This window comes from Pseudoliparis swirei, chromosome 17 (assembly GCF_029220125.1).
Source record: "Pseudoliparis swirei isolate HS2019 ecotype Mariana Trench chromosome 17, NWPU_hadal_v1, whole genome shotgun sequence".
NCBI lineage: Eukaryota > Metazoa > Chordata > Actinopteri > Perciformes > Liparidae > Pseudoliparis > Pseudoliparis swirei.
This window is the reverse complement of record NC_079404.1, coordinates 2712660-2784748: the sequence shown is the minus strand read 5'-3', so window position 1 is coordinate 2784748 and position 72089 is coordinate 2712660. Positions and strand designations below refer to the sequence as shown.

Here is a 72089-nt window from a genome sequence, read left to right as displayed (position 1 = left end):
CACTTAAGTCAAATAATATATATATATTTTAACTATTACATCGATTGTCATGACATTCAAAATGTAACAATTAAAATAAGATGAATTTATATTATCTTACATCCCTTAATTGCATCAGTTGTTTTAAATTTATTTTGAAACGTTATCGTCTTACGTGGTGAATTAGCCTGAGGTTATTTTAGGGTTAAATAAAAACAATTAAAAACTCTATATTAATGCATTTATCTTGGTTTACAATCAAAATCTTTCATCTGGAACTTTCGCTACGGTCGTGGACAACAACACACCGAGGACCCTCCACGCCCAGGTTGTCCTCCCCCCCCCCTCTCCGGGAGCACCGAGGTGCGGCCATATTGCGGCGGTCACGTTCCACCGCTTCTTTAATACGCAGACACATCCTCTAATTGCAATCAAAACAACAAAACAACATATGTCAGGCCCCTCGGAGACGGGCGTACGCGTGTCCTGCGGGCTCCACAAATGATGAGTGATGCTTGACAAATGAGCGCTAAGATTGGCTACATAAATTAGCCCCCCACCCCCCCACCCGTATATTGCCACCAGTTAACAGCCGCGGCCTCGGCGATCGCACCATCGATCAGAGCCGTGATTGAGGGAGAGAGCGCGCCGGCCGTGCGGATGGAGAGAATACAAAAAAAAGGACTGAACGGAATATTAAAGAGAAAACGGAGAGCCTCGTAATGAAGGAAGAGTAAAGAGACGCAAACGTTTTTACTTGATCGCAATTTCAGTTTTCAAGTTACGTTGAGGTGGAAAGTGACATCTTGATTGTGCAGAGAGATGAATGTCATCGCTAGTCCTCGGGCGGGTTATCACAGCTGCAGGAAAAAGGACTCAAAGGAAGAAGAATATGGATATTTATTTTGTGGGAGGCTGTCAAACAGAAACATAAAGGTTCGTAAATGGTTCTTTAAAAGGTTTTGTGGTTCTATGAAGAACCATCACCTACTGAAGAAGGTTTTCTTTAAGACACCTTTATAGGTTATTTGAAGAACTCAAGTAAATGGTTCTCTAAAGAACCCTGGTTGGAAAGGTTCTTTGTGGAACCACAAATTGTGCCTTAGAGACATTTTTGAAGGTACTATGAGACACCTTTATAGGTTCTTTGAACTATATAAAGAAATGGTTCTTCAAAGAACCCTCGTTTGAAAGGTTCTTAGTGGAACCAAAAATGGTGCCTTAAAGAATTATTTATTGAAGGTTCTTTGAAGAACTCAAGGAAATTGTTCTTTAAAGAACCCTGGTTGGAAAGGTTCTTTGTGGAACCAGAAATGGTGCCTTAAAGAACCATGTTTTGAAGGTTCTTTGAGACACCTTTATAGGTTCTTTGAAGAACTATTTAAGGAAACGGTTCTTTAAAGAACCCTGATTGGAAAGATTTTTTGTGGAACCAGAAATGGTGCCTTAAAGAACAATTTCTTGAAGGTTCTTTGTGGAACCAGTAACGCTTCTTCTAAGGCATCACTCTGAAGGATCGTTTTCGGTTCCAGATGGCACCTTCATGTTTCCGTGTGGAGGCACTCAGATGGTTGTAGTAATGAGCTGCATGGGACACCTGGGGTATAAGTTGGGATGTTGTACTGCGAGTACCCAAAGTTATCGTCATCCATTCTTCTTCTATCCCTAAAATATCGGGGCAGTAAAAGAATGTGGAAAAAGTTCATTATTTTAGTTTTATTCTGCAACATGGGCGAATAGATTAGCGGCAACTGTGGTTCAGAAGTTCGTGCGAGTCATCCTTCAATCGGAGGATCGATCGCTGGCTCCTCGGTTCATGACGAGTCCTTTACTCTTCACCCCAGAAAAAAGGCTGTGCGATCCGTCAGTGTGTGGGTGTACGATGGGCAGGTGGTGCCTTGCTTAGTGGCTCCTGCCATCAGTATGATGAGGGTAGGAATGAGGGTAGTCCAGCAGGGACCCTGAGAGGTCAATACAAGCCTTTTAACCTTAGGGTTTTTTTTGAAAATTCAATATTCTACAATCCCTTCATTTTGTCATTTTTGGTCATTTTCAATGTTTCACCCTGTTACCTATTTTATATTTACTATATTTTTTTATTTTTTGGTTTTAATTTGATTTTAATTAAAAAATTAAAAAAAATTAAAATTATAATAATTTTTTTTTTTAAGTGTGTTGTGCACTTTATGTTTGTTTTTTGTTGACCGAAAAGAACGACACATTAAACATTGATGGGGTCAAATAAATTAAAAGGCGGGGAGGGTGTAATATTGATTCGGGTCAAAATGACCCTAAGGCAACACGAGGGTTAAAAGGATTTCATAACCCGATGTCAGGGCTGTGGCCATTTAATCCCGTTTTAAGATTATTGTGCTTCATCTGGAATTACTAGAACCACATTCAAGTCAGGATACATGTACATAATTCATTTAATAGTAATTATTACAAGGGCAGCAAGACTAAATATTGTAGGCCCTCAAAGCTGCATCACCTCACATAAAGGTTGCCCAGTGTGTCGATGTGTTTCCAGCTTGCCTGCTGCCCTCAAGTGGTACAAAATAAAAATGTAATGCAGCTTGAATTGCTCATGGAAAAAGACCAGACGCTACAACTCTTTATCCACTCGAGTGAAGGTTTTTCTTTTTCACAAATTTATTAATAATAATTTATTTAGAATCATTTTACCGATTTAAAATCACTTGCACAACATAGATCAATATCTTTTTAAAGTCTCGTCGGTGTCAAGTACAGACATTAAAACTAAAATATTCAAGATTGCATAATCTTGAATGACAGATGAGCCATAATGGATAATATGACAATACTTATATACGTACAACATATAATACTGTTAGAATACTTTTAACAAAGCAATTGCATAAAAACATGCATCAAAACGGGTCGGTCCAAATAAAGCCTGAATGAAATACTAAAATGGGTTTCACGGTCATTCATTGATGACCTTGACCAGACTCTGACCGGCTTCTTCACGCCGCCACGTCGGGGTTCACGGCCGCTCGCAGCTGGACGCGAGCGTCCCGCAGCCGCTGCTTCTGGACGCTGTTACGAACCCCGTAGCCAAAGTAGATGATCAGGCCTGGAAGGAAAGAGTTGAGGCTTTTAAGAAGCCGATTTTCTTTAAAGAAAAGACACCATTGTGCATTTAGATCCCTCCACCGTCTACAAATGATAAAGACGAGCTGAAAGAATACAAACAACATGCCACAGAGTTGGTTATTTAGAGGTCTTGTAGCCAGCATGCCTACCCACTGCCATCCAGACAGCATAGCTGATCCAAGTCTCTCCTCCCAGCTGAACCATCAGGTAGGTATTCATGAAGATGCTTAAAACTGGAATAAAGGGTAGACCAGGAACCTGCACAAACATACATTATGAAAGGTTCAGTACGTTACTGTATGGAGGTTTTAAGTGGGGTTGTATGAAGTAAGTTCAATTTTGGAATAATGTTGAAATGGATGCAAGAATGGTGGACTCCTTTTTGGTTTTCAAGGGAATTATTTATAAAACAATTATTGAGTTATAAATGTGATAAAATACACACACACATATATATACACACACATTATATATATAAATTGTTTTATTTTTTGTTATTTTCCCTCTATTTTATATATATATTTTCTGATTTATTTGATTTTAATTTATAAGCATTTTTTGCTTCTACCTATATCTTTTTTAGTCTCTCTTTTGTATATTATATAGAATAATATTGTATGGTATTTGATTGACTGAATAAAATAAACAACAAGTATCAGACGGGCCTTGATTCAACCCTCAAACTCATCCCAAAAACCAGCTTCCTACATCTCAAAGATAGCCGCGCTAACTGACAAGACATCCTCATTGGAGCTGTAAATTAAAAAAAACAGGTGCAGATCCTCACATGCATGAAGTCCCGCCCACCAGCCCTTTCGGTTTACCATGAAAGCCGCTTTCGTCGTGTTCTGCGGCTGTTTCCAGACGACGGCGACGGCGAGGACCAGCGCCAGCATGAGGAGGGAGACGATCAGCGTGCTCCACAACTCTCGTCTGCGGAGGGAAAGCAGACCCTCGGACAGCAGGACGCTTAAAACGATCACCAGCATCACTGAGGAGGAACCACAGCCGTCAGAGGAAATCCTTGTTTTGGTTAGCTTGACATTTCATGAGGGCAACACACTACCCATCAAAAGTTTGGGGTCACTTAGAAATGTCCTTATTTGTCAAAGCACTGTTTTTTTCAATGAAGATATCATGAAATTAATCATAAACACTCTCTACATAGTTAATGTGTAAATGACTATTCTCTGGTGTGTAATGAAGTCTCTACAGAGGTGTGTAGAGGCCCATCTCCAGTGTTCTGATGGTACATTGTGTTATCGCCTTAGAAGACGGAGGGGAAGAATACCCTTGAAACCCTTTTGATGCGAGCGCAGCTGAAAACAGTTTTGCTGCTGAGAGAAGCTGTAAAACGGGCATTCCTTTGAGCCACAAGAAGAACTACATTAATACTTACAATAAAAATCATTATGTATAACCTTGTCCACGGCATGACTTTATTTTTTGATTAATTTTGCAATTCATGTGATAAATAAAAGTGAGTTTTCATGGAAAACACGAAATTGTCTGGGTGACACAACACTTTTGAATAGAGTATTTTGTGATGATCGTTGTGAAAGAGTTGCCGTTGGGTTTAAACAAGCAGAACAATGAGAGAACTTACAAATAATGATGGTGACTACGTTGACATTTTTGGAGGTGCGGTGGGTGGGTTGAGAGGGAGGCCTCAACAGACCCATCACACTGAAGGGCTCCGGCCGACGGATAAGACCAGGGTCTTCTTTGTACCTGGGAGGGGAAAGGACGAAGCAACATGCTAAAGATGATCCATCTACAAGCTCATCCCGTCAGGTCTATTTGTCATTTCACCGTTTCCCAGTGTTAAATGATCTTTTACCAAACGGATTAAGTTTACATCCAAGTGTACTTACCTTAAAACGAGAACACACACTGCAACAAGGGTATAGGCGAAGATGGTTCCAATTGAACTCATGTCAACGAGTGCCTTCAAGTCAAATAACAGGACCATGGCGGCTGCAAAGAGAACCAAATAGTGCAAGAGTCTGTGGGAAGCCATCGAATGTGGAGAAGTGACGTAAAGACATCACATGAATCACCTTGTAGCCCCGCCCTACAGCCTGCTCTGCTTTAGGGTCCGTTTGACTCCAAATGGACTATGATTTACAAAATGATGCTGTATTGAAGACTTTAAACTAGAGATTAAGACAATAAACTCATGTTTGCTGTGGGAATAAATCGAGAGAAGTAGAGTCAATTTCTCATAACTTATTCTCTACAACCAGATGAGTCACCCCCTGGTGGTCAGTAGAGAGAATGCAGCTTTAACACATGAAGCTCATACTTCAAACAGATCCACGGATGATGCTGTCTCCCAGGTACTGCACACCACACTCTCTCATCTGGACAGCCAGAGGGGGGGCTATGTGAGACTGCTGTTCATTGATTATAGTTCAGCTTTCAACACCAGAGTAGCCTGACTGCTTGAGCTGGGACTAGACACCCCCCTGTGTGCTTGGACCCTCCTCTTCCTGACCGCCCAGCCCACAGGTGGGGGGTGGTGGCAGACACTCACCTCACCCTGAACAACATCCCCCAGGCCCCCCCCCCCTCCCCCCCTACTGTACCCCCTGTACACACATGACTGTGTGGCCAGGTGGCCAACAACACCATCATCAAGTTGGATGACACACACAGTGGTGTGGTGCCTGATCCAACGACCAACGGAAGGCCTACCTGGAGGAAGAATTGCTGATCTGTCACTCTGGCCAGGACAACAGCCTCATCATGAATGTCACCAAAACTAAGGAGCTGATTGTGGACTTCTAGGGTACAACCAGAGGATGTACTCACCACTGGGGATTAACTACTGAGAGGAGGGTGGTGGGGTATAATACTGGGGAGTCCATCACGAGGATCTGACATGGTCAACAAACACAGACACTCTGGTGAGAAAGGCAAGGCAGCGCCTCTACCACCTCAGGCAGCTGCCAGAGGATCCAGGAAGCATCACAGCCTGGTTTGGCAACTGCTCCGCTCAGGACAGGAAGGCTCTGCAGAGAGTAGTGTTCAGCTGAACGCACTATTGGAACTCACTCCCACCCTGCAGGACTTGTACACCAGGAGGTGCAGAACCAGAGAATGCAGGATCATGAAGGATCCTCACCACCCCAACAACAGACTGTTTCAGCTCAGGCGTCAGGGCAGCAGGCAGGTAGTCGCCACAGAACTGAGAGAGAGAGAGAGGAGAGTTTCTTTCTTTCCTCAGGCCATCAGGATGACAACCGACCCACGACCCCCCCACACCACCCAACCCCACACACACACACACACACCACACACACACACACACACACAAAAATTGTGTTGTTTTTTTTTTTGTAATAGTGTGTACTGTTTGCTTTGCATTCCTGCTGAGCATTGCCACTTTCATTTCACTGCACACCCTGTGTGTGTATGTGACAAATAAAACATCTTGAATCTTGAATCTATACAACCAGAGGAGTCACCCCTGGTGGTCAGTAGAGAGAATGCAGGTTTAAGACTCTTCAGCATCGCTTTCGCTCGGCAGAACCGGCGGTTAACTCTACTTAGGGTTGAAAACATGTTTTTTTTTGTTCAATGGCAATTAATGTATCTCGTAACTGCTTGGTTAATCAACTTTGATAGCCTCACATACGCGATCGCACCCTTTTCTCAAACTTCGTGCACACACTGTAAAAAATAAAATTAAATAAAAAAATATATATATGATTGCAACTGCGGCGTACCGGCCACTGCTCCCGAGGACAGCGTGGCAACGACGGGGCTTTGCCTGGAGCTCAGGTAACAGAGGGGCTTGAAGAGCAGGCCGTCCCTCGCCATGGCGAAGAGCACCCGAGGCATCGGGAACATCACGCCGAGGAGACTGCGGGAACACGACAGCACCGCGAGCAAAGGGAGCGCTCGGCAACACACCGACCAGGTCAGACAATCAAGTCCACACGCAAGAACAGCATACACGAGCAAATATTTCATTTTAGACCGTCTAAATTATAGTAAAACCTGCGCTAAAAGAAATTATTTTCACTTTTCTACCATGCAAGTAGAAATTCTGCATCCCAACAATGGCTAGGTCATTTAAAAACGGTGGCACAGTTACAGAAGGCAACTTAACTCTCCTGTTACCTTCAAATGCACCAACATCTTTTACCCTTTTTGACCACAGCAATTAAAACCTCCAGAAAATGATTAGAATTAATATAGTTTCCCAAGTTTAAATGTGAGGTACTTTATGTTTGTTTGTTGACTACCTAAATAGATCTTTAAATAAATTTCAAAAGTTGATATTCCTTATATGTTTTACACAGTGAAAAACAGCCTGGGGTCAAATTGAGTTGTGTTCAGGACATTGAAAACATATCATCATGTGAATTTTAGGTTTTCCCAGTTGTCCCCAAGAAATTAGGTTAAAGTCATGAAATATGAAGCAAAAAAAAAATATGTTAATCATTCTTTTGGAGACATTGAATGGGTAACAGGAGGATTAAGACAAGCAACTGGAACCGACACGGGGCGACGGACCGGTACCTTGTTGACAGTGCACAGAGGGATCCCACCGCCACGACGTACTTCGCGGGCTCCCAGCCGACATGTTCGAAGGCCACAGGTAGAGGGCTGTGGCTGTCGAGCAGGTAGTAGGGCATCATGAGCGTCAGAGCGGCCGACACGCCGAAGTAGGCCAGGAAGCAGATCAGCAGGGACGTCACGATGCCCAGGGGGATGGCTTTCTGCGGGTTCTGCACCTCCTCCCCTTGGAAGAGCGTTTCCATCAGCCGAGGCAACGCTGCCGAAGTCAATTTACACACAATGTGCTCTGTAAAAAGAAAAGGTACCCGTGGTGGCGATGCAGTCAAATCCCACAAAGGCATAGAAACAAGTCGCTGCTCCTTCCAACGTGCCGTCGAAGCCGAAGGGAAAGAAGCCGCCGACGCCAAAGTCGACCGTGTCATTGTGCATCGTCATGTTCCTGCAGAGAAACATCAATTCATGACTAACATTAATGTGAATCCATATTGCGTTGAACAGAACAAAAGACCATAATGCTCAGTTAAACAGGGAAATAATTTCAAAAAAGAAATCCATTTAAATTCTATAGTAGAATTGCAGAAAGAAAAAAACAGCCATGAAATGTGATATTTAGTGTATAGATATCATTTTAGGCTCAGTATTTTTTAAACTCGGTATTATAAATGCAAGAAATGCAGATTCTTTGTTGAGAACTTTACACATTATAAAAGCACACAGACATAAAACCAACTCATTATTAAATAAATGACGAAATGCCTGTTTATCGTGTAAATGTTTACGTCACGGCCTGCAACCCCGCTTTTAGAAAGACTAGTGGAAAGCGAGCTCACTGCAGCCTTTAATACCACATATCTGCACTCAGGTGATTGCACAGGCTCCACGTTGTCATTTAAAAAATATATCCAATCTAAAACTCTGCCAAATATTTTTCAACTTGCTTTTCACAGGTTGGACTTATCTTTTTTTTTTTATTGTTCAGCACAAATCAGGTTGATTGCAGCCCAATTTTTTTTATAATGGTTTATTTTATAAGGGACAGTGCACATTGATAAAAACATTTCAGCAAATGTGCCAGAGTTAGCCAAGAGGCTATTTTTCATCTGTCGTCCCAAAATAATCAAAGTTCTTCGTCAAATAGTTATTTTTTTGCACAGATATACGTATTTTCATTGTTCTAACTTTAGGCTGAAAACAAAAACAAAAGCACATTTGAAAAACTGGATAAGTCATAGAATCATCAACTCCTCTTGTCAAAAGGTCATTTTAAGTTAAGAGCCTTTATTAAAGTCGTGTACAATTAACCATTAAAATGGATAAAGGAGAATAGAATCATGTTTATGAAGGTATTTAGAGCAGTAGTTATTGAAGCCTATTTTCCTCTATAATGCCACTAACTAAGACAAAGTAAACAGGAAGCATGACGTCATTCAGTTAGCCGTTTTAGCTTATACAAGTATATATTTTGAACTGTTAAATCCAAACCAACTAGCCATTAGTAATTCCTTTAGCACACAGAAAACCATCACCGGGTCACTTTGACACTGGAAATTCTTTTTAAAACCGGATGATTTTGAGAGTCACCCTTTAGTTATTATAGAAGGAGCACTGTTGAAGATTTCTAGAGAGGAGTCATGGACTTTTATTCACAAGGGACATATCTAATGGAAGTATTAACCAAATATCCATAATTTACATTCAAAATAAAGTATTTTCTGCATTCACAATTTAGACAAAAATATTTGAATCCCAAATGAGCGTTAAAAAAAGGAAAAATCTCACTCCTTGAGAAGAGTTGCATTCAGGATCGTCTCCCGACTGATGCTCCAGTTGCCGAGGTCTCCTTTAATGCAGCCAGCGATTATGATGAAAACCAATACGAGTACATTCACCCCCGTAATCACGGTGTTGATGACGGCCGACTCCTTCACGCCGAACGCAAGAACCCCTGAAATTAGAAAAGAGAAAGGTCGGCAAATTCAAAACACAAATATCAGAACGATGAAAAAGAGAGATCTTACCGGCCAGCAGCATAATTATCCCGGCGGCGTAGAAGTCGGGGTACGTGGCCAAGCCGTTCGACTGCATCGGGGTATGCTTCTCCAGAGTTCGAGCAATAATGTTGTCCAAGAGGTCATCGAAGGTCCCGGTCCAGGCTTTGGCCACACTGGAGGTTCCTGAGAAGAACAAAGTAGCATCGACACATTTAGATTCATACTTTTTGGACTATTTTACTGTGTTTGGCTTCATTGTTACACAGACCATTGGTCTAGTCATGTTGGAATTTTAATAGGTGCTTGTAGGAGCCATTTTGTATTGTTGGACCTCCCACCAGCAGGGGGCGTAGTGCCACTATCAAATAAGATAAGACTCTAAATCGATCATTTAATGAATAAACATCAAGCTGTGGAGAAGACTTTAAAGTAGAGACTATGAACTTATCATGTTTACAATGTTTACTGAGCGAATACATCAAGAGAGACATTACATAGACGGCCATACAATCAGAGGAGTCGCCACCTGGTGGTCAGTGGAGAGAATGCAACTTCAACACATGAAGCATATACTTCTATATAACCAGAGGAGTCGCCCCCTGCTGGTCAGTAAAAAGAAGGCAATACATGCATAAACTCATTCCAACTACCACATTAGCATCACCGGTTTTTGCCACCTGGTGGAAAGCTGGACTTTTTTTTTTTTTTTTTACTTACCAATGACGTAGGACAGCAGCAGGTTCCAGCCCGCCACAAACGCCCACACCTCCCCCAAGGTCACGTAGCAGTAGAGGTACGCCGAGCCCGTCTTGGGGACCCGGGCTCCGAACTCGGAGTAGCACAAGCCGGCGAAGACGGAAGCCACCGCCGCCACCAGGAAGGAGAGGATGATGCTGGGGCCGGCCACCTCCCGGGCCACCTCCCCCGCCAGCACGTAGACGCCGGCCCCCAGCGTGCTGCCCACGCCCAGCCCCACCAGGTCCAAGGTGGTCAGGCACCGGCAGAAGTTGGACACCTCGCCATCGGGCTTCATGGGCTTCTTTCGGGTCAGGCTCCGAATGAAGCGTAGCACTTTGGCACAAGTGGTTCTTAAGAAAACGGCAAGTAAAGAAACCAAAAAATGAAAGAATTACATATATGTAAAGAACAGTTTGGTGAATTGCTGTTCAAAAACATTCTACATAGTGGGTACAAGTAAATAGCTCCAGAAAATTCACAATTAAACATGTTAACTCAGAAACATTACTGTGGAAACGGGGTTACTTACAATAAATACAAATATTATTTTTGTATTACATGTTCTGACATTGTGTGTTTGGATATGCAATATCTTATTAAATGTGCTTATTTAACATTGCACATGGGCTAAAGCCAGAATTCAAATGCATCTCTTCATTCTGTTAAAAGGTTAAGAGTCAAAAGGTTTACATACATCCATATATTAGAAAATCTGTTGGCTAATAAACAATAAAAACTGTTTGCCGTGTTTTTAGGAATAATATGTTTTTTAGATCTATGAAGGATATCTGAATGAAGCCTCGTGACAACCTTCAGAAGAGAGACATGAAGTAGACATGTCGGACTCAGTCTGAAAAAAGTCTTTTAAAAAACATAAATATTCCATCCAACACACGACTAACGTGGTAAACGATCGAAACTAAAAAGATGAAAATGTCCCCATTGATTGCATTACAAGTTAATTAGTTTTTCCATATATACAAATGAGACATTATCTGAAGAATAACTGTTGGTGGATTATTTAAATGTGTTTTTTTGGGATGTTTTTTGTGTCACGGAAGCAAAATGCAAACATTTCTCAAAATTGACCAGCGCATGATGTGCAATGTTTCGCCCTGAAGTTTTCTCGCCTTAAAAAGTGAACTACAGGCAAAAAGTGTGGAGGAACATTACCCGCCAGCCATTGCGAAGCTCCTTCCTCCCTCGGACTCCTTCCTCCCTCTGCCTGAAGCTCCTTTCTCCTCCTGCTGCTGCACACCTGGATCCAATCCAGGCAATCAGTGCTTTGAGGTGGGCGAGGCCTCCTGAGGGAAGCCCTTCACTACTGTGTGTGTGTGTGTATCTGCGCGTGTGTGTGAAAGTTAAACGTCAGTTTAAGTGACTCTGTCGTCATTTAGACGTTTGAAATTGCAGCGACACGCCGGAAAAAACAAACATGCATTACGAGCGTCGGCAGGTTTCTCTGGATATGAAAATATAAACCATGAACATTGATAACAAGTGTGCTCTCAACTTGTATTATGTTTCTGTCTTGTTTTGTTAATTGATTGAATACTGACACCTGTGATTGTTAATGTGGGTGTGTACCTGTAATGTGATTGGAGTGTTAATGAATAAATCTGATTGAGTGAGAGCAGCTGTGTGTTTGACGTCAGTCACGTCGTTGTGTCTACTCTGTGAACAAACATGGCATTTTTTTTAGCCTTAGCTCTCGTTTTGTAAAACGCCGACAGGCGACGTCATCCTCTGTCCTCGTCTCATGGCTCTGGCTTGACGACCCTCCCCATCTAGTCCTCACATATGTACACGCACATATTGCAACTCTTCATTCTCCATTTGCAATTTGTACCAGTTAGTTCTGTCTGCTCTATTCAAAACATCTCTTCCATGTCCTGACACTTATCGTTGCACCTCGAGAGGAAAGTTCATAGAACTCTATTTCGTGTTTCCTCTATAAGGAACTCTAATTCACGTTTCCTCTATTAAGAACTCTAATTCATGTTTCCTCTATTAAGAACTCTAATTCATCTTTCCTCTATTAAGAACTCTAATTCATGTTTCCTCTATTAAGAACTCTAATTCATCTTTCCTCTATTAAGAACTCTATTTCGTGTTTCCTCTATAAGGAACTCTAATTCACGCTTCCTCTATTAAGAACTCTAATTCATGTTTCCTCTATTAAGAACTCTAATTCATCTTTCCTCTATTAAGAACTCTAATTCATGTTTCCTCTATTAAGAACTCTTATTCCTGTTTCCTCTATTAAGAACTCTGATTCATGTTTCCTCTATTAAGAACTCTAATTCATGTTTCCTCTATAAGGAACTCTAATTTATGTTTCCTCTATTAAGAACTCTAATTCATGTTTCCTCTATTAAGAACTCTTATTCCTGTTTCCTCTATTAAGAACTCTAATTCATGTTTCCTCTATTAAGAACTCTAATTCATGTTTCCTCTATAAGGAACTCTAATTTATGTTTCCTCTATTAAGAACTCTAATTCATGTTTCCTCTATAAGGAACTCTAATTTATGTTTCCTCTATTAAGAACTCTAATTCATGTTTCCTCTATTAAGAACTCTTATTCCTGTTTCCTCTATTAAGAACTCTATTTCATGTTTCCTCTATTAAGAACTCTAATTCCTGTTTCCTCTTTTAAGAACTCTAAACGTACTTCTAAATATATGAAACAGTCAGCAACAATTCTCCTTGTGAGGGCATTTATTGGTAAAGGTGCAGCGAGCGAGGAGTGCCTGTAATACGCATGTTGTACCACTAGAGGGCAGCAGGAGTACGAGGGATAAATGCTGGGTTGCGTCCTCTCTGGTCTCAGCCGATGACATCATCCCTCCGCCGATGAAAAGAAGGGAATTCTGTTTGAAATCGAGGGAGGTGAAGAAGATCAAGTGTCTGCTTATGAGGCACAGAACTAATTATGATGTTCACTTTGATTTTTTACGGGAAAGAAAATTAACTTTTGTGCTCCTTTATTTAAAAATAGCCCTGTTTTCATATAATAACATTGTGGATGATGGCTCTGGTACATCCATCTTTTCACAGATTATTAATCATTCAGACCCCCGATGGATGATTATGCACATTTTAAACCTTTAAAAAAAAGGTGACTGGATGCATTTCAGGTATCGGATGTGTTTGTGGTTTTCAGATGGTCGTCTGAGCGATCCGGTTCCAGCAGACCGGTTGAACCCAGCAGTGTCGGCTGATGGTGACTTTATATTTTATTGCATTTAATTGATCTTATGAACGGCTACTTGTGAAACGACCCGGTGGCGCACGTCCTCTCATCCCAACATGCTAATCAGGCAGTAAACAATGAGCAGAGGCTTAATGGGCTCCATACTGCTGTGTGTGTGTGTGTGTGTGTAGGTTTGTGTGTGTGTGTGTGTGTGTGTGTGTGTGTGTGTGTGTGTGTGTGTGTGTGTGTGTGTGTGTTGCGTTGCTGTAAAGTTGTTCACACTATCTATCCGCCTAATGGAGAGGTAGTTGTTAGTGGCGTATAGAGACAGAGTGGGATCAATGCTGCTTGTCATTGCTCTTGTGTGTGTGTTTGTGTGTTTGTTACTGTGTGTGTGTGTGTGTAAGTGTGTGTGCATGTGTGAGTTACTGTGTGTGTGTGTGTGTGTGCGTGTGTTTGTTTATGTCAATGTGCGCGTGCATGTGTGTGTTTGTTACTGTGTGTGTGTGTGTTTGTTTATGTCTATGTGTGTGTTTTAGTGTGAATGTGGGTGTGTGCATGTGTGTGTTTGTGTGTGTGTGTGTTTTTGTGCGTGTGTGTGTGACTGTGTGTGTGTGTTTTAGTGTGAATGTGTGTGTATTAGTGTGTTAGTGCGTGTGTGTGTATGCACGTGTGTTTGTGTGTGCGTTGGTTTGTGTGCGTGTCTGTGTATGCGTTGTTGCTTGGGTGTGTGTGCGCGTCTGCGTGCCTGTGTGTGTTTGTATGTGTGTGGGTTTTGTATGTGTGAGTGTGTTTGTATGTGTGTGTTTCTGTGTGTGTGTTAGTGTGTTAATGCATGTTTGTGTGTGCGTCTGCGTGCGCGTGTGATTGTGCGTGTGTGTCTGTGTGTGTGTGTGTTTTATGTGTAAGTGTTTGTGTGTTTGTGCGTGTGTGTCTGTGTGTGTGTTTGTGTGTAAGTGTTTGTGTGTGTCTGTGTGTCTGTGTGTGTTTGTGCGTGTAAGTGTTTGTGTGTTTGTGCGTGCGTGTGTGTGTGTGTCTCCGGCTGCATCTGTGTGTGCAGTGCGAGCTTGAGGAAGTTGAGGCCGGTCACCATGGAAACCCATCCCCGTCTCCCTGGACCGTCTGGCTGCCTCAGCCGGCGGTCGTCGTGAGGCGGGGAAGCGTCGACGTGTTCAGTGCTCGGGTTCGTTTAATGAACACAATGAGGTCCACAGGTTGCTACCTTTCCACAGCCAAACACACATATATATATACACATATACATATATACACATATACGTATATATGTATATGTGTATACACGGCGTCGCTACGTCTCTCCTCCACATTCCAAATATGATAACTGCAAAAAAAAAAAACAACATGGGAACGACATCATCTAAAGATGGACACGGCGAAATCGAGGCTTCGAAACATCAAAGCAACGACACCGTGACGACCTCCACTTCCTGTATTCACGTTTAACCTTCATAGAGGTCATGGAGATGTTTTCACGACCCCTCCACCTCCACCCCCCCCCCCCCTCCGGAGGGATTCCCCAGTCCAGTCGCTCCTCAAGGGGGCGGAGCTCCGGTACGGGCGCCACAGGGAAGACGCTCGCTCAACGGCGCCGAGCTTCAGGGGAACTCGTCACACGCGAAACCGTTGATGAAGCTTCGGGGTTTCTCTGAATCTCTTTGATGAGCTCTTTGATGTTTTGGAAGTTTTCATTAATTAAACTGGAAAAAAACATGTCTTCACTAACACGGAGCGTAGAGGTCGAGAGATGGTTTCCAGTCAGCAGTGTGTCACATACCGAGACCTCTGATTGGTCGATGGGAAAGGGAACACATCTGTTTGGACGTGGCAACGAAAGCATTATAATGCAAATACTTTATGTATGAATAGATTTAGGTTGGACGATGTTGGCTTTCCTATGAGAGCTTTACATCGGAATCATTTGTTGACCTTTTTAAATTTCTAAATATATATAAACTGCTGGATGTTTACTCTTAAGCTGCGTTGCGAATTTTTCGCGTGAGTAGATCCCGAACAAAGTCAACGCACAACGACGCGAATGGTTGCGTTTGATGCAAATTTCCGTCGGGCGACGCAAATAAAAGTAAAGTAGAAAATTCAACTCATTCAAAATTTCGCCCGAAGCCGAGTTGCGAGAGCCAATCGGCGTTGAGCTACTCCTCCGTTGGTGAATCTAACTGCTGCTCTAGTGGAGCTGAAGAGACATTCAGACGTAGAGGGGAAGGTCACCGAGCTGTGTGAGCCTACGGGTGATGTCATGTATAAATATATATATATACTGTATATATATATATATATTAATGTTATGAGCCCAAACACAAGGGCGTGACATGTTCACACGTCTGTGGGACGTCCTCAACACGTATGAAGCAGAACTAGTGGTGAGTTCTTCATGTTGGATGAAGGAGATGATAACTGTTTCCATGGAGATAAAACCCGGCGATAAGCCCCGCCCCCTCTAAGGGGAGAATGAAGCGAATGACGTGAATAAGCCACAAATAGTCAAGCAAGTAAACTCACGCTTTTGGCGTGGACGCAGCATTCGATGAACCCCCCATCTAAAAGGTCAGAGGTCATCCATTGTTCTTTACTTCCATGTGTTGGTACTGTGCCGCTCATTAACCCTGTTTACACCGTGTTGATTTATCTGAGCAAGATACAAGCGATGAGACACGTCGCTGACATCACCTCGCATCCCTCCAACCCCCCCGGGGAGCTCACAGATAAGCCGCCTCCTCCTTTTCTAATCAAGACTGCTCTCTCACTTTTCCTCTTGTCGGAGGCCGCCTCATCTCGCCCTGCGTCCTCTGTGTAACGGCGAGGAAAAGCGGCGTCTTAAAAAACGGCGAGGCCATTAAAAACTCATTTTTTGGAACGTGACATTTGTGAGGGGTGCACTGTGATTGGTTGAGATACGTTTCGCTGTTATTAACACCGTCAACACGGGTCAATTATCCACTGCGTCTTCCTTTGTGACGGGGGCGCAGACGAAGACTGGAGAGAGAACGGCAGCAAGAGATTATGAGCTGGAACCGAATAAAGGTTATTTCTGCGTGTCAGACTGCGGCTCATTCATTTTTTATTTTGCATTCTGAATAGACTGAAGTGAGTCAGAGGAGGGGGCCATCTTTGTGGTGAATATAGTTCATGGATAACGCAATCAAAACCATTCACGGTAGTTATTGACTGCTCCACTCTTTTTCTATGAGCAATAAACAGGTGAATAAATACCGTAGACTGCGTATAAGAAGTGGACGTTTTTTTGTGTGACATCGCCCGTTAGTTTCTGGACAAATGTGAAGTTTTGAAGCCTCGAGTTCGACAATTTCACCGTTCCTATCTTGAAATACGGATGTCGCCATTTAGTTTTTTCCCGCAAACCAATAAAAAGAATTGACCATAATTGGAATTACCATCACGCTGTATAGAAGAAGACTTGAAACTAGAGATTCAGACATAAACTCATGTTTACATGTTTACTGAGGAAATACATCAAGAGAGAAGTAGAGTCATTATATAGACTTCTATACAACCAGTGTAGTTGCCCCCTGGTGGTCAGGAGAGAGAATGCAGCTTTAACACATTATGCTGCGGCACAGAGGCGGCAGCAGGAACCGATTTGGGCTGCGGCACGGAACACCTAACCATGAAGTGACTCATTGTCATGGCTAAAGGGTACTGTCAGTAATGTGTCAGTACCCACATGATTACCCATAATGCCCTGGCCTGCTCGCTGCCTGGTCCCACTTTGTAACTAGGCTATATAACGTGGCAATGGCAGCGAACAAGGTTAAAAATATCTGACTTATCTGGGTCACAACAGTCATTTTAGGCATAGATCCGATACGGCTCGTGTTCCAACGACAGTGTTCCACCTTCGAAGTCCAAATGGCTTTCCGTCCTCACGAGGATTTCTCTCATGCTTTAGTCGCTCTGCTTCTATTCATATATGTACAGTGAAGGTTTTAAGGGTTTCTCATCTCTCATATGTGTCCTCCACTGTATGTGATCCTGAAGCTCCACCTAGCTCCACCCTAGTAGTAGTGAGACGAAGAAGCTGATAATCCCCTGAACTTCTATGATTGGAGAACCGAAAACGTCAATGAAGTCGAATCTACTGCTCCAACAATTTGTCTGTTCTGGTATTTTTCTGTTATTGGAGTCACGGAAATGTTTTTTAAAAAACGGAAACGGATATATCGACAAATCCAGAGCGACTTCATTCTGGTCACATGACATCTATTCTTCTGTCCATCCTGGAGAGAGATCCTCCTCTGTTGCTCTCCTGAAGGGTTCTTCCCTTTTTTCGCTGTGAAAGGATTTTTTCTATTTCTTGGGAGTTGTTCCTGATCCGATGTGAGGTCAAAGGTCAGGGATGTCGTATGGGTACCGATTGTAAAGACCTCTGAGGCAAATTTGTAAATTGTGATATTTGGGGATACAATATAAACTGAATTGAACTTAAAGAACAAACAAAAAAATCATAATGCAAAAAACTACAGCAGCTCCACGATCCTTCTGGGATTCCTGTCTCTTCCTCAATGTGCACTTCATGACTGTCTGCAGCAATATGTTCTCTCCCAAATAAACAAAGGTATTAACAAGCCACACACACACACATAGAACCAAGGCACCCTTACAAATAAACTCAGCACGTTAGAAGCCAAACAGATTCAACAACTCTAATAACTAGATAACATTTTATTAAAAGATGAAGCCAAAGGGAACGAAGGTATGGATCAACGGGTTGAAGCGAAAGCATTTTTCTAAGCCGACTGGTTCAATGCCATTGGGCCCGTTAGGCTCCCAGGTGGAAGGGTCGCGTACCTATTTGGAGCACGTGGCCATCAGGGCGGCCCTGAAGTGGCGCTCACGGCGGCGTCGAGGGACGTGAAGAAGCTTTTGGTCGTGACGTCAGCATCCAGCTGCAAAAGGGGGCTGAGCTGCAGACGGCTCAACTCAGCTGCCTGATATGGAAGGAAGTCCTTCTTTCATGTCGCTCAGCACAAAACGACGCCAGCGTTATGCCAATTAGGTCAAACGCTCCCACGTGGTCGACTCCCAAATTAAACTCATCCACATGACGATGCAGTGTTCGGAGTGAGAGGCGAAGTATTAGGTATTAGATCAAAAACAGTAGTGATGGGCGGAGAGGGGTCCAACGCGCGACAAATCCTCATACGAACAGTTACTTCTTTATTTTTTTCTATTTATTTATTTTATTCCAGACTTATGAGTCCATAAAGCAACAAACACAAATACAACAACAATATCTAAAATACAATCAAATACGAGGACACTGCAGTTAAAAAGTCACTTATGGTTAAAAAACATGCAAACACCGGAAAAAGAAATCTACATTAGATATCACGCGTAAAAAATGTATGTGACATCTAAAAATGACCCCCCCATTCTTTTTCATGGGTATTCCCACGGACGCTGGGTGATTTATTCACCATGTTCAACCATGAGGTCAACGTTGAACAGCAAATGTCCAGAACGTGTTGTTGGGAAGTGATGCTTTTGTGATTTGGTTTTGTGATCAATATCAAATATCAGTGACATTTTTTCCTTCAGCTCATCTTCTTTATGAATAACTGGGGGAGATTTTAACCCAAAGTCATGAAGGATGCGGGTGTAGAGCTGTTTATCCTGGACAAAAACTGTACGTAGTCATTTGGAGCCCAATTTGGATTTTTTTCATTGAACTTTTCCAGGACTTATTGCCAAAAAAACAAACCAAAAACCCTGGAAACGGTGAGAGTTCAATGCAATATCGTTTATTCTTTGAGCAAAAATAAAATAAATAAAATAATAAATATAATATAGAAATAAATATAATAATATAATATATATACATAATAATAAATAATAATGAATACAATAAATATCACGAGTAAAATACATAGAACTACAAATGCTTTATGAATAAACACCTCTACTAATGTCTCCACAGCTGGGACCAGTAGTACTGAACTTTATATTCCATGAAACCATTTTGATTTCATTTTCGAAGTCATCAACCCGGCAGATTGGTTTAAATATAAGATTTCTTAAAACAGCTTTACATGTGTTGACTCCTGCAGCCGCAAACATCTCACTGGCACTACCCCACCTCGGTATCTTTAATAGCATTCTCATGGCATCATTTTGAGCTCGAAGTCTCTGTAGACTTCAACATCCCCCTTTTTGTGTTTAATTTTAATTCATTCATCTGGTTGATGATCATGTTCCTTAAAAATGAATTGTTCTCTTTTTCCCACTCATGGTGAAAAGAGGAGAGAACGGCAGCGTCAGATCCGCCCCGTGGCGTTCGTCCCACATGCTCTTCCTCGGTCCCGTGTGTCCTCCTGTCATGGCTGTCAGACGAGCAGAAATGCTCTAAAAGTCATCTTTAAAATGAATGGGGGGGGGGGGGGGGGATGTGCAGAGCTGACATTTTCTTCACCACTAAGAAGTCATTTTCTCTCAGCGCAATAGACAAGCTCCTCTTTTTTATTGGGTACCATCCCGGGGGGTCCGTGATTAAATGAGTGCTATGGATTTTGTCTCACGTTCCGTAGCGTTACCACGATGATGCAGATGAGGGAACATCTGTCATCTTTATGTGTGTGTGTCAATCGATCAAAAGAAATCATAAATTGATGCTCATATTTTCGAGTTTTTTCTTTCTTTCTATATGTTTACAAGTTGTGATTGTACAGAAACGTGTCATCCAATTGTTCAATTTCAAAGCCAGTGGTTGAAAGTGGACGTCAACACTGAAAACGCCCAATTTCTAAGGGCCAGACTGTATATTCTCATGTTGGTTGCAAAAGTCCAATGTTTCAAACTGCTGACATACATGAGACTGGAAAATGTGTTCAATAACTACCACGCCCAAATATAGCTAATGTGGCTAATGTCGCTAATTTGCCTCAAACCGAAACTACATCTATTTTTTGTGCAAAATAACAATTTACAATCTCCACTTAATTTAGCGTCTGCAGGAAAGCAAAAAACACAAATAATATATTTTTAAATAAAATTTAGAATAAATCCAGGTAATAAGGGGTTAAAGAGCAGTGAGGGAGGGGTGATGAATGAGGTGAGGTGGTCATACGGGAAATAGTTCAGTCTCCACGTGAATACACAAATACGGTATATCCATAGAAAATATCCCCATAAATATATACACACGCTAAAAAAATATTACAAAAATAAAGGTGATGGTCATTTGCAGGCATTCGCACAAACACAACAACCTAACAATGCTCACAAGTTGTCATGCAGACCTCTAGTAGCTAATGCTAATATTAGCTTTTAATACAACATGAACTTGCTGTAACCGCCTGAAAGCCCAAACTAATCTTCTGCTTCCTATGAGACAACATGCTGACTGATACAAGGCAGGTGGGTGCAAATAGCTGCAGAGCTACTCAGGTTTCATGGAGCTGCTGATCTCAGACATGCTGAGCTACTCCTGGTGAATCACAGCTGGATTCCTGGTAAATCCCTGGTTTCTTTTTTTAAACAGCGCCACCAAATAAGCAATGGCGTGTCGTTATCACCGCGTCACTTATCAAATCAATCAAGTCTAATTGGTCTAAGGCTGCAGAAAAGGCTTCGTTTAGTCTTTAAAGCTTTCCCTGGGGAAGTGGGAGCGGAGCAGAGGAGAGGACTATGAAATGCAAACAGTGTGACGATGTGATGGGGTTTTCCTCCTGGGTCATCTCCATCTTCCCCCCCGTTTTAACATGGAGGTTAGTGAACGTGATCGTTTGTACTAATAAGGCAGTGGAACTCATTTGCGGAATGAGCCACTTAACTCGCGTTTCTCCCCGAATGCCGGGCCGATTATCTTTCCGTAACCTCACGGCGTTAGCTGGAGGCAAAAGAAAAAGAAAGACCGGGGGGGGGGGGGGGGGGGCAGAGACAAGCATCAAAAATGTCCTCTCGCTTATTGCTTTTCGGTGCCAGATCGACGAGGCCTACAGCTCCAGCTGGACGTTTTATAACACACCTTTGAGAGGACAAAGAGGCTCGAGTGAGTTCCAGTTTTCCGACTTTTCCATCTCGAGGTGAAGAGATCGTGTCGCCATCAGCTGGTTTGCGTCCATTGGGAAAGTGCGCACGAGTCGGGTATTCTCCATCTTTCTCAAACAGTACTTGCGGTCCCAGAGAGTGCAACAGCAGCTCTCTTATGCAACAGCAGCTGTTTCATGCTCAGTGTTTCCTGTTATACAACCCGATGCTCGATGTGCAGCCATCTCTCTCTCTTCACACACGGATACACCGTGATCTTTACCCTTGACTGAGCCCACGTGTTGATACACACTGACACGAACGCACACTGAGGGGCGGTGTGACGAATGGGTTGATGTGATGATACCTTTTACATATCCATGCACTGCATCGTCATATTTGCAGCAGGAAGACATATTCCTTTGGCACAGGGGATTTTTGGGGTTTTTTTTTGTCATAAAATATACAAACAACCCCTCAGCAATACTCAGAGAAACAGCTACTGTTGATGCACTTTACCTCTGAAGACCCAATGTGTTGTGTTTCACTGCTTTTGGATACCGGCCAAACATAATGTTCACGAGGCGATGTGCCGTGTCGAGGTATCTCCAGTAAATGCAGTGCAGGCTGACGGCACACAAACGGGTTTTGAGTTATCTTCTCAGAACCAAGGACCTGGCACATCTCTCAGGAATCAGATTCATTTTTCACCAACACTTAGCAGGTGAGGACAAATCCATCGTGGAGGAGATGTCACCCTACAAAACATGTTGTGTTGGAAGGAGTTATTCTGCTTTGGGAGCTGAGATCCTTTCACTTAGGGGTTAAGGGTTTGGGTTTAGAGGGTTAGAGGGTAGAGGGTTAGGGTAAGAAAGTCAGAGAGTTAGTGGTTAGAGGGTTTGGGGTTAGGTGTTAGAGGCTTAGGGGTTAGTGGTTAGAGGGTTAGTGGTTAGAGGGTTTGAGGTTAGGTGTTAGAGGCTTAGGGGTTAGTGGTTAGAGGGTTTGGGGTTAGGTGTTAGAGGTTTAGGGGTTAGTGGTTAGAGGGTTAGTGGTTAGAGGGTTTGGGGTTAGGTGTTAGAGGCTTAGGGGTTAGTGGTTAGTGGTTAGAGGGTTTGGGGTTAGGTGTTAGAGGCTTAGGGGTTAGTGGTTAGAGGGTTAGTGGTTAGAGGGTTTGAGGTTAGGTGTTAGAGGCTTAGGGGTTAGTGGTTAGAGGGTTTGGGGTTAGGTGTTAGAGGCTTAGGGGTTAGTGGTTAGAGGGTTAGTGGTTAGAGGGTTTGAGGTTAGGTGTTAGAGGCTTAGGGGTTAGTGGTTAGAGGGTTTGGGGTTAGGTGTTAGAGGCTTAGGGGTTAGTGGTTAGAGGGTTTGGGGTTAGGTGTTAGAGGTTTAGGGGTTAGTGGTTAGAGGGTTTGGGGTTAGGTGTTAGAGGCTTAGGGGTTAGTGGTTAGAGGGTTAGTGGTTAGAGGGTTAGTGGTTAGAGGGTTTGGGGTTAGGTGTTAGAGGCTTAGGGGTTAGTGGTTAGAGGGTTTAGGGTTAGGTGTTAGAGGTTTAGGGGTTAGTGGTTAGAGGGTTAGTGGTTAGAGGGTTTGGGGTTAGGTGTTAGAGGCTTAGGGGTTAGTGGTTAGAGGGTTTGGGGTTAGGTGTTAGAGGCTTAGGGGTTAGTGGTTAGAGGGTTTGGGGTTAGGTGTTAGAGGCTTAGGGGTTAGTGGTTAGTGGGTTTGGGGTTAGGTGTTAGAGGCTTAGGGGTTAGTGGTTAGTGGTTAGTGGTTAGAGGGTTTGGGGTTAGGTGTTAGAGGCTTAGGGGTTAGTGGTTAGAGGGTTCGCGTTAGAGGGTTAGGGGCGAAGGGTTAGAGAGTTAGTGTTTAGGGAGTTAGGGGTTAGAGGGTTAGGGGTAAGAGAGTTACTAGTTAGAGGATAAGGGGTTAGAGGCTTATGGGTTAGAGGGTTAGGGGTTCCACTCCTCGGAACTATGACCTCCACCATCCACGAGGGTGGTTTCCAAGCGGCAGGGATGAGAGTCAACACCTCAAAATCCGAGGCCATGGTGCTCTTCTGGAAACTAGTGGGTTGCTCCCTTAGATCAAGGAGGACATATCAACGGCTCATAATATCTCCCATAAACCCTGCTAGAGAATGCGTACATCACACCTCTCTATTTTCACATCCGGTAGACACGCTGTCAGCAATTAAAACAAGTAATTGAAAAAAAGAAGCTAGCACCGTGTACAGCTGAGGGGAACTATAGTGTTGGGTGGTAACTCTCTCTGTGGGTTTGTCACCCAAGCAACACCTTTACACAAATTAATGTGTTCCATTGTTTAAATAAATTAGATTAGCGCAGCTTTAAGCTCAGCTGCTGCTGAAACAATGGACGATGATGAGTGGTGGATGTGCAGCACACTGTTTGAGCCCATGTGCTCATATCCATTTCATATTCAACCAACGCCTCTGTTTTAAATTATACAGAGGGATTCATTAACCTCTCAAACAGTTGCTTTATAATATGAGGAAAACGGATGAAAATACATGGAAAAATGGATGCGTGCAAAACAAATAATGACAATCAAAGACAAATGTAAGAGGTGGTACGAATTGAAAGTCGAGATAAACAAAATAGAAAAATAGATTCAGAAAAAAAAAGATTATATTGAGAGCCACGGACGCACTGAACTAAATGAATATGTAAAGTCACTGGTGAGATGTCGGTTTACGAGAATAATTATGTTTGAATGGCAATGTCTTCCCCCTCCCCCCTTTCTCGCTATCAATCTTGTGGCCCTCCTCCCTGTCAGTGTCTGTTTATCTGCTCACCTGACCGACTATAACCATTGCCCACAATAAAACCGGTACATTTAATAACCACAATGTCCCACGTGCCAACTGGCAACCGGCTGCTTTCGTTTCATTAAAGTCTCACAAAGGAAGGTGGAGACAGAAAAGCCTTCAATGCGTTTTCATCTCATCCCCCTCTCTGATCTGGACATAGGAGAAGATGGTGGCTCCTTGAAGTAGCTCAAAGGCTGTCATGATGAGTGGCTAGGGGTACAGGTTCTTCAAGGCGGTCGTAATTTAGTCCTGATTCGCCAGAGTTTGGCAAACCTCGGCGGTGTCGGCGACAAATGTTGGATGTTTAATTGTTTGGATGTACATGCAACCCTTTCTTGCACAAAATGACATCATACAACTGAGCTGCATTCTCAAGGTGCTGTGCTTGTCTGACCCACCTATCCATCTCAACTTATTTCCCTCATAGACTAGGTCCAGAACACATATTTGATTCCCTCTAAACGTGAACCACAATGCCGTTTCGTTGCACGGGAAAGCCATCTCTCGTTGAGAAGGCTTGTACTTGGGTATTATCTTTGCATACATGCATTCTGGAGCTGAGAGGAGCCCCCGAATGGATTCATTATCTAGCTTTCATTCGTCAAAGTCATTTTCTAGAGCTCGGAACATCTTCAAGGTGTCATCCAGCTAATTCCTATTGAAATTGAAGCTCTGACAACAGGCGGAACGTGCGAGCGTGGATCAATAGCGGGGCGTCTTTGCCAGTCAGCGGACCGGCTAAGCGCTGTCACCAATGTCATTTATTGTTAGTATAAATGGGCTCAACGGCATCAGATTGCATACGAGTCTATCACACAGGGATGCACCCACAGGGGAGCACATGAACACACACTGGTGGACGGACCCACACACACAACCAGATCAACCTTCAGATGTGCTGCCTTAGCCGTTTACATGGGTTACCTCACTTGCAACCCATCACTGGGTCTCATTCCCCCCCCCCCCCCCCCCCCCACCACCCACAATCCCTTGCAGCCATTTGCTGTCAGTTTCGGATTGTATGGGTGCTGGCTTCTGTTGAAGTACTTCAATGATGTCATTCTTTTCACTGACCAGCCCATGAGTGACATCTGACTCACATTGACATTCACACAGAAGATATGGGCTGATCACAAAGCTCAGTATTCCTAAATGTCAAAGAAAGACATTAATATTCATCCCTTGCATTCCACACACTGCAGCATCGATTTTAACTCATTATGTGAGCTTGTTATGTTGGTACTAATATGTGCACGTCAATCTTGGGAGAGAATCGAAGACCCAAAGAAATTATTACTCTACTTTTGTCGACTTTGCATTACTCTGCACACAAATAGGGTTGGAAGGTCTGGTCCATTGATGGGGGCGACTCCTCTGGTTGTATAGAAGTCTATTCTTCCTGTGTTAAAGCTGCATTCTCTCTCCTGACCACCAGGGGGTGACTCCTCTGGTTCTTTCTTAATTTAATCCCTCAGTAAACATTGGAAAGAAGAGTTTACAAGTATAAAAAACTCTTGTTTATTATTTCTGAAGCTTAATTTGTGGATATCCAAGATTATTATTGTGCAACTACTTAAAACTACGACAGCTATCTCTTTTGTGGTTTATTGGACTTGAATGATTATATTTGAATAGGGCTGCGGTTTCTTTATAACAATGTGTAATTGGTACAAGGTGGCTCCAGGTAAAGCATTCCACCACACCAATGTGGACCTACATGGGTGTTTTAAATAATTTTGCCTTCGAAAATGTCTGTAATCCTGACACTGTACTTGTATTATTCCCTCAGTAAACATTGTAAACATGAGTATATGGTGTAAATCTCTAGATTCAATACAGCATGACGTTCATTTAGTAAATTAATAAAGCAGGGTATGCTTTAGGGCGGGTCTACAAGTTGATTGACAGGTCTCTGCCGCTATACAGAGTAGCCTCTGCCACTCGTCTGCATTTTAAATATAGTAACTTCCTCCCACAGCCGACATCCCGATGACATCTTCTTATATACGTCCAATTATTATATACAGTCTGTGGTAAAAACAGAGATTATTTGCTTTTATAGTTAGTATTAAGTGCCAGATATGACACAGCTGATGACTGTCAGTGTAATGCACACACCGAAGACTGCATTAGCGAGAGAATCCGTGACGTGAGTTAGTTCCCCAGAACCATCAAAACGTCTGTGCATGTCAGTCATTTTCAGTCGATATTTGTGGCTTCGTTTCTCTAAGTCTAAGAGTTTATCTGGCGTCTTGTTGTCAGACACCTCCGTTGACACCAGTCGTTTTCAACACCTTGCCGCGATGGCCTGAAGCGACGGAGACATCGAGGGATGGAAGAGATAAAACACACCCAACTGGAGACAAAGAAAACGGAAAATAAGAGAAAAAGAGAGCAGCAGACACAGCAGACCTCTATTTAGTTGAGCCTCGCTCATCCGTCTCAGTGGGGAATCTGGAGTTCTTTGATGGCTTGTTCACACTTATGTCCACATGCCTCTTGATGTGTGTTACATGCAAGACACGCGGACAAAAAGGACTCTGGAAACAAAGGAATGATGTGATACGACGTTTGTGTTACGGTAGCATTGTGTTACAAGCAAAGGATTCTTTGCATGTTTCTAAAAAATTCCTATCCCCCCTAATTGGTTTTACAATACTGAAAGGCATAAAATATGCATTGAGCACAATTAAAAAAAGAGTACAGGTCATCGAATAGACTTACACCCAGTGTGTTAAGAAGGGACGGGGGGGATGGGGGGGGGGATGGGGGTCCTGTGGTAAACGACAGGCAAGCGGCCGGACTGAACCTTGAGGTGGACTTTGGCCAGAGAGCGATGCGCGGGGGTATTCCCACGAGGCTCCGCTTCTTACGGCAAAGGCAATAAATCTTCATGTGTCCTTTTGAAGATCGATGAGAAATATTGTCATCCCATAGTGCCGGACTAAAAAGAAGATCTTTAAATTCTACCATGAATCCATGACAGAAGTGCATGGAAGGCTGTTAGATTAGAAAACATCAATGTCGCGCGTAGGTGCTATTTAAATGATGTGTTGCCTGGTGCACCAGATGGTTGGAAGCTATAATTAAAGAATAAATTGTCAGGTTTTCCATTGGGACTTGTTTTGATGCTGCCTTCATGCATGAGTACAAGGTAACTATCTGGGTGTATGTGTTGCATAGTGAATGGGCTACCCCAGTTGGTTCCTGTGACATTTGCGAAGGCATTTTGTCATTTCAGGACGAGTTCTTTCCTTTTCCCTCTGCTCAGTTGCGCGATGCAGTCTTAGACGGGTTATTTTTAACCTTCCGTTTCTCAGGCTTCATATCTAGTAAACCAACAGCAATTATACTGATTAAAGGGTTCAACTTTCGTGTGCGAGGTTCATTGTTGTGTCTATGACTGGCATTTTATTGTGTTGAGGAGCTGACACACTGCATTGTTACAGAGTCATTAAAGTCGTTAAACCCCCAAAACAACTGAAAACCAATGTATGTGGTTATTTAGTCATGGTGATGGTTATAATCTCTATATTTTAGTGCAGAATAATTCTATTATCAGAATCAGACATATTTATTTGCTATGTGTGTTAGACACACAACGAATTTGACTTGGCAGCTGGTGTGTACATTAGACAGACAAACAGATCAACACCAATCAACAGTCAACATAGTGCAAGAATTCGACAATTACATTTACATTGGGATAAGATCTGCAAATACATCAAATATATCAGTTTATTTGATCTTATACCAATGGAAATGTAATGTTTAAATGATTGCAGTATGTTAACTGTTGTTTATACATTGTGTAGTACAAATTCACACCCATTGCTAATATCACAATTTAATGTAGTTTTGGCCCGGGTACGAGAGGCACGTTCCTAAATTAAACCAAAATCTTTTTTAAATGAAGTGACGGAACTAAACTCGATTTTTCACCGGATCGCTTCAACACCTTCTTTGTTTTTTGAAGTGACCATATTTAGACTGCAGATACAAAATATAGAGATGCCATCTAGGGCAAAGCATACCCTGCTTTACGGTGAATTTGACTCGAATGGCCCATTTCTTTTTTTAATGAACGTCATGCTGTCTTGAAGAAGACTTGAAACTACAGCTTGAGAACATGAACCCGTGTTTCGAAGTTCACACTTAATAGGGCACTAGCACCAACCAGCGGCCGCCTGGCCGAGACCCAATTAAAATCAGACTCTTATTATTTAGATTTTCATCAAATGCTTTTGAGGAAGCTATGATAAAGGAAATACCTTTGTACCGCTGCTCTATATCTCACCCTCAGTGGCATCTCCTCTCTGTTAAGGTGTGAACGAGACACCTCTGCAGTGGGGACACCAGCGCTGACACAAAGGAAGACTTCACTGGAGAAATCTGCAGCTTCTGTCACACAGTATCCTCCACTAGAGTCCCAGCTGGCTGACACAATAAGCCAAATGGGAAATTAAATTACAGCCGTTAAGTTATGCTAACTTCGGCGCTGGGATTTCGTATCCGATTCTTTTGGATTGGTTTCATTTTTCGGGCTGCTAATATTGTGTTTGGAATTCCGCACTGGGCTCTGTGACTCATACGAGGTCATCTCGTACATCTAAAACAGAAATTCAAGACTACAAAACGATTGGTTATCCATGATCCCTTTGGCAGTATGGTAATATTATTTCACCACCGAGACATTACATTTGATTTCCGGGCTTTTTAGATCAAAACATGCACAGTAAATGTCACAAGTGTCACATGGTAGTTACTAGCTTGATGATTAAACCACTCGATGTCAATGCCATCCAATTATCCAGGACGATTGTGGTGCAGCCAATCTTTTTTTTTTTTCGCTCTAGAGACTATCAAACGTCCCTGAAAGTTTTTTTCTGTTTTGGGGAGTTTTTCCTGCTCCGATGTGAGGTCAAAGGTCAGGGATGTTGTATGTGTAGCTGTAAAGCCCTCTAAGGCAAATTTGTGATTTTGGGCCGTACAAAATCAACTGAATTGTATTGAATTGACATTACGTGACATTTTGAATAAACATATTTTATATATATATATTGATTGCAGCTTATTATGGGCATAAACTGCAAAACGTAGAAACAGTTTGCGGGCATGACTTGTTGCCTTACTGTGCTGCGTAATCAATGTTCACCATCTACACAGGGAAGGACAGTGGGTTGTGAAGCCTCAATATATGAGCTCGGTCTTTCTTAAAAACTGCATGTTTTATTCATGTGTTTGCATCTACGTAGGTAGTTATTAACAAGAGCTGTTAATTAGCAACCTAGAGATGTCTATGACGAGTCCAGTCAATTACCCCACGGAGCTGATGGGGTTGAGAAAGTGCTGAGACTGGCAAAAGGAAAAAGACACTCTACTCTTTCCTTCCCCGTCTCTGTAATATAATGCAGCATGTAGCCCTCAGACCATATGTTATCACATTGACCTTTGCATAGAGTTTGACTGGAGAGCATTTGATGTGCAGTGCATTTCAAATCACGATGATGGAGAGAGATGTTCCTCAAAGTCTACTTCTTTTGAATATCAATGTGTTAATTAAAGCCAAACGCTGCTTGCATTTTCAAACCAACTGTGATGTTTATTATTTTTTTTATTGCAATGATGACCCCTACTTTGACGTCATCTCATCCCTCCATGAAGTACTGCAGGACTATGTATTTGATTTGGCCAACATTGGACGTTAGCAAATCCACGTCCACGGTTGATTGTTGAGAAAATACATGTTGGTGTCCTCAAAATAATACAGATTCTGCCAAATGTTGTCTGCGTGGAGTTTGGCATGAGTTGCTCGTTGCAATGGTGACCCCTCCTTTGACCTCCTCTCATAAAGTACTGCTGGGACTATGTATTTTTGTTGGCCAACATTGGACGTTAGCAAATGTGTCCATGGTTGATTGTGGAGAAAATACATGTTGCTGTCCCTGAAACATGACAAATTCTGCCAAATGTTGTCTGCGTGGAGTTTGGCACGAGTTGCTCGTTGCAATGGTGACCCCTGCTTTGACCTCCTCTCACAAAGTACTGCAAGGACTATGTATTTGTGTTGGCCAACAGTGGACGTTAGCAAATGTGTCCACGGTTGATTGTTGAGAAAATACATTTCTGGTGTCCTCGAAACGATACAGATTCTGCCAAATTTTGTATTTATGGAGTTTGACATGAGTTGCTCAATGCAATGGTGACCCCCCCTTTGACCTCCTCTCATCCCACCATAAAGTACTGCAAGGACTATGTATTTTTGTTGGCCAGCATTGGATGTAAGCAAATGTATCCACGGTTGATTATTAAGAAAATAAATTTCTGGTGTCCTTGAAACAATACAGATTCTGCCAAATTGTGTTTGTATGGAGTTTGGCATGTGTTGCTCGTTGCAATGGTGACCCCTGCTTTCACCTCCTCTCATAAAGTCCTGCAGGAGCTATGTATTTGTGTTGGGCCAAGGTTGATTGTTGAGAAAATACATGTTGGTGTCCTCGTAAAAGCCTGAAAACAAACCAAGCAGTCAATAACCAGACATTTCTGGAAGCTTCTCCCAATGTGTAACGATTTCTAGCTCGTCTGGACGGCCAGAGCTAAACACCGCGGACGTTTCGGACATCCGAACACATACTTTTGATATCGTTTGTTGTAAGATATCTATAAGAATTGATTCTGCCCCGAGGTTGTTGATCAAGCGGTTGACCACTCGCCGTTTTCACTTGAAACTATTGCCGCTGTAAAATATGATGTAACATATTGAAATAAAGTAAAACAACTGCAAGAAAGTTTGGCGGAAATGGGAGAGAAGGTTGCAAGTATACCGAGAGCACTGCAGATGACTCAACGTGCTTCCTCCGAGGAGACGGAGTAGCTGTGTGAGTGTCTTCAGTTAAATCTCTGAGTCACTCTCCCGCTGTCAGAAGATGAACTTGCCAAGGTGAAGCATGCAATGAGCATTCTCAACATTTCAACAGCTCCGCACACGACTTCTAATGAGGAAGGGCTGAGTCATGCTCCTCGCTGTCTGTGTCCCTCTGTGCCATCTCAACGTATCTCTCTACTCTGCAGCGTTTGCTGACATGGCTAAAATACAAATATATACATACACTAGTGTTCAAAGGTTTGGAGTCACCCAGACAATCTTGTGTTTTCCATGAAAACTCTCACTTTTATTCATCAAATGATTTGCAAAATGAATATAAAATCTAATCAAGAGATTGGCAAGGTTAGAAATAATGATTTTTATTGTAAATATTAATGTTGGTCTTCTTGTGGCTCAAAGGAAGGCCAGTTTTATAGCTTCTCTCAGCAGCATAACAGTTTTCAGCTGCGCTCACATAAAAAGGGGTTTCAATGGTTTTCTACCCCTCCGCTAGTCTTCTAAGGGGATAACACAATGTACCATCAGAACACTGGAGATGGGCCTCTACACACCTCTGTAGAGTCTTCATTAAACACCAGAGAATAGTCATGTGCCACATTAGCTATGTAGAGGGTCTATTTATGATTAATCTAATGTTATTTCCATTGAAAAAAACAGTGCTTTGAAAAATAAGGACATTTCTAAATGACCTTAAACTTTTGAACGGTACTGTTTACTATACTATATAAGTTGTAATATATTTACTATTAACTATAGAATAGATGTTGTGGTTGCTTTAAATCTTTAACACATGAAGCATAGACTTATATTCAACCAGAGGAGTCGCCCCCTGGTGGTGAGTAGGGAGAATGCAAGATTAAGTCAATTTTGTATTGGCTTCACTTTTCAGGACCAGAGGTTGCATCCTTACTTCACCTATATTAAGACCTTTTGATTAATCACAGATCGACCAATCAAAGTATTTCACCTCCCCTAGTATAGTCTGCTTGTTTAGATTCATGACCTTGCAATGATTACATTTGCTTGTGTGTATTTAATAGCATGTGTCTGACATTTTATCTTAGCTAATGCGGTGATTCAACGTTAATTACAAAATCGTTTCTCTTCCTCAAATGAACCGTGCCGTCGTCCTTCGCCACCCTCGCCTCAGCTCTCCGCCGTCAAACGGGACAAGTGTGCTCCTCTCTTAGCCTAATACAATGGCTTTATCGTGTTGCAGAAAAATAAAGGGTTCATGTTCTGGTGATAGAAAGAGTCTCCACCTCAGAACCAATGCAGATATCCATCTGGCCGACAGCCACACTGGCCTCAGTCAGGCGACACTCGCTCCCGAGTTCTCACGGAATTAAATGGATTCCCTCTTTACCGGGCTTCTGACAGCAAAACCAAGCATTAGCGTTAACAACGGCTGATGTCGGCGCTCCTATGTATCTTGTAATGCGTTCGCCGCTTCGTTTACGACACATTGATGTCAGAGAACTAGCCGAGAGGAACGAAGAACGCCTGCAGCACCAAACATGATAATATCGGCAACCTTCTTTCTCTCCCTGCCAGACCTTTAAGGAGCGGTAAGATTACATGTGTGTGGTAAAGAAAAGAGAGCTGCAGTATCGGTCTAAATGTCATGTTTGTTTAAGTCAGGAAACGTCAATTTACTTTTCGATGTCATGAGAAACTATTCCTTCTGGAGTTGGATAACTCTTTTGCGGAATAATTCAATTCAGTTTATTTTGTCTTGCTCCAAATCAAAGATGACAAATTTGCCTCAGCGGGCTTTATCATCTGAACACATACGACATCCCTGACCTTTGACCCTCACATCGGATCAAGCTACAAGCTATAGTCCATTTTGGAAAGATTTAAGCGACAACTTGCAGCTACGAGCTAAAACATTCAGTCGGACACATTTTGAGACGCGAACATGTCCTGTAATGATTTTTTAAAACAGCCTCAGTTGTAATGATACGCGTCACTCAGGGATCAAGACGCTGTTAGGTTGTAATAGTTTATTTTGATAACATCTGCAGAGGTCTTATGTTTTAAATTTATACATATAGAAAGATATTATAATAGAACATTTTAGGGAGAATATTGATATTGTTATTAATGTATTATGAAGCATTGGGGTAATGTTTACTCTCTGCAAATGGCAAGAATTAATGTATATTGCATGAGAGTGACTGTATGTTAGTATTATAGATTCACGAGGCCGGTTGAAATCCGTGAAGTGACTTACAATAACAAGGAACTTTTATTGTGAAAGTGACTTTAATGCGGACAATAACAAGACGGGACTCTTATTGTGAAAATACTTGTTTAGCGACTTGACCGGAAGTGACGTTTTGACCGGGGCCAGTGAGATTGAGTATAAAACTCCGTGGATTAGAGAAATCGGGTCTCTTCTACAGGTATCCCCGAGGCCGCAAGGCTGAGGGGGCGGAGGAGCCGGGAGCCGAGGAAGAGCGCCTTGAATGTTTGTTTTGCACTTCCTGCCATTACATGTTGATAATTTAATTCACGCGCGTCCGGAAGCCTGTTTTCCATCATCTGCGAAGTGCCCAGTTTCAGAACTACTTTACAACGCCCAGGTTGTTGCTTTTTGTACGATCAATAAAAGTCGTCTCGATCAATCTCCACCTATCTGAACACCAACCAGCGTGGGAAAAGTGACAACTCCCATTGTCTCCAGACGATGTAATGGCTTCATATCGTGAGGCTGTGGCGGATGGAGAAGCTGTGAACGTGCCCCCTCAGGTCTTCAGTCAGTCTGTTGAAATGGCAGCGAGACCGAGCCCAACCGTCACCATGGCAATCTCATTTCCACCAATGCCTCCAATGCAAATGAACAGCGCTCACAATCAGAGGCTGTTGTTTTGCCAATAGTGAAAGAGGAGCAGCGGGGATGTGAGCTCATCCGTCTTGGAGTAAACAAAGCGTCGCTCGGATGAGGGGCTCCGTCTCATTTGCATAGCCAGGCTGGAGAATTGCTTGGCATTTAAAAAAATTTTGAGTCGAGTTATTTTTGGGTTATGAGTGATTACAGTACTTTCATCGTAGAAGATTAGTGGATACGCCACGGCACTCCGATGCTGTGGTAACACCCGTAACGCTCGCCTGCCTCCCATTTGCGTGTCTCCTGATGTTTTATTCCTCACCTGTGGTCACCCCTCACATTCATACTCCCTTTCACACTTTGAAGAATATGAAGCAAGAGCATCTTGACCGTTTGGTAACAATCAGTTATCGTAGAATGTATTAAAATACGATATGATTTGCTGTGTTCTATTATTATACTCATTTAAGAAGCAGTAAAAGATACCACAGGGGAGTGTTAACCACTCACACCACGGGTTGATGCGAATAACCACAAATACATGCAGTATTTATATGATAAGCAGAACTGGAAGTCACAGTGTAGGCCTAGCTTTGATTTCCAAACCAGTGGAAGATGCCCCCATGTGTGGGTCCCCAATTATTGCTCCTCTCATTTCTTGATGATCCGTCCACAGTGCTGCGTCCCCCTATTGTCAGGGGGTGCCTCTTATAGCTCTGTGCCACTAGAAGGAAGATTGGCCTTCAACAGGAGTTATCTCTCAATGGAGAGCTAATTGAGTAAGTGCCTCGAGTAAGCTGTCACGTGTGTGTGTGTGTCCATTGTGTATTTCTACAGGCAATTAAAGGATGAAGAGACCACTGTCGACGTCATCTGTGAAGGTCCCTTTATACCCATTCAAAGCCAAATCCAAGAGTAATGCGTGATTTTAACATGACAATCGAACACATAACCGCACTGAGTGTACGCCTTGAACTTTTGGGTAGTTTTTGTTGTCACTGTTTGTTTCTTGAATGAGTGTGCGTGAGTGTGTTTGTGCATGAGTGTGTGTGTGAGTGTGTGTTTGTGTGTGTGTGTGAGACTGAGAACTTTACATCCACCAACAAAGAGGACGCGATGAACAAAAAGTATTTTACGGACTCTTTATTAGCTGAAACATCTCTGGTTATAATAATGAGTTATATAATACCCCAGAAACAATAACTATCGTTATATATTTATAAAACTAAGCAGATATAATACTCTTGACTTTTAAAAACAGAAATGTCTTTGATAATATATTATAATTCTTCAATTTAAAAAAAGATTACATTACATTATGGATTCAGGATAAATATTGGTGGATGTTATCGGCCTGTGTGAGCACCAAGGAAAAATCTCTCATTTCCAAAAGCATTCATCGCACCCTGATCCCTTCATCTGGTGGTGAAAAGACATTTATATATATATATATATATATATATATATATATATATATTATAAGTGAAGTTGACGTGAAGTTAATGTGAAGTTGACGTGAAGTTATCGTGAAGTTGACGACTGCACACGAGTCTCTTGGCTCACACTTCGTTGCTGTTAACTCTTCCCGAAATTTAACAAAAGGCGGCAACTGAAGGAAGTCGAAGCGGGGGTGTCATAAAACCTGCATTCTCTCTACTGACCACCAGGGGGCGACTCCTCTGGTTGGATAGAAGTCTATGCTTCATGTGTTAAAGCTGCATTCTCTCTCTTGACCACCAGGGGGAAACTCCTCTGGTTGGGGGTGACTCCTTTGGTTGTATAGAAGTCCATGCTTCATGTGTTAAAGCTGCATTCTCTCTCTTGACCACCAGGGGGAAACTCCTCTGGTTGGGGGTGACTCCTTTGGTTGTATAGAAGTCTATGCTTCATGTGTTAAAGCTGCATTCTCTCTCTTGACCACTAGAGGGCGACTCCACTGGTTGTATAGAAGTCTATGCTTCATGTGTTAAATCTGCATTCTCTCCACTGACCACCAGGGGGCGACTCCTCTGGTTGTATAGAAGTCTATAGAAATGACTCTACTTCTCTCTTGATTTATTCCCTTAGAAAATGCACAGACACAGATACACACACACACACACTCACATATTCACACACTCATATACTCACACACTCATAGACACACACTCTAACACCCCCCCATACACACAGACACACACACACTCACGCACACACACAGTCACACACTCACTCACACACCATATATATGACTGGACGCTGACATAAGGGTGAGAATACTTTAACACCGGGAACTGAAGGACGCACAAGCTGACCGAGGAGCACTACCAGAGTGAAGCTCCTCCCCTAAACAACAACAACACACACACACACACACACATGTTGTGCTGGTAACTGCTGCGTCGACTTCTATCCATTTTAATGAACTGCTGCGTTTGTCTTTGAATGTAATTCATCTTTATTACAGTCTGGCTGACTCAGTAATAATAACAACACGGTTCTCATCCGGTTGACGGCTGCATCCGACCATTATCTTCCATTTTAGTTTCTTCTGCCCATTGTGACGTTTTTTTCCTGATCAACGGTAATAAAAAGCAAAAGATATTCAGGTTGATGAAAAGAATAACGCGACTCAAACAATGAGTCGGTTATGGAAGTTTCATTATATTTATGTTGATCAAATAAGGTGTAATCAAGGGATTGGCTGAGATCTGGTGGAAAAAGTCCGAAGGGGAAATAAATACAACCTTTAAAAAAATCCTCAGTTTAGCAGAAGTGGCCGACATCCATCAGAGTTTATCGTATTTATGATTATTTTTTAAATAATGGGTGAAGTTACTCATGTCAGGCTAAACCATGAGCAACGATGAACGTTCAATTTCCGTTCAAAAGCCTTCCAGGGGTTCACTGGTGGAAAAGGTATGTTGGATTAATGCAAATGTTTCACAATAAAAGCCTTCTAGGGGTTCTCTGGTGGAAAAGGTATGTTGTATTTATGCAAATGTTTCACAATAAAAGCCTTCTAGGGGTTCTCTGGTGGAAAAGGTATGTTGTATTTATGCAAATGTTTCACAATAAAAGCCTTCTAGGGGTTCTCTAGTGGAAAAAAGGTACGTTGGATTTATGGAAATATTTCACAATAAACGCCTTTCGGGGGTTTAGTGGTGGAAAAAAGGTACGTTGGATTCATGAAAACATTTCACAATAAAAGCCTTCATGGAGTTCACTGGTGGACAAAAGGTACGTTGGATTTATGGATATTTTTCACAATAAAAGCCTTCCAGGGGTTCTCTGGTGGAAGTCAGCACCAGGAGGAATCTGTAATCTCAGCTCTGTGAGTAAACCGTAACAAGGCCGATATTTGTGAGATGAGTGTTGCAACAACAATAATTTTCATTATCCGTAGATTATTCTTTTAAATGAATTGTTTTTTCTGAATTAGTCATAATTTACCAAAAAACCCAAGGACGTGATGTCCTAGTTTTGCCCCACGGTTCGAAATCTAAAAGACTGAAGCCACAAAATATTCACATTTTAAAAGCTGAGATTAAAGAATTTTGGCATTCTATTTAAACAATTACAAGTCAAAGTTAAATAGATCATCCAGTCGGTTGTCAATGACGAATCGACTAACTGTCGCAGATGAAGTTAGGAAACAGGAATGTTGGAGTGAAGCCACCAGACCCCCATTGGCAGGTTTTCCTGGGTCCTTGTGTGCGCTGAAGGATTCCTATCCCCTTTTTTCAGTAGAGCCTCTAAATAAACCTTCTCGTTGACGACCTCTCTGATTATCCGACCTCTTGCTCCTCGAAGCTTCTAAAACCAGAGCTGTGACAGAAGACGACCGTCTCTTGAATAAATTCAAATTGACGCAGTAACTTCTTTTTGTGCTCATAATCTCCAGGTCCGCGATGCCTTGGGAAAAGCCGTCACCGCCTGGATCACATTGCGTCGTGTCATTCTTCCGTGGTGAGGTTCTGACGGGTCCAAAAACTTCGGACAACCTTTTTTTGGCCACGACAAGATTCTCAACTGCCTTCACCCGTCGTCCTCTCTTTGTTTTTGGCAGCAGCCCTCCGTCTTTTCTGGTGGTCCGCGGGGGGAATGCATAGCAGCAGCAGCAGGTTGAAGAGTTCCCAGGGTCCTATAGCCTCGTCTCCCTCATCGGCGCCCTCGCTTGGTTTTTAAGAGGTGACGATTGTTTCTCTGTCCGGTTCACGCCTCCGTCTTCTATCCATCTCGCCTCCTCTTCGGGCAATCTGTTCGAGAGGCAGGTCAATGGTCAGGAGGCATCAAAGCTGGAAGACGAGAAGAAGAAGAAAGGTGCAATTACTGCGTGTGGATGTACGTGTGTGTGTGTGTGTGTGTGTGTGTGTGTGTGTGTGGAGCCTGATCTCAGCAGAATGCAGGGATGCTGTCCTCTCCAGGTGGAGATGGGAGGCGGATTTATTCACCCATTAGGAACTGCGTCATCATTAAATATTAACCCAGCGCTATCACTCACCCTGTGGGCTAGGCATTAAAGCAGGGGTCACCCCGGGGTGATACACACACACACACACACACACACACACACACACACAAGCCCAAAGCCACCTTCCCCAGATCCTGCTCCATGAGTCGGGGTTATCGCTCCGGATCGAGCTGAATGAGAACATAGATGGGCAGCAGCATCCCGCGCGGCTAGCAACGGGGCTAACAGCTTACTCAACATTGGTGACATTGACTGTAATATACAAACGACTACGATGCCACTATATACTTCAATGTGTTCAATCCACAAATTCAACTTTTAGTAGATTTTTAAGATTTTTAATTAACTCTCAGCCGTGTTTTCTCAAAAACTGTGATTGGTTTGCGGACCCAGACTCCATCCAGTTTATCTCTTCAACCACATGGGATGTTTGCATAATTTGGAGTAGAGAGGGGGCGGAGCCTAAGCGGGAGCTAAAGGTGCACGTGTGCGACTCACCTGTCCCAAAGCTTTACGTTCCTACAGGAGTTGGTGCAGCAACCAGCGGATATCAGAGCTGCCAGAGGAAGAGAGAGAGCGAGAGAGAGAGACAGAGAGAGAGAGAGAGAGACAGAGAGATTCCTCATTAGTATATGCATCACACTCACACTCATAGTGAATGAGGGTTGATAAATGGCCGGTCAGCTCATCTGGTTGTATAGAAGTCTATTCTCCATGTGTTAAAGCTGCATTCTCTCTCCTGACCACTAGGAGGCGACTCCTCTGGTTGTATAGAAGTCTATGCGTCATTCGTTCAAGCTGCATTCTCTCTACTGACCAACAGGGGGCTCCTCTGGTTGTATAGAAGTCTATATAGTGACTCTACTTCTCTTGATGTATTCCCTCAGTAAACATTGTAAACATGAGTTTATGTCTCAGTCTCTAGTTTCAAGTCTTCTTCTATACAGCATGATGTCATCATTTATACATTATGGTCATTTAGAGTCTTCAGACTACTGACTGAATACATGCGTTGTATTTTTTTGATGCATCATATAATAATAATAATAATTTAGACTTGTATAGCGCTACATCATACGGAGATGTATCAGAATCAAAGCAGAGCGACGGTGAGGGTCCAGAATCCCATGTGGCCGAGCAGCTGGGGAGAGGAAGAGGAGCTGAACGGACATTTATCAACCCGGCAGTGACTGTGTGTGTGTGTGTGTGTGTGTGTGTGTGTGTGTGTGTGTGTGTGTGTGTGTGTGTGTGTGTGTGTGTGTGTGTGTGTGTGTGAGATGCATATTCTAATTACAGACAAAACAATTCAATTGGGATCAACCTCTCTTTCTTTCTCTCTCTCTTTCTTGTATGTTCATCCTGCCCTCGTTCTCATGTTGACCTGCTTCCGCCTATGGTTGTGTGTACGGTTCGGACTGTCACACACACACACACACACAAACACACACACGCCTCTGGGTTGGTTCACAGCTGCGTGCTCTGCGCCGCTTCAGTGCACCTCGCTGTGTGTGACAGAGAGAGTGATGGACGGGAAGAAGGAACGGAAGGAAGGGATGGAGGAAGTGTGGAGGAGTGTGTGTCAGAGGGGGTAATGTGTGTGTGTGTGTGTGTGTGTGTGTGCATGTGTTCCATCATTTTGTTCTGATTTACTTTTTTTTAAAGACAGAATGCAGATAAGAGAATCTGAGGATCTCTTTGAAGGAGAGGACCAGCCGTCTGTCCACCATCAAAGGGCACACGCACACACACACACACACACACACACACAGTGAATAAACTGCATCTATTTGAATACACTAGAGCTCAGTACCAACACCTGGTCACTTGTGTCATCTCCAAGCTTCTTCAAAGGTTTTTTTTGTTTTTAATAAGCGTGTGTGTGTGTGTGTGTTGGTCAGTGTACGAGAACACACGCTGCATTAATATGCAAAATGTTCCTGTGTTAAGAAATAATAGGAGGAGGGCGGGGGGGCGGGGGGCATCAAAGCTGCAGATGAATACCCAGAGAAGCAGCTGTTGGCCTAGTTAGCAGGCCTGTCCTTTTACACAGGACCTCTGATCTCTCACACACACACAAACACACACACACATGAGCAACCTGTACTTGAATGCACCCACACAAACTGCCAGCTTCAGGCGAATTTTGCCAGAGACCTTTATTGACCTCCCCGAACTGTCTCCCCATTGCATGTTTATATTTGCGTGTGTGTGTGTCCCATAATCCACCTGTCCCCTCGGGGTCAATACTTGATGACTTTCTTACCAAATATTCCAAGGCTCTGCCACCTTCCTGACCCTCAAACAAATGAGCCCCCCCCTCCCCCCCCCCCCCCCCCACATGACATATACAGTCATATACAGAAAAAACATGAACTAGTTCAGCCACGTGACAATATATATGTAAAATACCAAATAAATAACCACAAGCTCAATCTAGAAGTCGTGAAGCCTTCTCTCTCCTGGCCGTCTCCGTGACTGTGGTCTCATTACTTTGTGATTTATTGGTAATGAAGTCCTTCAATAGGCATTAAAGCACTCTGCACTTTATTTACCTGGACACTTTAACCTGCTGGAAACTCACTTTGCTCACTGCCTTGTGTATATAATTTGTTTCCTCTGTATATTTAGTATTTTAGTATTGGTATTTAGTGTTTAGTATTGTTATTGTTTTTTGTGTTTTATTTTGTATTATTGCTCTAATGTTAGTGCCCCGCTGCAGATTGTATTTGTGCAATAATGAGCGGCACAATTATTGACATTCAATCCAAACACGATTGTGTCTGTGTGGCTGATGACCTATTAACACAAATCTAATAATTGTGCGTGTTGCAGGTTGCAGCCCGGCCTTAAATAAATGTATAAATCAATACATAAATACAGGAATCAATAAATAAATGCTTAAATAAATGTATAGCATTTATTTATTTATTTAAGCATTTATTTATTTATTCTTGTATTTATTCATGCATTAATTAATTTTGTATACTTCATTTTAAGTCCTCCATAAAGTCCTCCATACGCTACCACATCTCACTTCCTCCTCAATCCTACACGGATCATCACTTTCAGTTGCACGGAATAAATGCGTTGTTGTTTTTTAACCAGCGGGGGGGGGGCAGCGATGCACTTCCCGTGCCTATAGCCGGCTGTAAATGAAAGGAAGACGACTATATATCCTAAAAAAAACCTGGAGGAGCAAAAGGGAGCCACGGGGCTCAGGATATATTCTCATGTCCTTGTTGTTTACACTCCAGAAGACATTGGGACTCATGAATCCTCGACCCGAGTGATCGGATGGTGGTTGTTGGAGCCAAAAGTTTTTTTTCTAAGGTTTTTCTGCTTTCTGCTATCTTTGAGGGGAACACAGGGTGAATTGGGACATGCAGTTCCTCCATCTGAACACAGGGTGGCACCGTACCATTAAAAGGCATATCGGTAAGTGCCTGCTAATGAGTCCTAACATGTTCCCCCGTTCGCCCCCTAGTGGCTTAAAGTGGTAGTGCCTCAACAGCGGTCATTCACACTTCCATTTAGCGCCGTCCACTCGGGATCCGATCGCCCGAGGCGCTTTTTTTTTTTTTGTCAAAGTGTTTTTTCATGTGTCACAAAGTGCTGCCAGTCTTTTGGGATGGAATTTAAACGAGCATGCAATCGGTACATTTACTGTCGAGGGCGGACGGGACATCTTCTGATGGACTCCTTCGAAACATGGTGGAGGTGACCGATGATGCCGGAGAATCTCGGCTTCCGGGCTAATCCGATCTCAGATGAAAAGCCAAATACGACATCGTGGGTTCTCGTAGGAGAGACATGCACAGAGACGAGCTGTGACACCGGCGGGTTGAATCGGCTCAGACATCCCTGATATTTGAACTATCTTCATAATTACATCATGGGACATGACATGCCAGAGTTTGATAAAAAAAGAAAAGCTTTGTGAGTCCACAGAGCTTACTGTCCTCTCTCCCGTTCTCGATTGTTCCCAAACACAAACATGCTTTCCTAACTCTATTTTTCCTTTATGCGGTAAGTACTCTGCAAATAGTCTTGTTTGGATTGAGTTACACTGAGGAAGAAAGTACCAGTGGAGAATAAACTACTGTATTCTACACACACACAGCCTCTAGAAGGAAATTAATTCAGTCCAGAGCATACACCCACGTACTGCATTCTCTCTCTCTCTCTCGCTCTCTCTCTCTCTCTCTCGCTCTCTCTCTCTCTCTCTCTCTCTCGCTCTCTCTCTCTTTTTCTGCAATAATGCTACTGAGTATTGGTCCCTAGATCATATTCCCCTCAAATAGCAACCAAGCACCTGTGTTTCTGGAGGCTATTATCAAAGGACTGACACATCTGCGCAGCACTGCAGGACGAGATGGAGTTGGATAGTGAGCAATGATGTGGAAGCGTTTTAAAACCTGCATTCTCTGCTGACCAGCAGGAGGCGACTTCTCTGGTTGTATAGAAGTCTATGAGAAAAAGCAGGGTGTAAATAGCCCCGTGAAAGGTTTATTGTTTTGTGTTGATTGCCTGCTTTTGTATCTGCTTTATTGGTTTCGATGTATGCCTTTTTATATTGTATTGTTTTAATAATTTTCTGGGCGTTTTAATCTACTTTCTCTTAGAGTTAAATCGGACTTTTATTTTGAAATGTTAAAAGGAAGCGCACCTTTATTTTATATTCAAATCAAACTTGACGGTTATTTAAGTTTAATAGTTTTAATTCGGTTCTTCCGGTGGTGATATATATACATATAGACATATATATATATATATGTATGTATATATATATATACATACATATATATACATACATATATACAGATATAAATATACATATACATATATGAACCCAAACACGAGGGCGCTACATGTTCACACGTTTGTGGGACGTCCTCAACATGTATGAAGCAGAACTAGTGGTGAGTTCTTCATGGTGGAGGAAGAAGATGATAACTGTTTCCACGGAGATAAGCCCCGCCTCCTCTACGGCGCGAAGTAGTCGTGCTCGTAACTTACGCGAGTAAAGCGTCGCGAACGCAGCCATATATTCCAAAGTATTTATCTGTATTTAATAACTTCAGCCCACTCGTATAATTCGTGATGTCACACTCCGCTTGGCCCTCATTGGCTGCAGCAGATCGATATCTGTGCTGCAGGGAACGCTCGGCCGTCATGTTTCTGTGTGTGATTCATGTTTTGTTGGTTTTTGTTCTTTGTGATTCTTAGAACTGATGCATGGTTCATTTTGTGCGCCGCTTAGTGTTTCCGTGTTGGATGGCTGACAACGAAAAGTCGCAACGCTTCTGGTTTGAAGGCAGCTTTGGGTCGGCGCCAGAAATGAAGACGGGAACCGGAAGAACGAGCGTTTGACGGCTAACTCTGCTGTTGCATAGCAACAACTAAAAGGTCAGAGCCTGGGCTCTCGAGCTCCGTGCCATTTGGGATCCTCAACATGTGCACAGACCTCAAAAAAGGGCATCCATCGCCAAAATCATTTATCTTTTGATCTCTGTAACTTGAAGTTAGCAAGTAATTGGTTGCTACGCAACACCTGAAACACATTGTGTGGTGAGACATGAGAGCTGAACACAATGACATGTTTTGGAGTCAATCTGTTGTCATTGCAGAGTACAGGTACACAGGCAACCAAATATATTCTCTGCATTTAACCCGTCCTTAGTCATTAAGGAGCAGTGGGCTCCCGGGGAGCAACTGGGGGTTCAGTGCCTTGCTCATGGACACTTTGACTTGCAACTAGTGGTGAGAGCGGGGATCGAACCGATGACCTTGGGGTTGCAGGTCGACCCCCTTACCCCACTGAGCTTCAGCCGCCCCCAATATCTGTTAACAATTCTAATTTATTTTCATTGACAAAATGATAGGAGCGGAAAATGGCACATAATAAAACGCGTGAGTAGGAGGATGGGGGAGGGGCGGGGAAGGGGCGGGGCCTCGTGAGCGCCGCGGAGCATGTCGGGGTCGAAATTCTCACAAGAACTCAAATAAATGCTCCGTCAGATATCAAAACACAAATTTGGGGGGAGAGTAATTTTTATTCTTAAATATAAAATGTGTCACCAGCAGAAAGGGCACTTTTCTCATCCAGGGCAAAAGGGGAGGAGCTATGAGCACCCCTCGGGGTCCACCTGAACCTCAATGATCTAATTTATCGCCATGGGAAAGAAACGAGCACGGATTATCAAAATCACTTGAGATGCGGATTATTCCAGCGGTTGCAAGTATAGCTTGAATGCATCTTTTTCATCTGCGCCAAAGGTCATCAGCCAAAGGTCATCAGTCAGAGGTCTGTGGGTCAGTGGGTAGCAGGTTCGTCTTTCAATCGGGGGGTTGGAGGTTCAATCCCCACCCTAGTCGATGTGTCCTTGAGCAAGACACTAAACCCTAATAAACTGAGTACTCTTGCACAACTGTGTCTCTTGGAGAATCTTCTTCTTCATCAATTTCTTCATCGATAAGATGCAACACCCTGACGCTCCGGAGAGCTGACCGACGGAGAGGATCAGGAACATCCTGATATAAAATAAGGGGTCCTGATCACCATCGTAGGTCCGGCCGTATCACGCTCTGAGATAATCATCCTGAAAGTGCTTTTTTTTCCCGAGGCGAACCTGAAACTTGTATTTTTGCTGTTTTTCAGTGGCGTGGATTGGGCAGAAGGACTTCAAACGAGAGGAACCTGGCAGCTGTGTCGGCGTGCGTCAACGCCAGAGTTGCTCACAGTGACCCTGAAGGACGAGGCGACCTTCAGCTGGGCACCCGGCCGCTGTGACACCTCACCGAGGTGTTCTTCCAACACACACACACACACTCACACAGCCTGCATCAGCCCGGCGACATGCGTCACACACACATTGTTCGCCGTCCCACGGTCCACGATTCAAGCCGTGGAGAGTCTCGCCACGAAACCACGTTGGATTTCCGGGGGGGGGGGGGGGTCATGAATGTCTGTTCAAACCCCCCCGAGGGACGAGAGTCGGTGACCTCTCCATTCATTCTCCTCTTCTGGACCTCCGTCCTAACATACCACTGCCCAATATCACAAATTATGAATTTGCCTCAGAGGGCTTTACAATCTGTACACATACGACGTCCCTGACCTTTGACCTCGCATCGGATATCAGGAGAAACTCCCAGAAAATAGGAAAAAAACTTTTCACGGGAAACAAAAGGGAAGACACCTTCAGGAGAGCAACAGAGGAGGATCCCTCTCCGGGATGGACAGAACAATAGATGTCATGTGACCAGATGGAAGCATTACAGTGTTACAACACGTTCAATGAGTATGACAGAGTGTATGAATAATGAGTAGTAGGCATGAACCACGATCCAGAAAGGGTGGGGGTGCATCAGCAGGGCCATGACAGGAGGCATCAGACCCAGCCCGGTCCAATGAGATGTGAAAGCACAAAGACTCCGGGGAGGAAGTAGAGTTAATAATGTGTGAGGGAGAGATGAAAAATCTCTCCATCGCACATTTTACGACGCTCACGGGGGAAATTTCATGAATTTTAAGTCAAATAATGGAACCAATAATCTGAGAATAGGAATGAACAAACCAGATACGTAGAGAACCGGAGTCCGTACGATCCGCTTCACACTTTACGTTGAAAATAATACCGGTTGAGCTATCGGTAAGAGAGAAGCAAGGAAAACTCGTCAAAAGAAACATTCAAGCTCATCGTGGATGGAAGATAAGGTCAAAGTGTTCGCTTTCGGTTTGGTTGACAGTACGCAATCGATCTTGGAAATTCATATATAGTCGACCGAGCCGTTCGTGAAGCGACGGCGAAGCAGCTAGCGTGAGATCAGATCTCCAGCGGATCCGAATGGCATCTCAACGTGGACCCTGGAGACGGGTATTAAAAACCAGGTGTTAGTTAAGGGGTTAAAAGTGGAATATGAGATCAGCAGCAAGCCATTTTGGTTCTGCTTTCATAGTTGACACAAATCACTGTCAACGCCTCCGTGTCCAATTATTACAGTTCAAACGTTCCTTTATCTTCACTGGAATATAATTGGTGTGATTCAAATACTCGTCTTCGTACATTTAGGTGACAACCAGAAAGCTCCTGAAGCTAAGTGGGCTTTAGGGGCTTGTCTTTAACAATTTAATTTAGTAAAGTGCCTCATAATTTGCATTATGGATGTTGTCTCGGAGCATTCAAATGAAACGGTTTAGTTACAGAACAGTGTGCTATTAATACATATAAAATATTAAACACATTCTAAAATATTAGGCCTATTTTTACTTTAAGAAGCCTCCTCTGGTTTTCCGATCTGCCCATTCTGATTTGCTACCTGGATTGTGTGTGTATATATATACATATATATATATGTATATATATATCAATAAGAAACATTTCAAGTTTTGCTTTAACAGCGGCTAACCAGAGGAAGTTTGGGGATTTTAAGTATAAATGAATGTATATCCTTCGGTGAATTTTTTTTTCCAACCTCACCTGAATGCTCCCTAAAACAATTCCCGATACAGTGGTTATGTTCTTCAGATCAACCCAAAACAAGACTAAATGTCTCACATTTCCACATTTAACCCTCCTGTTATCTTTAGGGTCAATGTGACCCCATTCAATGTTTAATGTCGGTGTTCTTTGGGGTCAATTTGACCCCAGGCTGTTTTTCACTGTGTCAAACATATAAGAAATACCAACTTTTTTATATATTTAAAAGGCTATTTAGGTAGTCAACAAACAAACATAAAGTTCCTCACACTTAAACTTGGGAAACAATATTCATTCTAATAATTTTCTGGAGGTTTTAATTGCTGGTGTCAAATTGGGTAAAATATGTTAGTACATGTGAAGGTAAGCCTTGGAATTATTTCAATTCAATTCAGTTTATTTGTTTAGCCCATTCTCACAAATTACAAATTCCCCTCAGAGTGCTTTACAATCTGAACACATAGACATCCCTGACCTTTGACCTCACATCGGATCAGGAACAACTCCCAAACAACCCTTTCACGGGGGGAAAAGGGAAGAACCCTTCAGGAGAGCAACAGAGGAGGATCCTCTTTAATGGAAGAACAACTCATCCTGACATGGTCAGACTTCAGAGGGTCCAGAGACACAGCAACGTTGACTACAAGATCCAAAGATCCAATGTGACGCAATTATGAGCAATTGTTGTTGTGTGACGTCAGGGGGACATTCTGTCTCAGAGGCAATTAAAGACATTGAGGGATGGAGCTTTTGATTCATTGAGACTTCAGACAGCAGCCTTATGGCTCATTATGCAGTTCAAACATAACCCATCCAGGCTGCAATGCATCATGGGAAGCAAAGTCAGTGGCGGTATCAATACATCGGCAGCTTTTTTGATCTATTTGAGGGATTTCTCGTATTGGACCAAATTTAAATGGGGGAGGGGGTCACATTGTTGACAGATGGACTCTTAAAAATATCTACCTGTGACAGGAATGAGAACGATGGAACGACTGGTTTCAGATGATCCACTCCATTATCAGAACCGCTGCTTATTTTGCTCGAATTCAGGGAAAGAGTAAAATCTGAATAGAACCCGATGGAAACATCACATTGATCTTCAGGAATTGTAGAAGCGTATATGAGCTAATACAGTTAGTGTTGTAGCATGTTGAGACTGGAACAGCCAGAGGACGAGCTTTGACAACCTTTAATACATCCAGTTCAGTTCTTTAAAAAAAAGGTTTCTATTGATTTGAATTTCTATTCCAATCTTTACTACCTGTACTATCTTTACTTTACTATCTCCCTCGTGATTGATGAGACCCACTCGTTTTCAAACGTCTTCATCCAGATTAAAACACAATCTCGGAGTACAGCAGATCCATGCACACGTTACCCTTTTATAACCCTTAGAGTAGAACTACAAATCACCAGTTAGTGAGAAAATAATTACTATTTTGGTGATTTAGGTGAACTGACCCCCCGGGAGCTTAAAAATAATCTGTTTGGATGAATATTGAGACGGGAAAAAAACATCCTGTGCAGGCTGCCAACCTGCAGTAATAACAGTAATGTCTGAATAACTGACACGACTTAGCACGCCAACATGTTACATCGGACATTTTAAATTACAAGCAAAGCACGTTTTCGATCAGGTAGTTTGAATGTTCACAATTATTTTTATTTTTGTGACAACCCAAAAGCTGAAGTATCCTGAACTATGTGGCTTATGTTTATTAATAGCAGCAGCAGAGTAATATATTAGTTTCTCTCTTGACCAACACTAGATGACTCTCTCTGTGTGTGTGTGTGTGTGTGTGTGTATTTGTGTATTTTTAGGCATGCTACATAGTTTTTTAACCAAAGAATAAGGAATATTTTTGGAAAGTGAAGACAATATTGCCAGGGTTTTAAGCATTTGGTCAGAATTACGTTTAGTTTGGGGGCCTTCAGTTGTCCTGATTAGGATGAGGGACCTCATAAAGATAGAAGTATAGGGATGTTTGTGTGTGTGTGTGTGTGTGTGTGTGTGTGTGTGTGTGTGTGTGTGTGTGTGTGTGTGTGTGTGTGTGTGTGTGTGTGTGTGTGTGTGTGTGTGTGTTAGAATTAAATTTAGTTTCGGGGAAGGGTTGGGGTTAGGCCTTCAATTGTCCTGATTAGGTTGAGGGACCTCACAAAGAAAGAAGTACAGGAATGTGTGTGTGTGTTTGTGTGTGTGTGTGTGTGTGTGTGTGTGTGTGTGTGTGTGTGTGTGTGTGTGTGTGTGTGTGTGTGTGTGTGTGTGTGTGTGTGTGTGTGTGTGTGTGTGTGTGTGTGTGTGTGTGTGTTAGAATTAAGTTTAGTTTCGGGGAAGCATTGGGGTTAGGCCTTCAATTGGCCTTCAATTGTCCTGATTAGGTTGAGGGACCTCACAAAGATAGAAGTACAGAAATGTGTGTGTGTGTGTGTTTGTGTGTGTGTGTGTGTGTGTGTGTGTGTGTTTGTGTGTACTTTCAGCTCACCATGAAGTAGATACTTTCTGCCTATGCACAGTAATGTGAGATTGAGCCATCTGATCCCGCATACAGCCAAAAATGAATTATGGAAGGTAATTTTGCAATTGTGCACAAAACGAGGGCAAAGCAAAGGTCTCGCGTTGCTCCGACTCGTCTCGCGCCATATCAGAGGAACTGTGTGTCCGTGTGAATAGAAACAGTTCATTTCTCTGGGACTTCACACACAGAGAGGGCAGTGAATGCCATTGTGCAGGATTGGGCATGTTAAACTCTGGGGTCCATTAGCAGATGAATGATGACAGAAGAGGTCTTTCTCATTTCCTAAATCGCCTGTCGAACCGACACCGCCCCGGCTGTGATGTAAGAGACGCAAATCCTCTAATCTGGTTGCTGCAATTTTAGCTTAGATGTAATGAAATCGTCATAATTATTTATTTTTAATCAGTGCATCTTTGGTGACAGTACTTTACCTCCTGTCCTGGGCTAAGAGGAACAAAAAAGGCATTTTATAAGATGGAGCTAGATAAACGGAGCTGTGGGGAAAAAGGGGGAAAGGGAGTTTATTTATAGGAAATGAAATGACAGGAAATGACAAGTGAAAGGACGATGGACGAACACACAGCCACCGCCAGCTCCACCCCTCCCTCCACCCTCTGGAAATCTCTTGAGGGCGCAGATTACATCCCAGTTTGACACCAAAAAGCAGAGGTTCATGTTATGCATTCACACACACACACACACACACACACACTCAAATTAAATTAGACCAGCACTGCCTAAATGGGTTTATCTGAACAGGGTTAGCTTGTTACATGGAGCCCCCGTGTGAGTGAGAGAGAGAGAGAGACCCTTCTTTCAGAGCATCGGGCCCCTTACATGGTGGCTCCTCCCATCAGTGTATGAATGGGTGTGTATGGGTGATTGTAGGACTAGAAAAGAGAAGCGCAGTCCATTTACGATTTACTTATATGATGTAAGGTAAACCCTGTGAGTCGACATTCAACAAACACCCCATATGCCCTAAAGCTGTATGGATTTCAAACATTTGTGGCAGAAAAAATGCATTAATACTTAAAGACAAACCACGTAGAGTGCTGCGTCAGCATGTTTGCACTTCAAGGGCGTCTGGAAGTCAACAGGTTTTAAACGGGTCTTTAGAAAGCACGGTTTTGTTAACGGTTTAAGTGGCAAAATAAAACTTAACACCGACGTATTTGTGAAGATTTTGTCGCTGGACAAAACGTGAAAGTATCGTGAGCTTTTGTTTGCCAGAGAGCTTTTTTTCTGCAATAATCCGATGGAAAAAGAAGAGCGGAGGAATATAACAAGTAATTTACGGGGAACATTTTTTTTACATATGTTGATATTATTGAATCACTTTAGAATCAGAATAGTTCATTCATGACAATATTTGATCAAGTAAAACTGAGTCCTGAAGTCAGTGCAGGCCGACAGCACATTGGCTCCATGTAATTCAACATTTAAGAACAGTTTATCATCACAAATGATGAATGCATTCATTTTTACTTGGGTTTTAGAACATCCTTATTTTCAGAAAGTTAACCTGTAAAAAGCATTGACGAAACCATGTCATGTTTTAGTAATGTGAGATAACGTATTGATGTGAAACAAAAACAAAGGCTAAATATCTCGTTTTCATTTGGGATTTAAAGTAGTACAGTTCCCATAGGGAGCGTAATATTGCCACGGAATATGTCCGCTTATTACTATCATGAATCTAAACCAGCAAAAAGTATTTTCTAAAGTTCTTTAGTGTTTTAAAGCGATTGTAAGTTCACTTGCTGCTGGATGTTTGAAAGGAAAACGTTCCCAACGTCCCATAACCGCTGTATGAGGATATGATGAGCACTTATTAAACCAGGTGAGGATCGAACGTTCATTTAAATAATCAGTTCATTGTTATTACATTTCTGAATTAAATGAATTTAAATCTGCAGGGAAAAAACAATTCGGTTCAGTTTATTTGAAGATGCGTACATAATTTGTATAAATGAATCCAGTTCAATTTGAAAACTGACAATAAATATTGATGTTATTCAAATGATCTTTCATTATTTGATTTGACAGTCAGGTGTTGACTACATACAGGTGTTAATACAACTATTAGCTACTTCAATACATATATGGGACTAAATGAAGTTAGACATACTGGACCTTAGTATGAGAACATTCTCTAACTCGTTGAAATCAACACCCCTGATGCAGCCGGTTCATTCACTAGATTGATGTGTTGAAGTAAAATGTAGACCCTATGAAATGTAGAGAATAATTCTTTTAAAAAAAGGAATATGGCAATATATATATGTATATCGCAGAAAGAAAAACACGTTTTCAAGCTGCCTTAACTGGACATATGACCGGTCCTGGTTTTTACTGTTCTGAGCACGTCCCTCTAAACCTCCGGAGCGGCCCGGTGTCGCTCTTCACTCGATGACGATGGTTCCCAAACGGCGTGAGATGGACTGCAGTGTGAAGGAAGTCAACCCAGCAGCCTTCAGGGAAACCCTTCTAGTGTCATCCTTTTGCATCGTAGCTGATGACGCACCGCTCCCTCACGAACCCTTCGACTCAAACCCAGCCTGAGGGTCACGTCAGTTTTTTAGAAACAGCGTGTATCGATGCCATAAAAAGAGGGGAAATCAAACAAAAGGAATTTTAAATTATTCAGTGCACTGAGGCAGCAGCGCAGAGAGAGGACCACGGAAGTTAATGACCTCAATTTGTAAAAGTGCCGGCTCCTTGATGGAGGCGGCTTAACGAAGATGAACGTCCGACTGCACGCGGAGCGGCAACCGGACGACCCTCCACGGAACAGGTATTACATGCTGGTGGTAGAGGCACGCCGCCGCCGCCGCATGGTAATGTGAAGACAATGGAAGTGGGATTAATGAAAAGGTGGATGGAGCTGCGGAAGAGGGCGGAATCGAGCTGCAGAGAGAAAGACTGAGAATAAAAAATGAGAGAAACCGTGGCGTAGAGAGCAAACAGCAAAGAAGCAAAAGTGTAGGTGAAGCTCTTGTCTTCTAGCAATATTTTGATTAATCTGTTCATGAATCGATTCATTGTTTTATGTGTTAAATGTGATCGGAATTTATAGCTCAAAGACACGAGGAACTTTTAATATGGTGTTGCCTTTGGCGGTGCCTATGGACAAAGGCGGTAGTGTCTCCTAACGCCAGCTCCCCTTGGGAAAACCACTCTTAGTGCAGCGGTCTTGAGACTCTGGCCGGTTCAGTGCTGGTTCTGGTTCTACCGGGCCGTCCTTCTCTCCACCGGGTCCGGCGATACGGACTGGACCTCGTTGTGAGCTCCCAGCGAGACAAAGCCCTGATCGGGGAACGGAGGCCCGGCTGGATTCTGAGGTGAAGGGGATTCTGGAAGAACATGCACGATGGTACGTTCTCGTGGTAAACCCATCAATATACTAAAACTACTCAGGAGTGACCACAAGGGGGCTAACATCAGGCTAACCGCATTCTGGCTTCAAACAGAGACCGTCTCCAAGAAAAGAAGAACTGCGGGATGTTCATTACAAAAACATGACACAGCCTGATATACAAAATGCAACTAAAGGTTTCATTTAATTATTCATCTCCTTATTAAATTCAGACATACGTTCACGCTGAGTACCAGTCATGGGGTGGGGCGGTTTTTCAGGTGCCTGAGCCCACGCGACCACATCCACCATCCTAACTCTTCATAATGCCTTGCTTTTGCGGAACTGAACCTCTCCCGTCAATGTCCCCAGCTATCTGACAGGAGAAACTACCTGAAGAGATCGAATGAACCGGATATAGACAGCATAAGGAATGTTTAATATGACGAGCAATCGGAGAATGTCGATGCATAATGGCCTTCGACAGAGCTTTCTGGACTTTTCCGCTCAATCGTGATACTAAAAACTCTTTAAATATGGAGTCATGTCTAGGCAAACACCTTATTAATAACTTAATGACGTCATGTTTTGTCCTCTTCAGCTAAAGATGTCAGCTCTAGAAGACGTTTTCTTTAAACCAAATTGTTTTCCACGTGAGTAGCGAGCAATATGAGTCATGTGCTGATAAACGCATCTTTTTTTCTATTGTACACAGTGTTCTTCCTCCAAGAGTCTCAATGAGCACTACAAGCCAGAGACAAACGAGTTATTTAAAGCATATAGCACAGTGCAAGTGGTACCGGGATGAATATGCATGCGTCGTCTCGGCTTACAGGACAGTACGTCCAGACGCTATTGTTTCCAGGAAACAGCTGAGTCAGCAATCCAGCGTCTACCCAAGGTGCACAGCTATTTCCCATGGCCTGAGCTGCATTATAGAGCACCTCCACTCAGCACTATAGGAATCGTTGCTGCCGCCGGACACCAGAGTACAGCATCGGGTACGGCCTGTGACGAGCTTCGATAAAGACGATGTTGAGACGCGAGAGCGAGAAGTCGCCCAAAGAGGTCCAAGAGTGCAGAAAGCACGGTACTGTTCCAGCTGCTGTGCTGAACAAGGTACTTAGAGGTATGCGATATTAGTGTCGCACCCAAAAGCTCACTGGTGATGTGGTCAGACCGCACACAGTTCATGGTTTGAACATTAACAGTGGCCTGGATTGGGCACTGTGAAGAAAATCTAAAGGCGAAGACGAGAGATAATGAAGAGGCGAGGTTATTTATCGTCCGTTTGCCGAGAGAGGGCCGAGAAAGAGCAGCGGCAACCTGTGAGAAGTGCCGGTGAGCAAGAAGACGTCGACGTAGCGGCCGACGCGAGTGCCGATTGTGGCGTTCGGTTACAACGAGTCGTCCGGTCGAGGTCGGGAAGATCTGAGCGAGGAAGACGGAAGCGGTGATAAAAAATTTAAGAAAGTTACAATATTTGCGCAAGTACAATCACGACCTCATTGAGTAGGGCTTTGTTAACGGAGCTGACGAGGCACAGCCAGAGCCCAGTGTGTGGAGTGTGTGTGTGTAGTGTGTGTGAGGAATGTGTGTGTGTGTGTGTGTGTGTGTGTGTGTGTGTGTGTGTGTGTGTGTGTGTGTGTGTGTGTGTGTGTGTGTGTGTGTGAGGAGTGCCCAACGTTCTTCTTTGGGGAATGAATGACTTGTGAATTGAAGAAAAACAAGATAAGAGTTACCCTCTGCCTACCGTTGTACAGGCTCTGGTGGTGGGGGCCCATCTCCTCTCCCAGTGCCCTCCTCTGACTCCCGTCCCGGCCGGGGGAGCCACTGCCGTACCTCCCCTTGCCGTGCTCCACCCCCGGGCCGTGGTGGTGGTGGTGCCGTATCGACTCCGGACTACCCACCACCACCCGCCCTTTCCTCAGGTGCTCCGGCGTCCCCGTCGCTGCCGGCTTGGCCTCGGGGCCCCCGCAGCCCGCCCCCGCCGCGTGGACCGACCGGTGTCTCTGACTCAGCTCCGGGCTGGACTGGGCCGAGCTCTTCCCGCCACCCGGCGCCGCCTGCCCTGACATCGACAGCTGTTTGTGGGCCAGCAGGTCAGAGCTGCAGGGTTTGGCGTGGGAGTTTCCCCGTGGCCTGGTGGGGGACTTGCCGGGTTTCTCCGGGCTGCGTCCCCGAGGGCCAAGCGGGTCCACGTTGGTGAGGGAGCCCCCGCGGGGGCGGTAGGACTGGGGGAAGGTGTGGTACTCTGGGGTGGAGCTGTGCCTCCTGCCCGTGGACGGGCACACGTCTTCTGGTTTGTGGGTTTGCTTGGAGCCCAGCGTGGGGGCCTTCAGGTGGGGGTTGTTGGGGCCATCGGTGCTCCCCGCACTGGAGGTGCTGCTCCCGTCGCCGACGTCCCGCAGCAGTCCAGGCGCCGGGGCCCCCCCACCCAGAGAGAGGCTGCTCTGACTATCAACGGAGCTCCTTCGTCCGGGGCCTCCGGGCCCTCCTCCTCCGACCACGGCCGCAACCCTCTCCTCCTCCAGCATGAGGCACACCTCCTTGAGCTCCAGGTTCTCCCGGACGACCTCCAGCTGCCGCTGCTCCAGCTCCTTCAGCTTCAGCAGGTAGATGGACACCTCCTTCCTCATCAGGCCGGCGCTGTAGCGGCCGAGGCGCTGCCACTCGCGCGACACCCGCTTCCCCTTCTGCCGGTCGTCGTCCAGGAAGCAGCACAGGTCCCGCAGCTCCTGGTTGTCCTCCTGCAGTTTCTGGTTCACGTCCTGGTTCACACACACACACACACACACAAACACACATAGACACACACACAGTGAGGGACTGCATGCATGATCATTTCCATCACCGTTTGCTGGCTGACATTTTATCGGCTTTTGTCAGATTAATAATGAATGAAATCAGGGCTGCAACTGGGGATTCTTTCCATTATGTATTTGTGTGCCAATTTAATCAGCAATAACTCAATTAATCTAAAGCGATGACAGAAATATCCCAACTTCAAGTATCTAGTCTTGTCCGACCAACGTAGGGTAAAAAAAAAACCAAATATTTGTAGTTGATTATGATGTTAAACAGCCAAAAACACCAAACCTTAAAGTGGAGAATTCGGAACCAGAGAATATTAAAATATTATTTATAATATATATTTAATATATATTTTATAATATGTTCATTTAATTCATTTAATGCATTTAATGTATGTAATTTATTTAAATTATTTAATTATTTAATTCATGAATTTATATTTTATATATTTTATATTTATTTTATTTATTTTATTTATTTTATTTATTTTATTTATTTTATTTATTTTATTTATTTTATTTTATTTCCTAAACTCGTTTAATGACTTCAGGTTAGTCGTATAGCTCTGATTTCTTGCCTATAGACTAAAAACAGAAGTGGGATTTTCCAAACACAATAATGTCTCACTGACACGTCACTTGTGTCATTAATAAATGAGAAATGAATTGCCACGAGCATCACCATTCCAACCAGCCTGCACGTGCAACAGGTATCACGATGGTACCTGCATTATGTGGAGATCATTTTGAACTGACTATAAATGTGCCACTCATCTCCGACGTCTTCCTCTCCTCTCTGGTCCTCCTCCGCGCGCGCACGACGCGCGCCGCCTCACCTTTAAACTCCGGATCTCGTTCAGGTGCTGCTGGAGTCTCCGGTTCACCTCCCGCATCAGATTGCCGTGCTCCACGATGGCGCTCCTCTTCCCCGCCTCCGCCCTCCGCAGCCGCCGCACCAGCTCCTCTTTGCCCCACTTCAGCAGCTCCTCGTCGGTCATTTTGGAGACGTCCTCCGCCGGACCCTCCGCGCTCTTGGAGAGCAGCTGCGCGCCTTTCTCCATCTCTCTCTCTCTCTCTCTCTCTCTATAATAAGTACTGTATTTGGTGAATTATGGAGAACGAGACACTAAACCGAGCCCCCCGACCCTCCGTCCCCCAAAGAAAGAAAGATACACCCGGGGCAACTCTACTTGGGTCCCCCTCCCCCTCCCCCCCCCCACCCGCCCATCCGATGCCCGCGGAATCACATCGCTTCCGCCGCGGCTGCGCCTCTCTCCCACGCCCCCGCTGCGGCTCCAGGTGCTCCCGCTGCTGCTATGTGCCGCTCTTTAGAGCCTCAGTCGGCATCCTGCGGCTCCGGGGGAGCCCTCGGACGGCGCGGCGCGGCGGTGTCTCTCCAGGTGCATGCCGGCCGCCTTTTTGCGCACTCCCGCCGCCGCTCAGTGCGCAGGAAAGGGAGGAGGAGGAGGAGGAGGAGGAGGAGGAGGAGGAGGAGGAGGAGGAGGAGGGCGGCAAGGGGAGGTTGCAGGTGCGTTACCGTGGAGAACAGACTCTCCCCTCTCTCTCTCTCTCCATCTCTCTCTCTCTCTCTCTCTCTCCCTCCTGACGCATCTTTGTCATGTTGCGCCATCTGCTGCACGAGCCCACATTGTTCTCGTGCCGTTTCCCTCTCCAGTGTTCATTCATATTCATATTTAGTGGTGCAGTTATATCTCCTCGTCAGACCATGGCGTCCCTCTTTTGACACTTCTCATCGGGGACGACTCTCCGCCTTTCAGGTCTGCGGATTATCATCCAAGAGATCAGCATGTCGTCAAAGTCTGATACTGCTGTGCCACACACACACTAACATTTAACAAACAAACAAACAACGTTCTCATTCAAAGCAGTGCACATCCCTCGCCCCTCATTGCAGGTATACTGGCGCTTATAGGCCGTCTATGACTTTGTTCCCTTATCATTATTAATATTAAACTTTTATTAAACCGTGTGTGTGTGTGTGTGTGTGTGTGTGTGTGTGTGTGTGTGTGTGTGTGTGTGTGTGTGTGTGTGTGTGTGTGTGTGTGTGTGTGTGTGTGTGTGTGTGTGTGTGTGTGTGTGTGTGTGTGTCATATAATGATGCCGATGCCGACACCTGACGAACGGTTACCACGTCGATGTCCCCATGAACTCATTATATTTATACACAGACATGACATGTACAGTTTCACCGTTTAAGAGAGAGAGAGAGACAGAGAGAGAGACAGAGAGAGAGAGAGAGAGACCTCTAATCAAATCACGAGGTAGTCTCACCCCTCAGTTTTACCCCCATGGAAAGTGAACGTATGCCTTCAAATGTGATTAATTTTCACCTCAATGCATTAGTTTAGCTATTTTCTTTCAATATATGTTTTTATGCCACCACTGTTACCGCAATTTACTTTTAACTTTGTAATAAAATACGGTAACTCATACAGTTGTGTTGTGTTTCACAGTATAACATGTTAGTTATTTACCATAAACGGGTTTATAACATATCACTGTAAAACATGTTTTACATGAACAAACCCCAAGTTGTTAGTGCTAATGGAAATAATTAAGTTTACTACGTATTTTAGGGTGCATTTGCCGCTTATACAATTTCTTATATTGTGTTTCCTGTGATGTGTCTATTTTTTTGGGGGGGGGGGGATGTATATAACTCAGGTCACAGTCCTCTAGGTGAACACCTGAGTCCCTGCTCTATGTTTGTGATCCTAATTTATCGTATATATCGAGTATATATTCTCGAAAAAGTACTTGACGTATAGGTACAATATTTCCCTCTAAAAAGTAGAAAGTAAAATACAAATTGTACCGAGGTATAAGTATGACACCGAGTGACCGTAATGTACATCAGTTGTTCCCCATTGTCAAAGTCTATTGACTCTTCCAGAGTAAACAGCCCCGGTGTTTGTGTACATATAGTTCATGTTTGTGTATCATCAACAGTGTTAAAGTGAATTGACTCAGTACAACTATGCGAGTAACCCCCAGGGTCAATGACAACGGTCACTCGTACTCTGGAAAGCTCCGCCCCCTCCTTCTCTTTTCAAATTCAGTTCCATCACTCGTGTTTTAATTCTGGAAAGAATTTCTCTAAATCACTTTTTTTTTTACATCAAATGTTAAAATTTAAGCAGAAGCAACAATTTTTGAATATTTCTATATATAAGCATTTTTTGCTTCTACCTATACCTTTTCAGTCTTTCTGTTTTTTATATTATATAGAATAATATTGTATTTGATTTGATTGACTGAATAAAATAAAATACACCAAAAAAAATAAAAATAAATACACATACATTAGATTAGATCAGATTAGATTCAACTTTATTCTCATTACACGTGTACAAGTACAGAGCAACGAAATGCAGTTTGGCATCCAACCAGAAGTGCAACAGAAAGAATAATAAATACAGGATATACAGATTATAGTAAATAAAGCGCTATACAAGAGGGCGGTTTAAGGCCAGTAGACAGTTGACAGATGAAAATAACATTTAAATAATGCGGAGATATAAACATAAACTATCTGGGGTTGCTAAACTATGCAAATATTCAGTGCATGTGAATATGAGTCCCTGCTGAACAATGCTCTGTTTATCTGTGAAGGAAGTCATCGTGACAATCAAGCGGAGAGAGGAACAATGGAGTCGCCCGACCTGATGAACCGGTCGCCGTGGGCGATCGGCGTGAAACAGAAACTCGTCTCCAGGCTTTCAGTTTTCTTTCAGAGCCTCCTGGATGATGGACCTGCCGCTGCTCGCGCTCGCCCTGCTGTCGGCCTGCTCCGCACCGGGCCGCACCGCCCCGGGGTATTGCACCGGCAACTGCCCTCAGTACACCGTGGTCGAGCAGAACGCAGTAGGTTCCACAGCAGCACACGCAGAGGAGTAATGGTTCTTAAATGGTTCTTTACAAGGCTTTGGGGTTCTACGAAGAGACACCTTTAGAGGTTCTTTGAAGAACTCTTAAGGAAATGGTTCCACAAAGAACCTTGTTTGAAAGGTTCTTTGTGGAACCATAAATGTTGCCTGAAAGAACCATGTTTTGAAGGTTCTTTGAGACACCTTCATAGGTTCTTTGAGGAACTCTTTAAGGAAATGGTTCTTTAAAGAATCTTGGTTGGAAAGGTTCTTTGTGGAACCAGAAATGTTGCCTTAAAGAACCCTTTTTAATGTTCTTTGAGACACTATTATAGGTTCTTTGAAGAACTCGTTAAGGAAAAGGTTCTATAAAGAACCGTGGTTTGAAAGGTTCTTCGTGGAACCAGAAATGGTGCCTTAAAGAACAATTTGTTGAAGGTTCTTTGAGACACCTATATAAGTTCTAGGAAGAACTATTTAAGGAAATGGTTCATTAAAGAACCATTTTTGAAAGGTTCTTCGTGGAACCAGAAATGGTGCCTTAAAGAACCCTTTTTAATGTTCTTTGAGACACCTTCATTGGTGCTTTGAAGAACTCGTTCAGGAAAAGGTTCTTTAAAGAACCTTGGTTGGAAAGGTTCTTTGTGGAACCAGAAATGTTGCCTTAAAGAACCCTTTGTAAGGTTCTTTGAGACACCTTCATAGGTGCTTTGAAGAACTCGTTAAGGAAAAGGTTCTTTAAAGAACCCTGGTTTGAAAGGTTCTTCGTAGAACCAGAAATGGTGCCTTAAAGAACCATTTGTTGAAGGTTCTTCGTGAAACTAGAAATGGTGCCTTAAAGAACCATTTGTTGAAGGTTCTTTGAGGAACCAGAAATGGTTCTTCTATGGTATCACTCTGAAGAATCATTTTCGGTTCCAGATGGCAACTTCATTTGTACACACACACACACACACACACACACACACACACACACACTCAGCAAAGCGGAGCTCTCTTTCTAGAGAACGTGTGTCTCCTGTCGTCTGCAGGATTTCGAGGAGCGCTCATACGCTCCGGCCGGATGGATCACCACCGACATGGACGGCTCCTCGCTCTCTGACTTCATGGCCGCACGCTCACGACTGGCGAACGCCGCAAGTACGTCGGGGTGAAACCAAAAACTCTCTAACGAATACGTTTTTCATTTTGTGGTGTGTAGTTCATGTGCCGTCGTTTAGCGAGACATCACGGCTTCAACGGAGGGAGGATAGCGGCTTTGTGAGGTTTAAGGAAAATATGAAGCTTTTTACTGAACCTTAACCCTCCTGTTGGCTTCAAATTCACTAACATATCTTACCCTTGGGGTCAATTTGACCCCAGCAATTAAAACCTCCAGAAAATGATTAGAATTAATAGTTTCCCAAGTTTAAGTGTCACTTTATGTTTGTTTGTTGACGACCTAAATAGCCCTTTAAATAAATAAAAAAGTTGATATTTCTTATATGTTTTACACAGTAAAAAACAACCTGGGGTCAAATTTTCAAATGTATAAGTTGTGTACAGGATATTAAAAACATATCATCATGTGAATTTTATGTTTTCCCAGTTGTCCTCAATAAATTAGGAAAAGTCATGAAATATGAAGCAAAACAAATGATGATTTTTTTAGAGACGTCAAACATTGAATGAGGTCAAATTGACCCCAAAGGTAACAGGAGGGTTAAAATGGCAGCTGAAGCATTTTTACTGCGTAGTGATGCCAGCTCAACAGCGAGAGCAAAACAATTCGTTGTCACGGGATGTCGTAGCCAGAGAGAGAGAGAGAGAGAGAGAGAGAGAGAGAGAGAGAGAGAGAGAGAGAGAGAGAGAGAGAGAGAGAGAGAGAGAGAGAGAGAGAGAGAGAGAGAGAGAGAGAACCCAAATGCCAACAATTCTTCGAAAGAAAGATTTAATTCTACTTGAAACAGGTTTAAACACACGGGGAAGCTGATTGGACACCGGGGAACGAGACACAGGTGAACACAATGAGGGCGGGGCTAGCAATCACACAGGAGGAACCAATCAGGAACAGGGCAGACGACCACAGGGAAACAGGTGACGCAAGGACTTCAAAATAAGACACAAAACAAGACAGAAACTCCAAAGTCATTGTCTGTTCAAACTCTAGTTCAACACTATCCTCATTACAATCATTCACTTCACATAGCAGGCAGGATTTAATGAATGAAATATATGAAACACTGTTCCGTTTAAAAAATATGGGTATTGTCGTAGCATTTATGTGGGTACCAGCACACAGGGGGGTACAAGGAAACGAAAGAGCAGATACACGAGCAACACAAGCGTTAGAAAGGCAGCACAAGACGGACATTTTACACAGCAAAGCAGAAGTTAAAACAATTATCAAAAGAAACATTATGAAGGAATGGCAGCATAGTTGGGATGTAGGGGAAACAGGAAGACATCTGTATGCTGTGCAGAGGGAAGTTGGCAAAGGGAGGCCAGCTAGAAGAACACAGAGGAACCAGACTGAGGATTGGGCACACAAGGCTGAACAAAACAATGCATCTCGTAAATAAACACCCAACAGGACGATGTGAGCGCTGTCAAGGACCAGAATCTGTAGAACATATAATTTGTCATTGTCAGAAATACACACTTGAGCGACACATGTTGAAGAGGAAGCTGGGAGTGGAGGAACTAAATCTAACAGATGCGTTAAAATTGGGGGCAGGACAGGTATTACAATATTTGAAAGAAACAGGATTAAGCAATAGAATTTAAAGCACTGACATTTTTGAATCTCCCTTTTGTTTTGTTTGTTTTATTGATTTTGTTTTGTGGGTATTTTGTTGGGTTTGGTTTTGTTTGTTTGGTTTTGTAAGGGGATAGGGTCTCTGGTCCACACTCCACTACAGGAGGTGGCGGAAATGCACCGTTCACTGGATGCCATCCGCCTAAAAATTTAAAAAGAAGAATAAGAAGACACACTCCGTGACTCGTGACATTTGTTTTGCTTCCACTTCCTGTAAACGACGCGTGAGGACGTTGAAGGAAGAGCAACAACATGTCTGGGCGGGGAAGGTCTCGTTGTGCCGTATCACCGAAATAGTTGTTGGACATTTAATGTTTGTTAAGTTTCCCGGCTGATGACCGTCTGACACATGATTGGCTCTCCTCCAGCTGACGCGGACACCTGGCCAGTGCTGCTCACCGTCACCGACGGCAACCACTTGTCCTACTCCTGGTTTGTTCCGCAAGAGTCGGCGGCGACTCTCATCACCGATCCGGCCGTCAGACTGTGGAGCAGACCTGCAGTCACGGTCTATGTCAGGTGAACAGTGCCCACCTCAATTCACTGTTCTATGAGTCATGAAGCACTTTCATTATGTCTCATTTTTCCAGTTGTCAAGCTACCAAACCGATTCGACCTTTATTAGAGTTAAATTCAGACTCTTCTCGGTGCTAATTTTGCAGATAGAAGTTGGCACATTCCAGCGATATTCAACATTAACGTGTGTGCAAAACAAAACGGAGAAAGAAGACGTTAATCGGTGGCGGCTGGTGGATTATTTTTTTTGGCATGGGCCATCCTGCCATGTTTTCAGCAAACATCCCATAATGATTCAATACACCAAAAACAGTATCAAACACGCATTTCTATTTTGTAGTTAAATATTTAAATGTTTTCCAACACTGAAATAATAAATACATCTTATTCCAATATATATATATATATATACATATACACATATTTTCATATATATACATATATATATGTTCAGTATATGATATATAAATACCATATAATAGAAATATTGTATAATATGAATCACACATACATTTATATATGTATAAAATATAATAGACATTTTTTATATATTTAAATTCCCCTATAAACCTTGTTAGGGATAAATATATATATGTATATATATACATATATAATATTCAGTATATTATCTATAAATGCCATATAATAGAAATATTGTACATATATATAATCTAATAAAACCTGTTTATACATTAAGATGCCCCTATATACCTTGTCGGGTTAAAGTGATATATATATATATATATATATATATATATATAAATCTAATAAAACCTGTTTATACATTAAGTTTCCCCTATGAACCTTGTAGGTAATGTAGAAATATAAAAACGTGAACATGACACCATGGTGTTCTGGAAGGTATCTGACGTTCGTCTTTGCCTCAAAGGGCCTACGATGACTCTCCGAGCATCGAGAACGGTCGAGACAACGCAAAGCTTCTCTACGCCGACTTGGAGAAAGCCGGGAAAAGCGTCGTCGGCGCCGACTCGTACACGTGGGCCGGCTACAGCAACTATGTGTCCCTCACGCACCACAACGAGATCTGGATGGAGAAGACCCAGTGAGAGGTTTCCTCTCGCACGCTTCAGCCCTCGCCAGAGCCGCCTACCCAGGGCCAGAAACCGCCAGAAAACGCCAGAAAACGTCTCATAAATTACATTTTAGTCTGATGGCGCTACTTGTTCCACATATATCTGCTTGAAATTAACAATAAACTCCATTTGACAGCTTTATCTTTGTGCGTGTGGTCGATCGCAACCGACCTCAACCCCATTTTTCTCCACCTCCTCCCCTCCGTCTTCCTCCTCCTCCTCCTCTCCACAAATTAGGTGTGGCAGCAAAAAAAGACAACACAACATGATTTTAGTCTCTTTAAAGTCGAACATTTTTACTTCAGAGCGCCTCTCTTTGCCGGGCAACGCAATATTAGTGACGATTCAAATGCAGTTTGACGACGTCACTCTCAAAAGCCAAGAACACTTTCCCTGGTAAAGCTGTGTTGTGTTCACTGCCTGGCAGCTCTGTAGGAAATCCCTATGCGTATGTGAACGAAGGCCCCATCTCCTGTCCTGGAGATCTCCTTCTTCTGACCCTCCTGGTTTCCATACGCTCCGTAGTTTGTGGGAGGAGGTTTAGGAATATGATCTCAGAATATATGAAGTATATGTCTTTAAATCTTGAAGAAGTTTTTGCTTTTGGTCACGAGTTCTTAAACACAAGAGGGAAAATATTATGCGTCGGAAAACTACCTTCATTTGTTTTTTTTTCTCTTCCACGCAGCGAATAAAGTCCTGAGGACACATTCAACAGGTACCCCCATCAGAAGAAAGACACACCCTCCATCACTCCTCTCTGATCCAGTCCTCCTGGTCTACCTGTAGGGACCAGGAGGATCCCTACCTCTCCTCCGGCCTTCAAGGGCTCACTGGAGTGCGATGTCTGGTTGTTACCACGATGCTGGTGTGGGTAACGAAACACACCGCAAAAAAACACCGAGAAAAAAAGGCTGATTTTGAGTTGATTGCGTCATCTGTCAGTCAGATATGTGCTGATATTAATATGCGATGTTGCGTCAGGTGTGAACATTTCTAAAGACAAAATATACATATATATGTTTTATTCCTATGCAGGGTCGGGTGCACTGGAGCCGACCATAAACGCCTCACATTCACGTTTTATTATTCAATACCATCGTTTAAAATAAGGTTCCATTCAAGCTAAAAGTCATGGATTAAATATACGACTTAAAAGTATCAAGTGTAAAGTAAGTAATAAGTATTAAAATTATCAAAGTATATATCGGATTAGTAGTATTATAAATGGAGTATTTTCAGAAAGACCTCCAGATCTCTCTGGCAGAAGCCAATCAAGTCTAACAATGAGATAAATAAATCATTATAAACATCCACGTGCATATTAAAACCTCCTATAATAATAACTTTATCGGTTTTAAGAACAAAACTTAATAGAAACTCTGAAAATTCATATAAAAATTCTGAATAATGACCTTGTGGCCAGTACAGTGTCACAAATATAATCGTGCCGCAGCATTAGCAGCAGCATTAGCATTAGCAGCATTAGCCGCAGCATTAGCAGCAGCATTAGCCGCAGCAGCAGCATTAGCAGCAGCATTAGCATTAGCCGCAGCATTAGCATTAGCAGCAGCATTAGCAGCAGCTTAAGTGTCTTTCACTTCAGAGCAATTTTTAAAAAATGATACATGAATAAACTAAAAGTTTACTTCTGTTTTGTAAAAAAAAAAAAAACACTTGTCAGTTTTAATCCAAATACACACTTACTTATTTAAAGCCAAACGTCATCTTTTGATCTTTCTCAAGTATTTTTATTTATTTTTTCAATTCACAATGTTAACCAAATGTATAAAAACTGCAAACCGTAAATCGTGACGACATATGTTTCCCATTCGGATGTAACTGAGCGGTTTGGTCGTACGGTGACGTCATCACGGAGGAGACGGGCGTGGCGTCTGAATCATAGAACTGACCCGCAGGGAACAGGAACAGGAAGTGACCTTGAACCTGGTGCCGCTCGACCTTATGGCGACATTCCTTCACGGTTCTCATAGAAGGCAAAATGTGACACGCCGATACGTCATTTGTTTTGTGGGACCATTAGCATAAACTCATGTCTCCACCGGCAACATACAACCACTAAATGATCTTCCTCTGTTCCGCCCTCTCTCCCTCTCTCTCCCTCTCTCCCTCTCTCTCTCTCCTCTCCCTCTCTCTCTCTCCCTCTCTCTCTCGCTCCCTCTCTCTCTCTCTCTCCCTCTCTCTCTCTCTCTCGCTCCACCACTCAAACTCAGTCACCACAGCAACTGTTTCTATAGTGGGAAGCCATTCCCAGTGCGGCAGGTATGTAATCACAGGTTTATGGAAGTAAAGGTAGAGGAGCTTGACTGCATGATTCATAATTAATAATAAGGACTTCTTCACCAATCTACAGCCCTCCGTGGACCAAAGGGAACACTTTAAAAACCTGATATAATGATCGTATCTGACATGATTCCATAAAGATCTCACTCACACATTGATATGATTAAAATAAAGTGGGTCTCTAGGTCAAGAGAGATGAATCTACCTGTGGAGTCAGATGACGTCCAAACAGATGTGTGCATCGCTTACTTTATATTTAATGTTTTTTTTTCTTCTTCTACTTTTCTGACCATTGGCATGAATAGTTTTGTTGTTGTTGTTGTTGTTGAAATGAAATACAACACTTCTCGATTATTCTCACAACACAAAATACTGAATAAAAGAAACAGCCGAAAAGGACTGTCATCATATCAGAGGAAAAATATGACTGACTACTGGTTGTATAGAAGTCTATGCTTCATGTGTAAAAGCTGCATTCCCCCTCCTGACCACCAGGGGGCGACTCCCCTGGTTGTATAGAAGTCTATGCTCCATGTGTTAAAGCTACATTCTCTCTCCTGACCACCAGGGGGGGGACTCCTCTGGTTGTATAGAAGTCTATGCTCCAAGGTTTTAAAGCTGCATTCTCTCTCCTGACCACCAGGGGGCGACTCCTCTGGTTGTATAGAAGCCTATGCTTCATGTGTTAAAGTTGCATTCTCTCCTGGCCACCAGGGGGCGACTCCTCTGGTTGTATAGAAGCCTATGCTTCATGTGTTAAAGCTGCATTATCTCTCCTGACCACCAGGGGGCTTCTCTGGTTGTATAGAAGTATATCTAGTGACTCTACTTCTCTCTTGATGTATTCCCTCAGTAAACATTGTAAACATGAGTTTATGTCTCAGTCTCTAGTTTTAAGTCTTCTTCTATACAGCATGATGTCATCATTTATACTTTATGGTCATTTAGAGTCACACAGACCATGAATCAGGGGATTGAAATGACTTAAAAACAGAAGTCCACCAACCACGTCCATGTCTCATACCCAGTGGACTCACACAGCTCATCCTGTTTGTCGGCTGGAGTTTAAATCCTTGTCAACAAGTTAGATGCTTATCTACCCCCGAGATGCACGATATAATTATGTATCTACGTCTGTCTGGCACCTCTTTGATCTACACCTGTGCATCTGGTCGTCTGCAGCTCCGTGGCATCAGTGTATTACATTTGATCAAATACAATTCGGGGCGCCGTCTGTATCGCCGAGAGGATTAGAAGCCTCGCGCTGCAGCTCACGTCGAGGGCCGATCGGGATGGAGGAATCTATTCACCTGGACGACGTCGGCAGCAACAAATCTACACACCTGATCCTCAAAGTGACGAGAGGTTTACAGAGGATGTGGGAACACGCATTGGACCGTGGTTCTGGCGGGGGAGCACCGACATGGACGTGATTCCTTTGCCTATTTTCCTAATAAGTCCCTTTCTTTCTCTCTCTGACGCACATACACCCAGTGTGTGTGTGTGTGTGTGTGTGTGTGTGTGTGTGTGTGTGTGTGTGTGTGTGTGTGTGTGTGTGTGTGTGTGTGTGTGTGTGTGTGTGTGTGTGTGTGTGTGTCCTCTTGAGGACAGTGGAGTCTGATAGGGGAAGTCAGTGTCAGCCCTGAGGGAAGATGGCTGCTAATAGAGTTTGCTCTGTGGAGAAGAGTGCTCAAAGAACATGTAATGTGTGCATTTAGCTGTGTGTGTGTGTGTGTGTGTGTGTGTGTGTGTGTGTGTGTGTGTGTGTGTGTGTGTGTGTGTGTGTTTCCTTAAACCAAAAAACACTGCACTAAAGTGGAACAGGTAAATGCTTTAGAGAGAAACATGTGTCTATGTGCCTTTATTTACACAAGGGCCTCAATGCACACACTATATATATATATATATATATGTGTGTGTGTGTGTGTGTTGGTGCACCTGCACTTAACATCTCTTCAGTGACATCAGAGCACTCAGGACAGCGTAGCGGTGCACACGCGTGTGAGCAGCAACATGAGCCTGTTATATTTGGGATTGTTGATTATATCATAAATATGCAAACGTTCCTGTGTACCTACTTGAGTACACAAGTAAGTACACAAGTAAGTACACAAGTAAGTACACAAGTAAGTACCCTCACATGTACACGTTGAATCAGAGTCTCGCCACTTGGCTCGAGACTGGCAACAGAGAGGGAGGAAACACACATCTTTGTTACAATTACATAATATATAAGGCTCCACAACTTCCATTAGTGAGCCCAGAGTGAGTCTGTGTGTGCGTGTGTGTGTGTGTGTGTGTGTGTGTGTGTTTGTTTGTGTTTGTGTGTGTGTGAGCACGGGTCAAAGGCCAGTGGCTGTAATCTGGGAGCTCTGCCACTCTGCCTTCTATCTCTCACATGACATCATGGTCTCCTCACTGCCATGACATCATCATAGTGTCATCACTGCCATGACATCATGGTCTCCTCACTGCCATGACATCATCATAGTGTCATCACTGCGATGACATCATGGTCTCTTCACTGCGATGACATCACGGTCTCCTGACTGCCATGATATCATCATTGTGTCATCACTGCGATGACATCATGGTCTCCTCACTGCAATGACATCACAGTCTTCTCGCTGCGATGACATCACGGTCTCCTCACTGCGATGACATCATGATATCATCACTGCGATGACATCATGGTCTCCTCACTGCGATGACATCATGGTCTCCTCACTGTGATGACATCATGGTCTTCTCACTGCCATGACATCATGGTCTCCTCACTGTGATGACATCATGGTCTTCTCACTGCCATGACATCATGGTCTCCTCACTGTGATGACATCATGGTCTCCTCACTGTGATGACATCATGGTCTTCTCACTGCCATGACATCATGGTCTCCTCACTGTGATGACATCATAGTCTCCTCACTGTGATGACATCATGGTCTTCTCACTGCCATGACATCATGGTCTCCTCACTGTGATGACATCATAGGCTCCTCACTGTGATGACATCATGGTCTTCTCACTGCCATGACATCATGGTCTCCTCACTGTGATGACATCATAGTCTCTTCACTGCGATGACATCACGGTCTCTTCACTGCGATGACATCATGGTCTCCTCACTGTGATGACATCATAGTCTCTTCACTGCGATGACATCACGGTCTCTTCACTGCGATGACATCACGGTCTCTTCACTGCGATGACATCATGGTATCCTCACTGCGATGACATCACGGTCTCCTCACTGCGATGACATCATGGTCGAACACGTTCCCGCACGGCGCCTTGAACGTTTCGGTGAAGTCGGCGTGACGGGAAGCTCAACTTTCTCTTTTTTTCCTCTCTCTGCTCCCGGAATAAAAAGCATCCGTTCCACACGTTCCAGTCGGGGTCAGAGGGTCGTGACCTTTGGCCCCTAATTAGCTGAGGGCCTCGCTTTCCCCAACTCTGCTCATAAACACACTTTTTCTGCTCGTAGCTGCTCGTAATTAATTCCCAAGAGACTCATTTCCAGATCATAACTTCAGTGGCTATAATGAGATAATGACTCTATATGAGATAATTACTCTATATGAGATAATGACTTTATATTCTATATGAGTGAATAAATAAACTGGTGACCCATTGGGAGAGAAAAAAATTACATAATGTGGATTTTAGACCACATATATTGTAGCTATGCTATTGTGATATAATAATAACATTAATACTAACACCCTTCCATAACAATAAGCAGAATCATTTATGAATGCTATATATGGTTAACATTTATAACACTTTTAGAACAGGATTACATATCAAAACATATGAAAAAACAAGATTTTACACATATATCTAAAGGCGACTCATTTCACTTCCATGTACTTTACTCTCTCTCTCTCTCTCTCTCTCTCTCGACCCCTTCAAGCTGCGTCAATTAGCAAATAACCGGAAATGGGGACTTCAAAACAAAAGCATATAGTTAATACAACGAATGATTCAAAATTATTTCAGGACTTTTAATAAAATACTGACAGGTTTATTCTAATTCCCTCCAAAAGATATTCTATATTTTTCTCGAGGTCCCACCTATTCATTGTTTAATGTACAGAGACAGTGGGTTACAGTGGGTAGCAGGTCTGTCTTTCAATCAGGGGGTTGGCGGTTCATTCCCCGCCCTAGTCGATGTGTCCTTGAGCAAGACACTTAACCCTGAATTGCTCTCTGTAGCTGTAATGTAAATGTAATGAATTGTAATTTTTAATTGCATAATTTACCCTCCGCCTCCCCCATCAGACAATGTAAACTCCAGTTGAATCTCAATAAATAAGAAAAATAATAATAATTTGATAACTAATTAACTTTCATTATGTGTATGATTGTTGAAAATAATGTCTCTCCCTGTCAAGAGTGAAAGTATGACAGCTTTCCATTTAAACATTTAAATTTTACTACACTGTATTTTAGTTTTACTCCTGTTTGTTCTTTGTTTATGCTTGTAATTGTTTTATTGTTGTTATTGTTTTATGTTCATTATGGTCTGTCATGGGACTACAGATGCTAATTAGCTGTGTAGCTACAATCTGGTGCAGAGCATCACATGGTGACATTTATGTTCTAACTGTACATGGTCCCTTTTAAATAAAGATTACAATACATATATATATGTAGCCTTTAGACTGTTGAATATTGCACACAAACATAATTATAGTAATAATTAAAATAATTATAGTAATAATTAAAATAATATTAGTAATAATTAAAATAATTATAGCAATAATTAAAATAATTATAGTAATAATTAAAATAATTAAAATAAATAAACAATAATCAGAATTGTAATAATACACATAATATAACAATAATGTAATTATTATTATTATTTAATATTCCACAAAAATACCTTCGAGATAACAAATGTAACCTTTAAAAAAGTGCCAAATGTTTGTTCTCGCTGTACCGACAATTATTGGCAATTCTCCAGTTTTATTTTGAAACGTTTGACCGGATGTTCCCCTCGGCTCCACTGCCAGTGGCTTGACGCGTCCTCGGACGGAGCCACTCAGTGCAGGAGCTCCGGTGCCCGAGCAGCGCGTCTCTCGGCTCCGTCCTCCTCGCTTCAGTTTCTCCGACCTTCACCGCCGGGGAGGAGGGTGGGCACGGGGGGACGGGACGGGGGAGGGGGCGGGTGTCTTCCCGCAGAAACGCTCGCCGAGAAGAAGAGCGCCATGGCCCGCGTGGTGTTCGAAGGGATGCCGGAGACGGCGGCCGGAGGAGGAGGAGGCGGAGGAGGAAGAGGAGGAGGAGGAAGAGGGATGCTGAACCGACGGAGGAGCAAAGCCAGGCGGAGGAAGCGAAAGGAGTTGTTCGCCATCCAGGTGTGCTTTGCGGGGGTGCTGCTGGGGCTCGTGGTGGGGCTCAAGTCTGTGGCACAGAAAGCAGGTGAGGGGACCTTCAAAAAAACAAAACAAAAAACATGTGTTTACCTCCAATGACATCACTCAGTGGATTGTGAAGACGCACGGCGTTCATGGAAAGTTTGTGGGAACAACTGGAACACACAGAGCATGTCATGTTTTATGCTTTTAGTTTGTTAATTGTGCAAATTTGTTACATTTTACAGATGTAAAAACAACAAAATGCACCTTTCATAGCCAGGAAAACAAGGTTGAGACCCTGGAACTGACTTGTGAGAATAATATATATTCTGATCCAGGACCAACACAAATGGGATTTAGAGGCAATGATAACACTAAATGGATCCCAT

At 43.2% G+C, this 72089-nt stretch overlaps 3 protein-coding genes across 3 annotated transcripts in view; 1 reads left to right on the top strand and 2 right to left on the bottom strand.

The window, feature by feature from the left end:
* Nucleotides 1-2966: 2966 nt before the first annotated feature.
* LOC130207548 (cationic amino acid transporter 2-like) lies at nucleotides 2967-11539 on the bottom strand. Its single transcript, XM_056436194.1, has 12 exons — nucleotides 11529-11539; nucleotides 10335-10705; nucleotides 9645-9800; nucleotides 9406-9571; nucleotides 7932-8065; nucleotides 7627-7849; nucleotides 6828-6964; nucleotides 4971-5073; nucleotides 4703-4827; nucleotides 3921-4087; nucleotides 3246-3354; nucleotides 2967-3076 (listed from the first exon to the last, which is right to left on the bottom strand). The coding sequence occupies exons 1-12, from the start codon at nucleotides 11537-11539 to the stop codon at nucleotides 2967-2969; spliced, it is 1812 nt and encodes a 603-aa protein (XP_056292169.1).
* A 23800-nt stretch (nucleotides 11540-35339) lies between these two features.
* Nucleotides 35340-56798, bottom strand: LOC130207175 (coiled-coil domain-containing protein 85A-like). The gene is made up of 4 exons (XM_056435655.1): nucleotides 56574-56798; nucleotides 54678-55695; nucleotides 39066-39123; nucleotides 35340-38391 (listed from the first exon to the last, which is right to left on the bottom strand). Exons 1-4 carry the CDS (start codon nucleotides 56796-56798, stop codon nucleotides 38376-38378), a joined length of 1317 nt encoding a protein of 438 aa, XP_056291630.1. The 3' UTR covers nucleotides 35340-38375.
* A 14722-nt stretch (nucleotides 56799-71520) lies between these two features.
* Nucleotides 71521-72089, top strand: part of slc24a3 (solute carrier family 24 member 3) — a 62168-nt gene continuing 61599 nt past the window's right edge. The window contains exon 1 of the mRNA XM_056435195.1: nucleotides 71521-71764. Within this exon, the coding sequence (XP_056291170.1) occupies nucleotides 71551-71764 (214 nt within the window). The 5' untranslated portion in view covers nucleotides 71521-71550. The remainder of the gene's footprint in view (nucleotides 71765-72089) is intronic.

Excerpts from the sequence above, each read along its gene's own strand:
- LOC130207175 (XM_056435655.1), bottom strand. The coding sequence starts at position 56,798 with ATGGAGAAAGGCGCGCAGCTGCTCTCCAAGAGCGCGGAGGGTCCGGCG. Across the intron at positions 55,696-56,573 it reads ACGAGATCCGGAGTTTAAAG|GACGTGAACCAGAAACTGCA; the intron begins GTGAGGCGGCGC and ends TGTGTGAACCAG. Across the intron at positions 39,124-54,677 it reads CCACCAGAGCCTGTACAACG|CTCTGATATCCGCTGGTTGC; the intron begins GTAGGCAGAGGG and ends TTCCTCTGGCAG.
- LOC130207548 (XM_056436194.1), bottom strand. Across the intron at positions 9,572-9,644 it reads GATAATTATGCTGCTGGCCG|GGGTTCTTGCGTTCGGCGTG; the intron begins GTAAGATCTCTC and ends TTCTAATTTCAG. Across the intron at positions 6,965-7,626 it reads CTCTGTGCACTGTCAACAAG|TCTCCTCGGCGTGATGTTCC; the intron begins GTACCGGTCCGT and ends GTGTTCCCGCAG.